A 71,745-nucleotide genomic window follows, 5' to 3' on the forward strand; every position below is an offset into this window, starting at 1 on the left:
CGCTTAGGGCAAATAAACGTCTTCATGCAAATTACAACGAATGGCAAATTTGGTAAAAGTGAATTCAAGCAATGATTACTCTCAACGAGACCGCGCCAATAAAGGGGAGGCGGGAGTATACGGCGCGAACAGTAAGGAGTGAACTCTTGAGAAGGCTCTTGGAAACAAGGGCTATTCATCGGGTTTTTTTATGCTTTCGAGATGAGAAAAGCAAAAACCAATCCTTTTATTCTGCGTGTTCAAAATCATCGGATCAGAATCGCTTTGTCCAGCCGAATACAGGGTGTCACCACCTGACATCTGGCCAGTGCCGATACTCGAATAACACGCTGCCGAGATGCTCGTTGCACAACGCGACCCCCGACGACGCCTCGGCTGTCCGGGCCTACTGCCTGACACCTTCCTTCGAGAGAGCAAAGAACAGGGTAAGGAGCACAGCTGGCTGCTACAATTTGTTGGCTTCAGTGCGGGTTTTGGCAACACTCTCAATGGCCAGGGAGCTTGTAGGATGTGCCTTAAATCTAGTAGCCTTAACCAGCTAGAATAGCCTTATCCAGCTTAAAGGTGCATCGTAAGGCACAGTTGTTATCCGTAAAATATTGATGTCATGGTCATGGATCTTAGAACTCCAGCTTTTTAGGGCAAAAATTTTGAAAATTGAAAAATTTTAAGCCACTGATATGAACATATAGTATGCAGCAAAATCTCGCTTTTAAAGTGTTTCCATCGATCGTATTGAACAGTTAAGACTTCCACAGACAACCAACGCGGCACGCTGTTGACGATAGCAAAGACGTGAATAGAAAAAAATATAAAACTGCTGTCGGGTGATCAGCGGATATATTGATTGCTATAGATAAATATTACCTTATATGAAAAAACGGCATTAATAAACGGTTCCCCGCTCAAAAATGCTTTTGTCCAGAAGTGCTGGGTATGACAAGGTGCACAGGGGAGGAAGGGAATCGCCATTATACGATGGCTTTATGACACGCGGGCCACCAAAATACAGTGTCATGATCAAAATACACGATCAAGAATAGCTACAGGCTTAAGATATCAAATAAATCAATTCAGCGTAGTAGCATGTGCGAATAGTAAAGCAAAAATTTTTACAGGAGATTTGAAGCACGCACACGGCCACATGTAGACATTAACAAGAAGAAAATTCCAAGAACGTGCATCAGATTTTGAGCGATTGTTTAAACTCAATAAAGGGTTAATTTCGCAGTGTTGATGCCCAACCTTGGGTGTTGATTAGAATACTTGTATTTGTCGAGCGCAGTTGCCGTATACCATTTTGGGATTTTCCAGTGTTCGGTGCTGGTGGGATTCGACTGATCGGTTCACAGCTAGCCCGCTGCGCCCTAAACGAGAACGATAGTGTGTTTGGTACTAAAACGGCGCTAGCGAGACATGTGCCGGCATAAATCTTGTGACCTGTGTACATTGCAGTGGGTGTAGTGAGCCCGGTGATGATGCTGATGATGTTTGCAGGTGCGCGTCCGCGAGTGCTGCCAGCTGTCGTGCAAGTTCGCCGCCGACGCGATCCTTGCGGTAGTGTGGCTCATCCTGCTGGCCCTCATGTTGGCCGAAGTCTTGGCCCCGGCACCTCAGCTGCCGGAGGTGATGCAAGAGGCTCTGCAGTTGGGGCCGCCACCGCGGCCTCCCTTCGATCGGCGCAGAGGATGACTGGGCGACTTCTATTTAGTACTTGACTTCTAAGTAGCAAAGGTTGTTTTTCGCCTAGTTGGTCTATATGCGTGCTTTGAGGCTTGCAGAACGAAGCTGGACAGAAGGAACACGATAAAAAGGGAGGTAACAAGGCTCTGGGCGAACAGGCAGCTGCCGCCGCGGTGGCTCAGTGGTTATGGGGCTCGGCTGCTGACCCCAAAGACGCGGGTTCGATTCTCGCCGTGGCAGTCGAATTTGGATGGAGGCAAAATTCTAGGGGCCCTTGTACTGTGCGATGTCAGCGCGCGTTAAAGAAATTTCCGTAGACCTTTACTATGGCGTCCTTGATAACTTTGGGACGTTAAGCCCCATAAACCAAACCAAACGCACAGCTGGACAGCACTCTAATCTTTTTACCCACGCAGCATACGGGCACCCAAAAGCAGAATACGAAACAGTCGCCGCTCTAGTTCAGTGGTTACCTGACGCTCCAGGTCATGGATTTGGATCTAGCTTCGGCACGCTGTGTTCTTATGCTTTCTGTACAGGTATCTTAAGTGTTCATCACTACACAAAACTCCACTTTTGTGACCAAAGGGAACCTTAAAACGCAAGAGACATTCTGGTAATGTTTTTCTTAGTTTCCATGAGTATTGGCTGCTTTCATATTCTGAGCTGCCATGGCGAGCAGAAGCCGCACTTTTATTTAGGCCTCTTCTGCGCTCTTATTAGTGGAGGCAGCCACGCTTCAGGAATAAACTGGCTACTTTAGTCTCTTCAGCCATTGTTTATTCCTTCTATATAAATTCACAGGAGTGAAATGTCGTATTCACTCCTGCTTTGCTTGGTCATCAGAGCAGCAGCCTGCGCGCTAAAAGGAGTTGGAGTGTGCCATTATGCTTCCCACTTAAGTGACATAATACTGCGGTCGCTTGTTGACCTGCCTCACTCAAAAGTGCCCCAGTTTCTGATTTTGCGGTTGATATGTTACAATTTTTTTTTACTCAAGCGGACGTACTCAATAAATGCCGATAGGAACAAAGAAGTATCGTTGTGTGACGAAATTTGAAAAAGAAATGTAATTGTCCGCGAGTTGTTGCATTTCCTGTGAGACATTTAATGTGAGAGCATTGGGAGGGTCATGGAGGCGAAAACCGTTCAGCGTTGTGGGCGTTTGTGTGAAGCCTCCACCTGCAATCTGGCGTTAAGAGGGGATTTGCCTCTCTTCACCTGAAACCTTTTACCTGTTTTCTTATCTATCGTACTGACAGTCGCCCCCTCTCCACTTTTAGGATGGAGACTCCAAAAAAGTCAGCAAAAATTAGGATGACTCAGACAAGAGCAACTCTACGGGCAAAATATACATCCTCCTGAAAAGCTGTCTGTGCGAAAATGATGGTTGCGGCAGGTCTACCTTCTCAGAAGCCAGTGGTGCGTCGCTTAGCTGCACATTAGTGTGAAGTATCGCCACGATCTATCATAATTGTAAGATATTTGGCGTTATTGCGTAGTGGGAATGGGAATAAGATCTGAAGTGGAATGAAATAGGAACTGGAATATATCGGCGACTGAAAGGAGAAAGCTAACGCACTTCCGCGGCGTTGGTCCGATTAATGGCCCCCTAAAGTTTTGCTTTGCCACTTCACGAACTTGAAGAATTGAAGGATTTTTTTCAAGTGCCTAGCTTTTCTAGAGTCTCAGTGGCATTGTCGTATGTGCGCCTCGAAGCAGTCAGTGTATGAAAGAAGAAAAAGTGCTCACACGAGACATTCTTCAACGCTAAATAAATACTCTATAATTGACTCTATAATTGCCGATATCATAATTTGTGCATCAGGGAGCCTTGATTCCGATTGTGCTCTGCAGTGTCGGTTCTGCCACCTTTGCGGCCTTGAGCTTGCGAAGTTGGTGGGTCTGTTTTTTTACTCTTCCTTGCACTTGTTAGAAAACGTTCTGACAGCGATTCTACAGTCAAAAATTTTATTTCTTTTTTGCAATGCAGGTTTGGTCTACGTTGCGACATGGTACGCCTGCACTCCTGGTTGTCTCCGTCCCCCAAAAATTGACCCATTTGTCGGCTGCGGGCTCCCTAACAGCAGCCGCCGAGGAACTGATCAACTTTTTTTTGAATAATAGCAATACTGGCGTCGTTCTTTCAAAGTCGTTAGCAAATATTGTGAACAACGAATTTATAGGATTAAACAAGCGGTTATGCATGAATGGCGTTTTTGTGTCAAGCTAGCGACACGCAAGAATGTTTCATGGTCACGTCCAGGTTTCTAAACGCATACGGCCCTAATAATAATATTTTCGTAATATTTATTTGTACATAATGTATACTGCCGCTACCCCTATCATTTCTTATAATCGCTCCCCCTTTTCTTACCCTCTCCCTGTCCTTTTATTCCCGCTAGTGCCCCCAAAGGTGCTTCAGATTACGATGGCAGATGCCGCGGCTAGCAACTACTTTTCCTTCCATCGTTATTTTATTAATAACTAGCCACTAACAACGTATGGCCCTCACCACCTAGAGTCCAAATCAGTTCGACTGAATTTCAGTGTACACAGCAAAATAATGAATATAAGTGTATGCAGTAAAATAATAAACTTATCAATCCAAGAAAATGTTCATACGCGAACAAAAACAGTTAGGTGCATCTGTATTGCTATCTTATTTGCTCCAGCAGTTTTATGAAAGTACAAGATATGGAAGGTTTCGAGTAATATCGAAGTGGAACCTCGGCCGTAACGATTTCCGCTCGATGGGTGGCAACGGTGTTATTTAGCCAAGCTCGCAGTTCATTGTCCGGTCTACTGGAACTTGGGCCAGCGTAGCCGAAGACTTGCACGGCTCACATGCGTGTGTGACGCATTCCGGCAGGTGTGCAATAAAACTGGATCAACCAGCCCGCCGGTCGTTCCTGCATCGTCACTGCCTTCGCTGGTACGACCTGAAGTTAAAAGCTTTTCAAATTTCCAGGAGGTAAAACTGGATACCCACCATGGTGGCTCAGTGGTTAAGGCGCTCAGTTGCTGAGCCGTGGTATCCGCGTTTCGAGCCCCTTGCTGTGCGATGTCAGTACCCGTTAAATGTCCCCAGCTGGAGGAAATTATTTCCTTCTCCCCGCCGCGGTGGCTCAGAGATTAGGGCGCTCGGCTACTGATCCCGTGTTCCCGGGTTCGAACCCTACCGCGGCGGTTACGTTTTCATGGAGGCAAAACGCTAAGGCGCCCGTGTGCTCTGCGATGTCAGTGCGCGTGAAATATCCGCAAGTGGTCGAATTATTCCGGAGCCCGCCACTACTGTACCTCTTTCTCATTTTTCTCGTTCACTCTCTACGTTATCCCTTCCCTTAAGGCGCGGTTCTCGTATCCTCGTATATTTGAGACAGATACTGCACCATTTCCTCTCCCCAGAAACCAATTATTAATATTATTTCCTTCACTCTCACCTTCCTCCCTTTCCTTACGGTGCAGTTCGTTTGTCCACCGAGATATGTGAGACAGTTAATGCTCCATTTCCTTTCCCCCAAAACAAATTTTCATTTTTATTTTTTGCGCTACAAGAGGTCACCACCTGATGACCACATAGCGATGTTGTTCTGGTGCCATGACAGGTGGTCTTGACACCAGGAGTACATAGTCTGGCTGAGACCCTTGCGGCGCGGCATGGTTCGGAACTTGAAGGGTGTTGGTGTCAGAGACTTTTGGCCCTGATAGAGCTTCGCTTTAGATGCTAACGTCATAATCCAGACCCTCTCTTTCCAGACGCAAGTCCTCATGTTTCCAAACTGTCACGTTTCCTTGCCGTGAATTTGTTTATTACTGATGTTGTGATAAATCCCCCAGTTAAATTAGTGCTGTGGCTTGCTCACGCACATTTGTGAGGCATTACACTGGTAAAAAATGATCGCATTTACTGGTGCTTTGGAACAACATTGCAACTAGCGTGTCCCTCCTCCGCGCACACTGCTGATCACACACTATTTTCAGAGAACACATACACTTAGACCTCTTAAGGGTGAAAAGGGAACGTCGTAAGCGTGCACTTCCCAAGGTTTCAAAAAAGGTATTCAAATTGTCCACGTTCATCAGAGAATTAACTGGTAACGGGTAAAGGCGGCGCTTTCAGTAATTCGAGGGACTCGTTCAGAAAGCATATCATCGCCGAATTTCTCTCGCGGTGGCTCAGTGGCTAAGCTTTCGGCTACTGGTCCGCAGTACCAGGGTTCGAACCCGACCGCGGCGGCTGCGTTTCGATGGAGGCGAAACGCTAATTCCCCATGTCTTTGCGAAGTCAGTGTAAATTAAAGTTCCCCAGGTGTTTGAAATTATTCCGGAGCCCTCCCCTGCGGCACCTATTTCTTCTTTTCTTCTTTCACTCTCTACTTTATTCCTTACCTTACGGCGTGGTTCGGGTGTCCGCAGAGATGTGAGACAGATACTGCGCCATTTCCTTCCCCAAAAAACAATTTTAATTTCACCCCATTTCTTTTGTAACTGTTGTTATCGGTTTTCATACTAAAGTGGTCTCTGTTTGTATCAGGAACTTATCCCATAAACGGCGGTTAAACAGTTATCGGTCTGTTGCTCTAGTGGTCACCGTGTCCTCTCCGAGCGAAGAAGAAAGAAGTCTCCATCCCAGCCGACCGGCCGTCCAAGGCTGCTTAAACATATCGGTCCTGCCCTTGTAGGCTTTTAGACATGTTGTTCACCGTAGTCGTGGTTTTAGTGGTTTGCCTGCTGCCCGTGATGATCATTTACAAGTTGCTCGGCTACGCGACACTGACGGTAGTGGCCATGTACGACAGGGTTTTCTGCGGCCCACTTCCAAGTCTGGCGACCATCTGCGCGCACGTAAGTCCTCCGGAAGGCATTGCTGTCATCCTCCACCATTGAGGGAGGGGTCGCGGCCAGCGCTGCGAAAACTGTGCTTTCTTCATTCTTTGGTCACCAGCGGCACAGCCTTGGCCTATGGTCTATGTGCAACATGATCTGCTTTCTCAGCCCTATTTCCTCGTCAGAATCCTTGTACATTATAATCCTGATTTTGCAGGAAACTGCCATTGGAAGTCAAAGATTTCCCAGCGCTTCTGTGCAACATTTTCGAAAAGTGTGAATAGACAGGGGCGATCTCCGTAGCGCCTGAAACTAGTGGATTTGTCTAAACCAGATTTCGGCCCTCAGCTGCCAAACAGCTCTCATGTAGCGCGTGCTTTTTCATAAGATGTCTCGTAAGTTTGATCCAAACACTCATAGTGTTGTGCATGTATTTAACTAAATATATACATAAGGTGATGTTGCATTTTCTGTAGAGAGGCCCTTAGAGTGCATTGTGAAAACTCATCAGGAAAGAAGTGTGGGACCGGCGACTTCCAGATCTTGTGCGTTTATTCACAATGCCACCAAGACTTGAGATATGTATTTGGATTAACGCTTAGAAGCCGGACTTTTGCTCGGGTTTGACGAGTGTACTAGAGACTTACGTCATCCCTCATGTCGAATCGCTCCAGGAAGTGGGTGGGGAGGCTCGTCTTGAGAACCCTACACGGAATTAGACATTGAGAGGAACCATAAGCTTCTCAATACCAGGCTCAGAAGTAAACCATTTATGCCCTGAAAATGTTTTGCATCAAGGTGGACGTGGCGTGCGAATGCAGTGATAGTTTTCTTAGTAATGGGTTTAGTTTATAAACGGTTTTAAGTACTGCGTATGCTTGGTCTTTAAGATGTGCTGCAGTGTCAGTTTCGCGGGTTAATTTCGATCGGTAAGATTTTGTTGAACGTGCAAAAAGTTTACAAAGGACCGCTTCCTCTCCCGCCATTGGCACAAAGGATAGCCGAGTTGGTACATAAGGGAACCCAAATTTTATTACGCGTCGGGTTTAAAAGCATCAGCACAGTAGCTACCCCAGTGTCCACTCAAACTCTAACAAAGAAACCTGGAATACAGGCTGACCCATGTGAAGCAAACCAGTAAGCGAACAAAGCGCGAGAATGAGTGCCTGCTTTTCTTTTTCGCCTTGTTTATTTAGAGGTACAAGTGTTGGCATCTGAGTGTCCCGACGCTTGCGCGTGCTATTGTGTTCGCTTGCGAGGCTTCAACTATGAGAAGTTTACGCACAGCAGTTTTAAAAAGGGTCATTATTCTTTCCTTTTTCATGGCACAGCTAGCTGCTTAAGCCATCTGAGTTTTTGAGTTTGTATTCTCAATTACTCTTTCGCGCTGAAGTAGTTGTTTGTCGTGGCGTGTTTTGTCTCAGTGGGCTGACTGTGTGGTGCCACTAAAAGACGACTCATTCTACGTGGGAGCGACAAGTGCCTTTACTTGCCCACTGGGAATATTACAAAACATTTGTAGAGCACTGCAGTCTGCTGCAATGCTCCATATCTAGTGCGTCAAACCTAGTGCGTCATCATCGACATTTTTTCAGCCAATGACAAGTTGCAGCAACCTGACATCTGGCCAGTGCCGGCACTCCAACAGCACGCTACCCACCTGTTCGCTGCAACAAAGAAGCCTGGAAGACTCCCTGGCGGTTGAGGCTTGCTGCTTAACACCTTTTATCCAGGCGGCAAGAATTGAGGTAAAGAAAACGAACACCAAGCTTTTTATTTCCCAATATCATAAGAAAAGTCTGCACTTGAACTTTGGTCAAATTGGATGATGTGGCAGCTCACACATTCCACAACCTTTTTGCGGTCGGCACTGCTTTTTAGAGCCCATTCTTCAACCAAAATTGCGATAATATTATCGGCACAAATATCCAATAAGCTGTAGGTAATGTATCATACATACTATCAGTACAACCAGAAGCAAGATGCTAGCAGTGAACAAAAATAAAATTGTTGTGCAGCACTATCAGAAGAAAAATCACGAAAAATATTTTCAGTGCGTAGTTTTTTTATGTAGGAGAGAGAGAGCAGAGACAGCGTCGGGCTTGTCCATTTATTGTACTCTTTCTTCTACTCCCTCCGGAAAGTGCCATTTTAAGTACTCGGAAATGGAGGTAGAAAAGTGTTCTCCGACTCTATAATTCGTAGCTTGTGCTGAAAATGTTTAGAAAATATTTCTACGTCGCCAAATCATGCTTATTAGAGCTTATCTAAAGTTTTATTGAAATATGTATGCATGATGTATTCTTGTATTATTTCTGATAATATTGAAAACTACGCTTGATCACGCTTCAGAAAACTACGCAAGGTTAATATTGTGCAGTGTCTGCTATTCTCCATCTTTTCTATTGTTTCTGTTAAGCTATTCTCAGTAATTACGTCGGCACTGCCTTGTAGAGATTTTCTTGGCCACGTCAAGCTGTGATTTACAACTTTCAGCTCAGATATCGTTAGAAACATCTGTTGAAATGAACTTAATTAAATGGAATTGAATACGTCTCTTATGCGTGAGGGCAGCGAACTTTCTGCGGCATTAACTTTCAGATTAAACCTAAACTGGAGGCAATGGCCTTCAGCCGCATTTTTAGAGTTTCGTTGGCTTCTCTTCCTACCTACGGTTGTAAAATTTATGGTCCATGTGAATACTTAACTTCCAACCGTGTTCAGGAGGCGGCCCTGGGCCCATGGGCCATCGAAGCTGCCGGAGGCGTGTGCTTATCGGTCGCAGTGGCGGTGCTCCAGATGAAGTTCCCAGAGCTTGAGGCCCTCAGTGTCGCCCTGCACCTCGCCGCCTTCGTGCTTTTGGTGGACCCACGCTCGTCCAGGGATGTGATACTGATCGACGTGGCCACCATGCACGTCATTGATCTATTTCCGTCCGGCAGCTCTGTGAAATTCCTTCTTCCGGCCACACTGAACTTGCATGTAAGAGCAAAGCTGAGTCCTTGTTTCGGATAGACATATGGTTGCAGATTGTGTTTCTCTTGACGGCGCGCTCAGCTTCACGCTGAGTTGCGTGCAGACTTTAATGACGAGAAAGCTAAACAACTAAACAGTTTGTGTAACTGTCATCGGTAGCTTCACAGCGACATAGCTAATAGTACCGTATACTTTGGTGGTACAAGGACTGGACACACATGCTTGAAGACGTGCATATTTGGCTGCGACGGAGTGGAAGTACTCCTTTCTCTGTCTTTTACGGATGCTTTAAAAAAGCTCTGCAGTTGCGCAGCCAAAGTTTCGTTAACGATCAGTGCCGTTGACACATTGATTATAAATGCGTATTAAGTATTTGGAGCGAAATCCAATCGTCCTACATTCACCGTTAGAGCGATGAAAAAGTATGGCGTCGATATCACGTGGTTAAGCGGGGCATGGAAACAGCAGTTTGCTCTGTGGATCGAAATAAGTCAGGATGGGCGCTGCGCATAAACAGCTTTTGACACGTTGGAATGCTTCCTCCTCTTCTAACCCCATATCACTTACCTTGTACAAGGGGGCTAGTAGCATGGACATGTTCGGCAGAAACAAGTAGGAGGTAATTAAACCGAGGAACGCACGCAGTTGTGTTATGTTTTCAGGCGAAGGTTCCAGCCCAACTGCATCAATACTCTTTTCCAGCGGGTGCTGTCCGCCAGCTTCGATGCGGTGACTAAGATACTTTATCGCTATCTCTCTGAGGCGACATTTATCGCCGTGCAGCTTGATGCCACTTTCACTGAAACGCTGCAGCACTACCTGCAAATTCGAGTAATCGCTTTTCTTGTCCGCTATCAGCACATCATCCAGATATGCTTGAGCCCCGACCAACCCTTGCAACACGGATTCAATCTTTTGTTGAAAGATGGGTGGTGCTGACGCGATGCCGAACGGTAACCGGTTGTAACAAAAAATATCTTGCCTTTTGTTTATGACTGTCAGAATTCGACGGCCCTCGTCCAACGCGATATCATTTTAAGTGTTACGGAAATCTGAAATGGTGATTTGCTGTCCTCAGAATTAGTTGGCAAACAAATCAGTGTAACGGGGAGCGGATGCTGTTCCAGCTCGCACACCGGGTGAAGTGTAAGTTTAAGACCTCAATGCGCACTGAGCAATCCTTCTTTAGGACCGCAAACACAGGCGAAACGCATTCAGCGTATAGGGTACTGGGGATGCTTTCACCCTGATCAATCTTCTTTGACACTTTTTCATGAAGAGCAAACGAGACCATCCTTGCCTTGCAAAATTTGTGAATGGTTCCACTTCTAAGATGTATCTATGCTGGCGGGCCTTTAATAAGTCCGGTATCTTTTAATCTACAACCTAATCTCGTGACACTTTTTAGCCAATGGTGCGTCTCTTTAACGTTTACAAATCGAAAAATTGGTCTGGTCTGAAGGGGGTAATGAAGCCACCACAGCCTGTAACAAATTTGGTCTTTGAAGCTTTTTCTCGTAACTATGACAACTATTGCTTACAGGCACGCGCTTACAAGTGCTGCCTGCTGTCGGGCAAGCTGACGGCTTACGCGGCCCGCCTGAGCCTTGGGCTGTCCGTGTTGCTGTCGCTGTTTTCCACCGTATGGAGCCGCATCTACTCTGCGTCGCAGCACCACCCGAATGTGTTGCAAGAGGCGCAGCATGTTGCACCGCCTCAGCAGCATGCCCTCGACCGGCGTAGAGGATGACCACAAGGCATAAGTGAGTTTCTATTAACAGAACTTATCTTGAGTGTCAGCTGCTTGCTACCTGTTCCGTGGTAAACTTGAATGAACGAGACTGATAAAGTAGGGAAAAGAAATATTTAGATCCCCACGCCATGTGACACGAGTATGGCGTCAGCTAAATGTGCGAGTAAGATCAAAGGAAAAACTGTCCACTGATACTTGCCTTGTGGCTTCATCTGCGAGTTAATATAACTGCTACATCACAGTGAAACGAGCTAACGGCTAATTGGTCATGTGACCACTGACGGTTGACCTTGTGACTTTAGCCATGTGATCACGTCATTTCATGCGGATGTTGACCGCGATGCACAGAATTTTCATCGATGCATGCAGGGCGGAATGCTCGGCTAAAAAGTGCGTTCGACTTGTTCTTCGTGATCACATGAGAACTTGTTCAAGACTGAGTTCCTGTGGCAAAGACACCACACTGACGGATAATTTGCTCCCGGGTCGACAACACAAGCACAGGAAGTATGGGAGCCGTGCCCACCACTGTGTTGTGCATGGGGGGATAGTAAGGGGAGTGCTCAGAACCGCGGCGAATTACTGCTACGGGCCAATGATGCCTATCTCAACCGTTGCAATGTACCTGCACAAAGTGACCATCAAACACGCTGAAACGTCGCATATGTCTTTGCCAGCGCCTCAACACAGCCTTAAACTTGAAGTCAAATGGCACCCGTATTTCGAGCGTAAGCGTATTCGGGTCGCTGAGATTTCCTTTGAGAACGCTTGGAACAAGACAGCGTGCTTGATGATGATAAAGTTTAATGGTACAAGGAAACCTTCCGCCAAAGAGCGCCGTAAATCAAGGAATTTTTTTATTTTCAAAGGAGATGAGAAAGTCCCAATTTCTTATCACTTCACTAACAGTGTCATGACACAAATAATGACAGTGTTATGACAATAGGTTATGACACTAACTAATGCTAAAAAACGCTTGATTTTGACAGCTCTCGTAGTCGTGTCTTAACATACTCCTCTGCAGTTACCAGCGGAAACTTTGCAATATATAGTGAAGCTCAGGCGTTGCTAGAAAGATCAAGGCCACTAAAATTGCATCTTTTGAGCAGGAATAATTTTATCGCGTGGCCTACGCTTCGAGTTTCTGAATGGAAAGAAGGCCTCGTCATTTCTACAGCGCCTCGGATTCTAGACCTGGGCTACTTGTCCTGCCAGGAACCCTGTGGCGATTAATTTTTGATCCGCCGCGGTGGCTCAGTGGTTAGGGCGCTCGACTACTGATTCGGAGTTCCCGGGTTCGAACCCGACCGCGGCGGCTGCGTTTTTATGGAGGAAAAACGCTAAGGCGCCCGTGTGCTGTGTGATGTCTGTGCACGTTAAAGATCCCCAGGTGGTCGAAATTATTCCGGAGACCTCCACTACGGCACGTCTTCTTCCTTTCTTCTTTCACTCCCTCCTTTATCCCTTCCCTTACGGCGCGGTTCAGGTGTCCAACGATATATGAGACAGATACTGCGCCATTTCCTTTCCTCAAAAAACCAATTATTATTATTATTATTAATTTTTGACAGGCTCGCTAAGAAAACGTGTGGCACGATTGTATGCAAGTTCGAGCATTTTATGCCACCGCATATTAATGTCGCTGTTGAGTGCTGACCTGAATTTTGTTTGTTTGGAGTCCGACTGCAGAGTGTAAGGTGGTACTTACAGACCGCCGATATGGTTTAGTAGTTTTCACTTCCGGTCCCTATGCGGGAGATGCGATGTTCTGTGCTCAGTTCTGACAGGCATCTTCCCGTTTTCATTCGGTACAAGCATTCTCATTACCTGGGCTTTGGAAAATGCTTTGGAAATGTTTTGAAAAAGTGGTCTGTGACCCTGCCTTGTGTAGGCCAAACGTATTGTTTTGTGGCGATCTTTTTCCTTATTTTCCGTTGGCACCATTGAAGTTATCATTCATCATCCCTACGGGGTTCCCTCTTGATGCAGGTTCGCACCCGGTGCCACCTGGTGCCCCGACAGTTGCCGCCTGGCTCCACTGCAACGAAATTATGGTCGTGGCCTTCTATGGGAACGCTACGCTGTCAGCGACGAGTTTTTAGGGGGAATAAACTTTCTACAATTATACGTTCATTCGGTGGCACTACTGATACCGAGAATTGTAAATTGTGATGATTATTACAATTCAGAGAGAGAGCCCTCACGTCATTCTGAAACTACTGGCCCATTTTATAACCGCTTAATGCCGGCGTATTGAATGCAACACAGACTCTAAATGGTGCCATCCTATAGCTGCTGCACTTCGTTCCAAACAAATCTCAACCTGTGGTGTTTGTTTCATTACACTCTTTACACCAGAGCGAAAGTTATGTTAGCGTAAATAGGTAAGTTGTAAGCTCTGGGGTATATTGTCCTGAGACGACATCTATGAGGGATGACATAGTGCATTGCTCTGGATTACTTTAGAACACCTGGGGTGAAACTGTGCGGTGACATGGAGCAGCCGACGGGCCTCCGTTGCGTTTCGCCTCCGTGGAAAAGCAGACACTACGGCCGCGACTGAACCCGGCTCCTCTGGCTGAGTAACCGGGCGCTGTAACCACTGAGTCCCAGCGGCTGGTGTTCTAAGAGGATCAAGAAATTTCCTGGCACTAAATGATGACGCACACTCTATACCAAATTACTATATATTTGTAGAAAAGCCATATATAAAGCGAGGACTGCATGCAATAAACAGGAAAGCCGCCGCGTGCGTTCCCGACCGGGGCGTGCCGCGACTCCAAACCCTCCAGACAACTCGGTCTTTAATGTCAATCAGCTCTCACTGATTAATGTGCTTAGCCGCTAAGCATAGCTCTACGACTTTTTTGTAGCGATAGCTACGTTACGGTAGCAATTCGAGCCTTCGGCGTGGCGGGGCCGTGGTGGTGGCGGCGCCGCCACCCTGTGGCTGCGTCCCAAGCTGTCACGTGTTTTGCCACGTGGTGCGGAGCAGCAATACGGTAGCAATTCGAGCTTTCGGCGTGGCGGCGCCGCCACGCTGTCACGTAATTTGTCACGGGGTTCCTCATGTGGTTGGCCACGTGAACAACTTCCATTCGGCCAGCTGTAGCTATCGCGTCACTTCAGGTTTAACCTGAGCTAAACCACCGCCAATGTTTTGTAATTTGGAACCATACGAAAATAGGGTAAAATGCTGCTGCTCCGCGAGAAGGGGAACGCAACGAAATGACTGTCGGTTCTCGCTTCCATAAAGTGCTGTCGGCGCGGCTTGGAATTCATATTGGAACCCTGGCGTCTGCAGCCGAACGCTGAAAACACGGAGCCACGCCCGCGGGTCGAAGGTGGGATCTGTTCCGCATACGTTTGAATGCCCCACCACATGAATCTAGCGTCGCAGTGTTAAATGCAAAATTTTCTGCCGTGTAAATCGCTTAAACATAATAGGCGTCTCGTGCTTAAAAAGATTTCTTTGGTGCAGGAAATCAAACTGATATTGAAATTATAGATTATTTTAATAAGTTTTAAAGCGTGCTCGTGGCCTTTAGTTAAACCGCCCACAGGCGGCATGGGGTCGATCGAGATCGTTGGCGCACAGTGCTATAGTGATGATGAAGCTGCGTCAGAAAAAAAAAGCCATGTTCCACTGGAACTGCCCATAGCGCAGTATGCGACAGCTGCGCGTGACATCGTACACAGACCAACCCAAGTAGCGTACCGAGCTGTGGCCCAGCGGTAGTCCGATTGGCTAACGAGAAGTACTACTCAAGTTAAGAGAGAGTTCGCGCGGTTCAAATTTGCAAACATCTGAACATTACCGATAAGAAATTAGCACTTTCTTTCGAAGGGGACGTACACGATATGAAACCATGCAACTAGAAAATTTATAAATACCATCGACGAAATTTGATCCGTTATTGGTGGCTGATGTAGCAGTAACACACACCTGAAGTTTACGCGTACTTTAACGCACTTAAAACGAGTGCAGTAAGCGGCCTCGCAAGGCACGAAAAAAATTCAATCAAGGCAAGAAGTACTGGTACGGAAGGTGGCACCATAGCGTGCCAGTCAACTGCAGAAAGCTTCGCACCACCGAAAACTTTCATTCAGTAGCAAATACATTGCGCCTATTGAACTTTGGCCGTTTGCGGATGGGAAGCAGGAGCGTTGCTTTCATATTTCGCAGAAAATTAACAGTTTATTTCACAATTACAATGTGTATTTTCTTATTAATGGCCTTTTAGCACATACCGAATGTTTCTTCTAAGATGTTCCGCAATTTTTAAACTCGTTTTTTTTTAGTTAGAAGGGTGCTTTTTCCTGCGCAACATTTGCTGCAGTGCAACGCACCAGATTACAGCTAAGATGTGGTAACTAATAAAATGGTGAACTGACATTTAATAGCTAACCTTTTAAGTCTGACTGCTAGTCTCCTTATTGATTGGGAAGCTTGTTCTCCGGTTCTCTCTGTTTTCACAAACACCGGAAGTAATGTATGATTTTTAGATTTTCAAAAACGCTGTTACCCTCGGCGCTGTGACCCAACAAATTTTCTGTACATTGCGCCAATATACATGCTGCTTCGAAGATGCTTGAGGCAATGCAACGCCTGCAGTGAAAGTAGCTCATTGACTTAGGCCAACTTTGTTAAGGCTACAAAGCCGAAGGTAACTGCATTTTCGAATTTCTAAAAACTGAAATGGATATTCCTTACTGTTGGCTACACACTTCCGAATAGATAAGCGGCTGTTGTGGGACGCGGCCGTTTGCGTACTACATCTCACCTTCCAGTACGCACACACGAAACAAGCAATACACAACGAAACAGTACACGAAAAGAGTGCACGAAACACACGAAACAAGGACAATGAATCAATCAATATTAATTGAAAGTGGTGATGGTTGGAGCTGCTGTGCGTCAGGTCATTCCTTAGTCCAGGGCCCCAGTGATTACTGCTTACATCTTGGAGATGGTGAGCAGCACCTCCTACAGCATATCCTGTAGTGCAAAAGGTTTAGAGCAGCAGAGTGGATTAATATTGTAATAATAATGCAATCACGCGAACCGCAATAAAGTCGATGACCTGGCGAATATAAAACAAAACATTCCCAAGCTCGAAACGTCTAACAGCCGCGAAGTATGAGAGGAACTAAATTATTTACAAATTATTGATCAGTTGAATAAAGCGAACTCTGTCAGCCTTGAGTTCATCTGCTGGTAAAGCGTTTCATGTAGATACTGTTTTTCCGAAGAAATAAAATTTGATGCACTCCCTGCATTTAATTACTGTAGTTCTATTAATGTGATCCCTCCTACTACAGATATAGCGGGACGTCTTAAAGTATTTACATCTGTCTACATGAGCATTTGCATAAAAAGCTTAGACTCTTAGAAGCCAGCTCAATTGAACAGTATTGTTCTGAACACTCTGACATAAGAAATCTTGCCACTTTTCGGCCGCTTTGTTGTTTACCAAAGCCAACTGCGTATTTTTCTTTTTGGTTTGAAAGAACGAATTTGGTGAACCTTGAATTGAATTAGTGAAATTAAAAGAAATTAATTAAAAAAAAACCTTCAAGCTCATTCAAGCAGTAGTTGGCGATAAGCAACAAAATGTGGCGTTTCCCCCCTTGTAGTGTTTTGCCCTAATCTCCTGTCATTATCTAGCCATGCCCAGAGTGCACATGTCTTTCTTAATTTTAGCGCTAATTTTGCCGACTTTTGGCATGACATTTATGCGAAAACGGAGATGGGGCGGGGACGAATAGTCCAGTATTTCATGTGCATTGTTGATCATTTCGTCTTATGCGGTGATCATCCCCAAGAAATGACGCAATGACGAAGAAAATGTCACAGGGTCCGATGTCAGCGGTCACATCACGAGCTATTTGTAGAAACCATTTGATTGGAATGTTGCAGTAAAATTCGAACCTCATGGCCCAAGGCGAATATCTTGCGGCCGCCTTTCCTTCATTCTTCCTTAGCCGACGCTATACTACTGTCACACTGAGCGGACTTCTTAACTTTTTTTTTCACGCCTTGCTCAAGCTTCTTCACTCAAGTTAATAACAGAACAGGTAGCAAACAGTTGACCCTCAGCACAAGTTCTTTCAAGAGAAACTAACTTACGCCTTGAGATCACCCTCTACGTCGGTGGAGGGTGGCATGATGTTGAGGCGGGCCGACATGCTTCGCCTGTTGCAACACATTAGGGCCGTGCTCTGTTGTGAAGTAGAAGCGGATCAATACGCTAGCTGACAGCGACAGCAGCAAGACCAGCCTAAGGGTCGCGCTGGCCGCATCAGCCGCCAGCTTGCACGACAGCTGGCAGCACTCCCGTACCTGTGACTGCAAACAATGGTAGCCATAGTGGTTACAAAACGGCCACAAACAGCGGATTGATCACAGCCTATCGTGTTTTCGTTACCATCTTCACCTGTTTGTAAGCGTACAAATATACTGCTCAGGTCTGGCCGTTGCAACAAGTGTAGGAAAAAGAAAAATATTTCGGCACCATCGGTCCGACATTTCTTTGTGCTGATTTTTATCAGTGGTCCACGCTACAGGTCACTCTGAATCTGGAAACATGCGACGCGTGCTTATGAGACATATCTGGTGGAAGACGTGCGTGGCATGATACATAAATTACATTAAACTAAAACAATATCTTTGGGAAAGCGCAAGAAAGCAGGGGGATACATGGATGATGCAAGCAGGAAGTTGTTTTCGAAAAAGCAACGAAATTGGAAGGCTCCTCACAACGCGGCTCTGTTGGTACACAATTCTTGAAAGGTGACACACTGTCGAGCCCACTTATAACGAACATGAGTGTCACGCGGCGTCCGTTCGTTATATCCCGAAGTTTATAGTAAGTGGACCACAGCTTTAAAGGGAGTTGCTTGTCAAAACACATTTTTTTCTTCGCGAAAAAGTCCGCGATGCACGTCTGTTTTCGGAGCGCCGATCCGATGAGGGAGATTCCCACTTTATTTAAAGCAGAAGCGCGCTCTTTGCCGAGGTCCTTGGCATAGACAAGTTATCTGAGGCACTCTATGTACCCCATTGCTACAGGCGCGCTTATGGGTGCTGGCTCCGGAGTTTCACCCTCATCTGACTACTCCACGTCACTCTCGACCCGCACTTCAGAAACGATGCCCTCGTCCGAGCACAGTTGAATGGTGTCGGCGTCGTCATCGACAGCAATAAAATCATTCCAACCAATGTCATGTTCCCCCATGTCGGAGTCGACGACGCGCTGCCACAAATCGCCCCGGGGCTGGTCATCTTCCGAAGCATCAGGCTGTGGGCATCGGACGCAGTGTCGACGAAGCCGGCCCTGCAGAAGCAGTTCCGCTCGCCAGTGGCCGTCACGTCCGCCCAGGCCGCTATCATCATCTCTACCGCTGAATACAATGGAAATGGGCACGGTGTTCCCATCCGCCGTCCCCAATTACAACCAGGGCCCGAGATTTGAACGAAGCCAACGTAACGTCCGCGACGCAACAAGAGTGACAAAAGCGCGCGATTGGGTAGGCATGCAATGTGCACAGGCGCCAATCAAGCTAAGGATAGCGAGGCACAGCGCCAGCGGAGAGACCAGGGGGTCGTCTCTACTCGAGCGATCGGACCGTCGGCTCGTATTGTGGGTTTTCTCGTGGTGGCGTGGGCCCCCCGGGGTTGGCCGGACTTGTCGGCACACACGGGGTGCATTGGCACGCCTTCGCTATCTATGGGCGGTAGTCTGCGTTGTCGTGTTCATGGGTAGGGACTCCCCAGACGCATCCGCTTCTGCCGCCACTGCTTCACCCCTTCGGGCGCCTCGTTTCCCATGGGTCGACTTTGTATCTCTTTACGAGCATTCCATGCCGCCAGCACCTTCGCGGCATCCTACTTCTTCCAATGCGCGCAAATTCCTTGCCCGCCATCCGCTTATGCGGTAACCTTAACGCGAGGTGGGTGCTCGCATGACACCTTGCGATAATGTGCTTTTGCGCCGCTCTTTGCCGTGCTCCTTTCTCGCTGCTCGTCCCCCTCCCCCTGTCATCTCCCCCCTCCTCTCACATATTTCTTTAATCCCTCTCCCTTGCGCAGCCCCGTTGCGGTGTTCCCTTCCTAAAGGCGACAGTTATAGGGCTCTGCAGTCCCTTTAAATTACCCCCCCCCCCCCCCACCGACCATTCAGAGAATCTCTCAATTCCGTGAGTGTCAGTGCGGCCACCTGTTGGCTCCCACCAAAGGCATGCTTGACAGAGCATGGCCTCTGCGATTGGCAGCTGGTGGCGCGCAGTTGATCGCAGAGGCCACGCATGGATTTGCAAGAGAGTGAGGAGAGGGGAGCGGGGTTGCGATTAGGTGTGGGAGGGCGATCTGGGAAGGCGCGTCGGCGGTTAAAGGGCAGCTCGCTTCAGAGCGGCACGACACGGGGTGGGCAGTTCGCCTGCGATGAGGCTCGGGACAGTTCGGGAAAAGATACCGCGTATCTCCCATCGCAGCGCCAGGTTTACGCCGTCCGTTCGCTGTAACTGATCAGCAGGGCTTAATGACTTTCGTTATACGTGTGATTTTGTGCCATTGAAACAATGTATATTATGACAGTCGCGCAGGTCTCGTTCGTTATAAGCGAAAGTTCATCTTACGAAGGGCCGTTATATGTGGGCTCGACTTAATTGGCTTTGTAGCGAGGGCTACATTTGGCTACCAATCGAGCATTTCGCCGTGGTTCGAAGAGGAAAGTTGTGCGTATGCGCGGCTGCCGGAGAGGAGCAGCAGGTGCGCCGCGCGTGACGTCACGTGGAAGAGTGGATGTGCGCATGCGCGACAATCAGAGTGGAGCAGCTGGCTGGCCTTCGCCGCTGGGGCCGCGCATGACACACGGGGATGCCACGTGCTAGCTACGCGCATCACTGCGCATGCACAGTTGCGTGTATAAAATGCGGAGGTGACACGGCAACCGCATCACAGTCGTTTCCCATGGGTGACGAGTTGAAGAATCAGCGGCGGTATCGACCGATAAAGATCAATTTCTCGCTATGCATAGCCTGGTCATCGACTGGCGCCTTTCCTTCCGCCCGCGGCGACGAAGGCCTGTCTGCAGATGAAGAGCATCACCGCCGCCGTGCACAAGCTCATCGCTCGGGTCCAGGATATCTCCCAGCAAGCCGCGCTGCGGCTAGACAAAGCCGCAGCTTTGGGAGCGGCGCTCTATGCGTTGCCGCTCGTTATTGTGCGCAAGCCATGCTGGAAGAAACTCGAGCTCCAGCATCGGATGTCCCTGCGCGTGTGCCTCGGCCTGCCCAAAAACCCGCAGTGCGCGACAACGTTGTCCGAGGCAGGAGGGTGGCCGCTTGAACTCCAAGCCGCGCGGGGGGCACTGAATCACATCGACTGGCTTCATCGCGCACCGGACGGCGGCTCTCTGCTGCAGCGTATGCGCTTGCACCCGCACTCAAGAATGGGCGCGGCGCTGCTCGAGTATGAGCAATTGACACAAGGCCCACCCCACTACGGCCCTGCGCGCCCTGGCCTGCTGCCTCTGAGGTACAGCGAGCGTTCGTCGGCATCACGGGAAAGCGGAGCACACCCCTCTGTGCTGTGCAACAGCTGGCCAGAGCCGTCGTACACGAGGAGCTCCAGGACCATCTCCTCGTGTAGAGCGACGGCTAAGTGGCCCGTGACAGCTGCTCCATTGCAGCGGCGGCTAACATCCCCTCCCTGCGACTGCACAGCCAGCAACACGCAACCTTCTTGGGCTCCTCCGCCACGGCAGAATTGATGGAGATGCGGCTCGAATTGGACCTGCTGCTCACCCTCGGCCCTCCGCCGCCCAGGAGTGTTCTGCTGTGCGACTCCCGCACTGTGCTCAGCCGCCTGCAATCCAATGGCCGCGGTACCGTACTAGTGCGGGACATCCGCTCCCGCATCGAGCACCTCGCTCAAAGAGGATGCTTCGTGTGTGCACAGAGGGTGTCCGGTGACTGCGACATCGCCGGCAACGAAGAAGCTGACGACCTCGCGACCGCCGCACATCAACTGCCTCCCAGTGATCTGCCTCTAGCGCTCGAGGACGTGCGTGCGGTCATCCAGGTCATCTTCGATAGCAGCAAGCACACCGACCCACGCATTGCAGGAAATGAGCACATCGACAGCATCACCGGCTGCCGCGCACTTACGCGGTCGCAACGTGCAATGATCCTCCGCGCGCGCATTGGCTGCGTGTGGTCCGGGGAACGACGGGAGCGACACAGAATCGCGACGAGTGATGTGTGTGTACCGGATGCGGTGAAGTGGAAACACTGGAGCACCTGCTCCTTCGCTGTGCCGCGTTCGCCGATGGTCGTCGCGATATGCATGCGGCCTATAGGCGCTGGGCATACTACCGCGCGCAGGACAGTGCACGAATTCGTCAGGGAACCTTGGTGAGCCTCTGTGAGTTCCTTGAACAGACGGGCTTGACGTCCCGACTGTTCTCCGCCAGGTAGTTACGCGCAGTGAGCGAACGTTCCGCGAGTAATAGCTTGGACGATTAAGAACTGGACGCCCGACTCCGGTTGTAGCCAACTGTGCGCGTGTGTTTTTATTGCTCCATCATGAACTAATCACGTTCACAATTTGTACCCCTTTCTTATTGTGTAAATAGTTTGTACAAGTTACTTCTCCCCCTATCCACTCTTCCTGTCCCCTCACCTCTTTCATTTCATTTCTCCATTCTGCCTGCTATCCTTGATTTCCGCTGCCCCAGCTCAGGTGATTCAGTACCGATGGAAGATGCCGGGGCTAGCAAAAATCTTTTCCTTCCTTTTTATTATTATTTTAATAAACTACCTAAATATAACATGGCATAACTGCGCATGCACAGCAGCGTGTATAAAATGCGGAGGTGACACGGCGGCAGTATCGCAGTCGTTTCCCTTGGGTGACGAGTTGGAGAATCCGGCCGCTGTTCAGCGGCGGCATCGACAGAAAAAGATCAATTTCTCGCTACGTTCAATCTGTAATAGCCGGGCTAAACTACTGCCAATTTTTAGGGGAAAGAAAATGTCGCAGTATCTCTCTCACATATCAGCGGACACGAGAACCGCGCCGTAAGGGAAGGAATAAAGGAGTGACTGAGAGAAGAAAGGAAGAAGGAGATGCCGTAGTGGAGGGCTCCGGAATAATTTCGACCACCTGGGGATCTTTAACGTGCACTGACATCGCACAGCAGGTGACTTTCAACGGAATTGGCCTTCAACGAGTTTATCAACTAACTTATGGTTGTGAAGCTTCTTACGACGAAGGCATTTTGCCGATCGTTTGGCTTTCCCTTCTCTGAGTCACCGCACAACCCAGCTTAGGACTAATCTGAGCGCCCTTATGTGATACAGAATTTGGGGCCTTATTTAAGTCCGTGCAAATGCAGTGGTCAAGCTCTTACATGTTTGGTCGCTAAGTCCTCCGGCGGGAATAATTGCGCAGAGTCGACGAACGGAAAGAGGTCGATCGCGTGCATCAAGACCACGTCCACCAGTATCAGATCCCGGGACGAGTACGGCTGCACCAGAAGCACGAAGGCTGTAATGAGCAGCGCGGCAATGATGGTCTGGGTCTTTTGAAATTTCATCTAGAGAACCAAGGCCGCGAGCATCAAGCACAGGCCTCCGGCAGCTTCGTTCATCCATGGGCTCAGGGACGCCTCCTGAATGCGGTGTAAAGAAAGGATCCCCGTCGATGTTGAAATGATCCGCTCTCCAAAAAATTGCCAGTGGCTTAACGTGAATAAGCCCCGAATTCAGCGAAAAGCAAGGACGTCTCGAAGCGTCTGAGGCTCGTCCTGGCAGCTCCGCTACACGCTCGCGACAAACATTCTATATATTGCCACACGGCCACGTGGCTATGACGTGGTATCACATGGTCATACGACACCCCCATCAGACGTCAACGCGTGGCTTCACATCACCCCATCAGATGTTCTTAAGGTCAAAAGTGAACCCAAAGGTGACACAATCACTAAGGTCAACGAACGGGCATGGGCCATGGTCAGGGTTCAAGGGTGCGACACCATAACTGTACCACATATGGTCGGCTAACGCGGCTGGGGGTCATTATCCGGCCTAAGCGTCGACTGCTTTGCCCAGCGTTGTGAAGTTTTCGCTTCAAAATGCGACTCTAGACTGCTGCCACCGTTTCTTTAGCTGGAAGTAGCAACAGCATGTTCGTGCCTAGATAATTCTCTGTAGTAGAAACTGAGACGTGTATAAGCTGTAATAAGCATAATTGTGACATGCAGAAATATTTTAAACGTTTCCAGCTCAAGCTGGGAACAATCGTTTCCTGGAGCAGTGTCCAAGCTTCCGCTCGTAATACATGAAACAGCAGCTTGTGAAGGGAAGTGTGCAAAGAGAGAGAGAAGAAAGGAAGTTGCCGGGATGGCTTATATCATAAATCAACTAAACCTACTAGAATTGTATGGGTTCAAAATAACGCATCGTATTTTTAGTGTCAAACCAGGCAGTAAGAAAAATGAGGACGAAAAAAAAAGGCTGTGAAGAGACACGTCATTCAGTTGAACGTACTGCTCTTTCTAATATATTTTCTTAAGGCTATCGGTTTTTTTTTACCTCTAATCTAGCCGCCAGGACGGAAGGAGTTAGGCAGTAATCTTCAACCGCCAGGGAGTCTTCCAGGCTTCGGTTGTGCTGCGCACAGGTGAGGAGCGTCTCGTTGGAGTACCGGCTCTCGCCAGAGGTCAGGTGGCTGCATGCTGTCATGGCTGAAGAAAGATTAGGAAACCACGTTAGTAGCCTTTGGCACATAAAATTTGCTCTTATCTTAAAAAAAAGTTCTGCTTTATGTCACGTGTTATCCAGCACAACTCCGTATGGTGGTAGGGTGACATCATAAACCGTCCAGGAGGAAGAACTAGTACGCGAAGAACATGAAAAGCTTATTCGTCGTTAAATAGAAATAGAGAATACAGGGTTTCTAACACTGGTGGGACAACCGTGTGTACCGTCAAAAAGCAAAAAGCCACTCACCACCATTTAAAGTAGCACCGACGCTTAATTTTGGTGGCGCATTAGGCCGCAGAAAGATAGGTGGGCGCAGGAAATTAGACATGGGAGAGGTGTTTGCCCTGCAGTGGGCGTTGTCAGACTAATGATGATGATGATGATGTCATTTATTATTTGCAGGTGGTTTAGGGCTCGAAATGTGACCTTATCGTTCATGCACCTTCCCATGGATTGTTTTCAAGTCCCTGTTTGTGTGAAAGCAGGGTCAGGCCTGCCTTGCAGCCTTAATTTTCGTAAATACGCAACAGAGTTCACTGTTTGAGTGCTCCAGAGAAGTGTGTGGACATTTGTACGACATTATTTACATGGATCACCGAGCGGTGCTCGCCTATCGCCGCTAAGTTCTTTATAACTGAAACTTTCTCTCATGCTGGATCGGTTTCAATGGCTCTGTAACGTCAAAGCACTGTATAGATCGCGTGACGCTGGAGGAAACTGCGTTATAATCGCTGCTTCGTAATTGTTTGTAATTCAGGGTCTTGAAAGTGAAATAAAACGACGAAGCAGTGATTACATTAGTTTTTTCTTGCCTTCTGTGACCTATACACAGCTTTGACGTCACAGCCACTGTTCGCCTTTTTAAAACGAAACTGAAACAGCGTAAGAGAAAACTCGATTATAATTTCTTTAGAAATCGTAGGCGAAGACTATGTGGTAATCCGTATATACCAGTGTCTTATGCATCATTACAATGAAGAAATCAAGCACAAAGAAATTAGATGTCTACACACCTTTAAATTTCGCTGTGTATATGTTTATTCAGCGAAGCATTCAAAACCAAATGCGACCCGAAATTCGACCACCGAGTAACATTTCTCTCTAAATATTTATCCTCTAAATAACCGGAAGGAGAAAGAGAAGGGACTCTATACGTCTCGAGCTTTCTTTCTGTGGTGGTTTAGTTCACCGGGTCTGCATGAATTAATGCGATAGTGTTAAAGGCACCATTACCCGGACAATCTGACGTCGGCGTTGTCGGCGTTGTGAGCGAGAAATAGGGTGGCGTAGAGTGGCCCAGGTGGCCACGTGACCTTTAGGTGTCACCACAGCTGCCCAGCCAAATAGTGAGAAAACTCACCACCATGGCAGGTGGCTGTTAAATTAATAATTGAACGCGATAGGTTGCTCGGCAAATGCAACTTGGGTCTCGCAAGCCCCACTGTTGGAAGCACCTGCCATCTCGGGACAGTGGCGCATCCCTCAACCGCTGCAACATTGCAGAAGGAGTGGTGTGAGCACTCCCAGGGACCTATGAATATGAAGTTGAGAACGACCAATTCCGCATCTGTGGACATGAACTCATTACCACTATCGCGTCATATTCGTTAGGCGGAGGTCAATTGTCCCTTCTAATTTTTGCATTGTCTGTGCAGTGGTGCGTCGCCAAAGTTGTAGTGGGAATTGGTGAAGCTACCATGCCGATGCTTTTACCTCGCAGTCTATTGAAGCTTCAGTGTTCATTCATGGAAGAACGCACTGAACATCCGCACAGTCGAAAAATCAACAAGCGTATCCTATGACACAAGAATGTTGTGATCCAGCCCGAAAAAGCCGCTTTTATTTGAATGCCTTTCCTCAGAACCTGCACCATCAGTCAAATCTTCAGGCACCTATTATGTGAAGCTTATGGTACCTCTGTAAGTCTCATTTTGAATGGTTGCGAAGAAGACCCCCTTCTTCAATTTCGAATAACTTTTGAGTTTTCGTCAAGCTATCTTCGATCAAGGCTGAACCGCGTGTGAGGCCTGAATAACCAAAGCACAGCTTGGACACCTCCGCTTGTGAGCCCTCCTTGGCTGCACGAAGACAGAAATGGTTTCCTGCCAGCTTACGTGGGCGCAGACGGTCGCCAGGCTTGGAAGAGGGCCGCACAAAGCCGCGTCGTACATGGCCACCGCAGTCACGATTGCAGTGGCGAGCACCTTGCAGAAGAGGATCACAGGCAGCAGGCAAACCAGGGAGACCACGAGTACGTGGCGCAACATGCCGCACGCTGAGGGGCAGCAACAAAAGGGTAAAAAGTAGCGCTGGTTGGACTGTTGTTGTTGTTGTTAGCCTATCAAAAGATGGCACATACCCACACTGGGGGATGCTGGCCGTTCTGGACACCACTTCGTTCTTCTTAGTTCGGACACGAGACGGCGCAGAGCCTGGAGGACACATGGATCGCTGCTTCGATGGATTTTAGGGGAGCAGTTCTTGTTGAAACAGGCGCGGACCAATTTAGCGTCCAAAATTTAAAACATTAAGTGGGGGGGGGGGGCAATTTGTGTACCTAAAGTGTGGTGAGGCGAATGCCTTTAGCGCGGTGCATGCTGCTTGTGTCCCTGATGTTTCGTTAAGACGTTGATTAAGTACATAATTGTTTGTGAATCTTAAATGCTGGAGACACCGGAGGACGTTTGGAAGCATCTGTCTGATTCGACACCTTTCCGCAAACACTGTCCAGCGTCCTTACGCTAGACAGAATATAAGTTGAGACAGATAAATGAATGAGAATGTTTGCCGGGTGTTAATCGAATTAAAAATAAACGAAATAGCCTTCGGACAAATGAAATTCCGCCAACAAAAGGTGGAAATGAAATAAAATGGAAATGGTGCTACAGTGACCCGCAGCCGAGAGGGGGCTCACGGAGACTAGAAATGTGTTGGCAGGAAGTAGCGTAGTCGTTAACACGCACGCCTGCGGAACAGAAGGATGGTGGTCCTGATCAATTCGTGCGCAGAGATTTTTTTTCTTATCTGGTTGACGTCATTTGATTGACAGATGTAGTGTGACAGAACTCGAGGAATGACGGACAATGATGAGCCATTAAAGGGTTTCGGCTTAAAAGTGCTGACGGAGCTTTATCCTGTCCCCTGACCTGATGGCTCTTTCTGTGAGCTGGTTTTATAATCCCACCTTTTTTTTCTAATCTTTAAGTTCATTCTTTGGTACGAAAACGATAGACTGAAGGAACAACGTTTTCACAGAGTTTATTCGCAACGGTAAGGGTTTCACTCGCAGGGTCCCTTTACTTGCTCAGTTGTACAGCCTGCGCAATTTTCTTGTGCTGAAGCCAGCTGTGAAGGTCGGCGGACCTGGCCACGCCGGAGACCAACCTGCGGCATGAAGTAGGACAGTTTTTCTCGGCGTAGGTTTGCACAGAGGACGAGATTCAACCATGAGTAAAACTTCCGAAAAATTGCTCATTACTGGCCTACATTTTTTCCTTGAACAATTTTTGTGAAACGCTGATGCCAGCCGGGTTTCCTGGCGTGCCGGAAAGCTCAGGTATATTACTCCCTTCAAAGATTTAAAGCTCCCTATGGATGACAATGGATTCTTCCCATTTGCAAGCTTGTAGCGAAGGGGTCGCTACACAAACATCCTCACACGACCGAGAAAGAAACGCAGAGGCCATTGAATTTTAGAGAAACGCCGCCGCTTTTCGCTAATCAGAAACCGCACGAAAAATATAGATGAAATAGTTCTTAAAAGAGAAATTGGCTACACTAAAGATGGCATATATCGATAAGGTACCGCTGTATAATCACGGACAGAACATTTAAATAGAAAACTCAGCTTTTAGAGGCGAGAAAAAAAATAAGTATCGCTACCAGCGGCCGATTTCGTAAGTGCTTGCATTGACACTGATTTTGGGGGCGCGGATCGCAAAACCTATTCACTTCAAAGCAGTGGAAACGAGCTGTTTTGGGGTTTATATAAAGTGGCAGGAAAATTGGCAAATTCAGTTTTCAATGCCATAACTGTGTCTTTTGCTGTCGGACAAACATACAAGGGTCCAGATTAAAGCTAGCCATTTTTAACGAAAAAAAGGGGATCAAACATGTGCTCAAGAAGGGTCATATCGCGCATGAAACACCAGGACGATGCCACGGAGTTCGCGCCGCAAAAGCGGGATTCAGAAGTGCACGCAGGAGCTGCGCTGGTCAAACGTGTATTGAGAGTGCATAATTTCAGATTCATTCTACTGCGTTAGAAGTGCGGTAATATTTTGTTGGAATATCCGCCGCCTGTATTTAGGTATGTGCGACGCCTCCACCCTTTAGCTCTTCTAGTGGCTCAAAGTGCATTGGGGTACCCTTCGTGAGCCCTGTGGGAGCGGGGGGGGGGGGGGGGGGCTCTTCGAAGCACCCGTTGCTAAAAATCATGAACTACCACGACGCTCCGCCGCCCACTCACTCGCACTACATGCCGCCCCCCCCCCCCCTTGTCCGTCCCGAAAGTCTCCACACCGCGGAACCCCACGGAGAAGTGAGACGAAGAAGAGATGGCAAAATCAATTACAAGGACGCAATAGGAAAGCAATGCGAATTTGGATGTAGAAATCGTTCCGGGCACGCACAGTCGTGGTTGGACACCAATAGTGGTTAAGGTGAAATTACGGGGGTGGCCCGAGAAAAATTTTTTGAAAGAACCTGGGTAAAGTTTGAGGTCGGCATCGTGTCGAGCAGGCATAATTTCGGGCTATATCGATTTTGGTCCAAACTGACCAAGGTCAAATTTAGGCGGTGGGCCGGGCAACGTCTCTTTTTTAAATAACACAGGCTAGATTTACAGGTCGCCATCGTATGGGGCTCGGTAAATTAACGTTTGACATCGATTTTGGTTCGAAACAGCCAAGGTCAATCCGTTGCTATGCGAGGCTTCTCAAGGTTAAACGAAGGTCAAATAATGCACGGAATAGTGAGCCACCTTTTCGTAGAGTAGAGCTGCTGCTCTAAAATTGTATAAAATTAGTGCTAATGTACTTTTATTCTCTTAACCACCTGTGCATTTCTTTTCTTCATATCTTTGGTAAACGGTGCTTGCCTCGGGTTGTCACATAACCCCTCGCAACCAACCGAGCCAACCGACAGAGTTCAGCTGCAAGAGAATAGCTTACGGCCTGCGATCATCCTTTACGCCGGTAGAGGGCGTGTTGCAGGGGCTGTTCCAAATGCAGCGCCTCTTGTATCCCATACGGGTGGGGCTGCACAGCAAAGTAGATGCGGCTCCCCACGGTGCATAGCAGTGACAGCGACATGGCCAGCCGGATGATCCCACGGGCCGCGTCAGCCGTCAGCTTGCACGACAGCTGGCAGCACTCCCGTACGCGTGCCTGCAAACAGCATCACCCATGTCTGTTGAAAAAACCTTATCTTCAAGAATGAATTAGTCACAGCCTGTGGTACTTTATTCAACCTCTTTTAGACGGGAGCAAAAGTTCTGTTAGTCAGCTTTAAAACAAAAATATATTTGCCTTGTCTCGGTGTTGCCATGAAATCAGAGGATAAATGTTCAACACTAGATGCAATACTTTCACTGTGGAAATTCATGAAGCGCTGTGTTGCACGTGGTCTGAATGCCTTGAAAATACATGCAACAATGCATCATGAGGATAATGTAGTCGAATGTATGCGCAGCAGAATGAATATTTCAGCCAGACTCATCCAGCTGGGTGCTCGTGAAACCTAAGCTTTATTGGACGGCTGAGAGCAAGAAAAACTTTTAACCAATCGAAAGTTGAGGAACGCTCCTCATGGCACCCCTTCTGTAACAAAAACTTGAAAATGTGATGGCTTGAAAGCACAATGAGTATTGCTTCCAGTCTTTCAATACCACTCAAGCTGGAGAACTCACGTTTTTTGTTTAAACAGACCCTAAACAGAGTTGCATATACCCGAAATTTGAGAAGAATATGCGTTCACCCGGCCACGCTGAGTCACGTTTTGAAGAATGTGTTTTTAACACTGAGGCCAACCAGCGACAGGGTCGTTCGAAAGTCTTCAGGCGAAAGGCTTTCCGTTTGAGCCGCATGGTAATGTGACCACGGCACCTTTAACGACCAAAGGGCCCTAAAATGCGAGAACGAGGTTCACTTGCGCTGTAAAGAGGCTTTCTGTTTAGCGTCTCCTTTGAATGCTCCATGTATCGGAGTATTAAAGGGACTTTAATGCCACTGGAACTGAACACTGTGGCCGGAATACTTTTAACGGGGGCTGTACGTGGTGTCCCGCTACCAAAAGTTTTACAGCGGTGAAACTTGAGAAAGATGGAGAGACGTGAGAAATCGTTAGCTCTTATCTTCCGCGGCGTCTGCCTGCAGCACAGCTCGGCGCTGAGCTCAGCTATTGAAGGGTCAATGAAACATTCGTCAAAGTGGATATAAAATGCAAGATTGTCCAGAGTAAACGTCGCCGAGCCCCCATGCCGTGTGTGTGTCCTCAAAATCGAGCCGATAGTTTACAAATAAATTATTGACGTCATCGTGCCCCACAAGAATACTACTGCACTAAAGTCACGCGCCTCGCACGACCAAAGTCTTGAGGGGGCTTTTATGGGTCCGTAAAAACCGCAAAGTCGTTACAAGAAGAAGCATGCAGGAGGTGGCTTGGAAAAAGATTTGCTGGAGATGACGGCCCCTCTCACCCTTCCAGACCCGCCCTCCATTGTCGTGTCTTGGCAGAGGAGCATGCGGCTAAAAAAAAATAAAGAACCACGCCGGGTAAACTATTGGGAGGCAGAGCTAACACTGAGTTGTAACATTAATTGTTACAGGTCACTGGTACCGGTTACAGGTTACATTGTTAGAGGTTACAGCTGGACAGAAAAATGAATGGAGGGAGAAGGATGGACGATTTAATGTGCACGTATCTTCTGCTTTTCTTACCCTCGGTGCCATCCTTTTCAGAGGTTTTTTAACAGACACAGCTATTACCCCGGCCCAAAGCAAACCCAGAGCCCTGGTCATATTTGCTTACGCGCTTGATAAATGCGCCCGTAGAGATGAATTTCGAAGAGTTGACGAACGGAAGGAGGTCCATTGCGTGCATGGTGGCCACGTCGAAGAGGAGCAGGTCCCGGATTGAGCGCGGGTCGACGAGGAGCACGAGGCCGGCGATGGGTAGGGCGGCAGTGATCGAATAGGGAATCCGAAATTTCAGGCGGAGAACCAGCGCTGAGACAACCAAGCACAGGCCTGCTACAGGTTCGCTGCTCCAAGAGTTGAGAGTTGCCTCCTGAGCGTAGTTGCGAGAAAAAAAAATGCGTGAAGACGGAATTGCCGAATCGCGGGAAGGACAAAAGCTCCCGACTCTCTCATGAAGCGGCCTAATGCCGTTTATGACAGCACACGTTTAGCTTGCACAGAGGAACACGTAGTAGCGTCCTCTAAAGGATGCTGCAGTCGGCATACACCAGTGTCTGAGCTAAGGGTGACGTATACACTTTCGGTACCCGAACAGTCGACAGAAAGACTGACGACAGAAAAAGAGCTAGTGAGATAATGTGATTTGACCAATCGGCCGCAGAAAGAATTTTCAAGAGCATGCTTTTCTTGTGCACATTTCCTTACATACCTCATCATTACAAAGAGTTTGGTTCTTACCTTAAATCTAGTGGCCTGGATGGAAGGAGCTAGGCAGTAAGCCTCAACCACCAAGGCGTCTTCCAGGCTCCTGTTGCCCAGCGAACAGGTGAGGAGCGTGTCGTTGGAGTACCAGCACTGGCCAGATGTGAGGTGGCTGCAACCTGTCCCGGGCTGAAGAAAGAGCGATTGTCTTTTCAGTGACATATGCGTCTTCGAATTTTGGTAATTTCAAAGCATACTAAAAAAATTTCAAGAAATCAATGCGATTCGTGCGCAAAGTATGCGTTTGGATCAGTGTTCCCCGCGGACGGACCACCAGCTGCCTGTAACGAGTTCAGTTCACACCGTGCAAGCTAGCGGCTTCATCCCATCCGTCAATCACCGCACGATATACAAAATCCCCGGCTTCACTCTCGGGCTACAATCAAACAATCAGAATGTGACTCGCCTTACTCCCCACCCCTCGGCTCTGATTAGCGACTGCAATGTCCTTCACGCTACCCGTAGCACCCCGCGCCCTCTTCCCACTTAAACTGTTCTCTCCCTTCGTCCTCTCCCCTCCGACTAGAAAGTTCGTTTCCTGCTCTCCACTTTACATTGACAGATTTCAAACCTCCAGGAAAAACTTGAGGGCCCCACTACAGGCTCAAAGGCAAACCATCTTGCCCGAACCCTTTTACCATGTCGGTTCCTCTTAGGACCGTGGTACAAAGGGCAATACGCTTGTCTAGAACACGCTTTGGGTGTGTTTCAGGCTGAGCACACAACACCTAGCCATATTATTTGGTTAAAAATTGTCTGGATGTAAGCATGTGCAGTTGAACTCATGATTTCATCGTCGTTTTTTGCCTTCCTGGTCGCAGCAGCTTTGGGAGCTGCAGAACACACAGTTCGGTCTTTCTAGACAAGTGTATTGCCCTCTGCACAAGAAAGCAAAGCTTGCCTTGCCCAGGCTGTGAACCTTAGGGGTTTTTGGCCGACTTACGTGTCCACATGTGGTCGCCAGGCTTGGAAGCGGGCCGCAGAACGACACCGCGTACTTCGCCAACACAGCCAAGATTGCGCTGGTGAAGACCTTGTAGAAAAGAATGACGGGCAGCAGGGAGACTAACAAAGCAACTAGCATGACGAAGAACATGGCGCAAACAAAGGCTGGCTGGATGCAGTCGCGTCTTCGCTTTGATGGATGCAGCTTTCCCTGCGACAAGCGTGGCCTTCTTCAATGCACAGTGAAATGAAAATCGGCGGTGCGTGGTGATCCACAGCTCCCTCACCGCAACTAAAACGCCTGTTCTCGTATTTCCGGAGCACTGGTGCGTGTGGAATATTTGCCTATCTTCTTCTTTTAAGCCCTCAACGGTGTAGGGCAGCGGCACTAATTATCCATCCTATAATAAAAAGTTATAGATGCGCTGTTTTCTTGTCAGAGTCCCGCAAAAAAATTCTTTCATTCTTTTTTCGTGCTTTATAAATTGGTAATTATGCAAATTAAAAGGAGGAAAGCGTTGTACCGCAAAAATGCCAGGAGCTGCACTTCCGAATAAAAGCAATGAAGATTAGAATTCGGTTGAAAGCTGTCATTAAGCCTGAGGTCATCGACATCAATCTGCAGCAACGTTCTCGAGATGGAGATGGCAATGAGAAGTGAGGCAGTGCAAACAAACTGGTGGCAATAACTGGTGCCAATAAACATCTCTTGAATGAAATCTCCTTCAACGTCATTACCCGTATGATCAATACTTTTTATTTTATACCCAGAGTAAGGTACTTCAATTGTGCCGGATATTTATTTTTGGTGAGGCCGTTCCACTTTCATTGGTTTTCGGCCAGGTTTCAGGGTAGCTCTGCAGGCTTGAGCAATGTGAGGTTGCTGCCGCGCTGTTTGTAGGCACGCCTTTAACCTCCCTGGTGATAAAATCTTTTATTATCAGCGCCGCCGCTTGATGCTGAAGGCACGCACAATACTCAAAGAATACAACAAGAAAAAAGCCGGCTTAGAAGCCGGGAGTCGAACCATGGCCTTCGGCGCTCGAGATGGAGACGCTTCCACTCCGCTACTAAGGCTTTTCTTTGGTACCTCTCGCTACGTATATCCTGGCTTTGCCGATCTAAGCCACTGCCAATTTTTTCCAATCAATATACACAACGAACTTGCCCCGTTGCTGCCTTGTCTGTGTATTGCTTTCACTGCTCTCCACTCATCTAGATGGCGTCGGCCACTACCCGCATCCATCGCCTGTGGCAGACCATGTTCCAGAAGCTGCGGGCAGTGCGCCGGGCCCGTCCTTGATAGTAGTCCCACGTGTCGCAAGTAAACGTCCTGACGGGTCCTCTGTCGTTACCGACTGGGAGACGGACGTAGGCGCAGCACTAGCTGTAGTCGCCTTCTTCATGCAGTGGGAGCACGTCGTCTGCTACAGCGCCATTAGTTCTGGTTCCCGCCACTGGGGCCACCTTGCACCGCTAGCTTGCATTGGGAGCTGCGAAACTGGTTAAATTCTTGTAATGTTGACGCACACGACCGTGACCTAGTGCACCTAACGCGGCTTCATTGATACGCGAAAGGCCCAACTAACAGAGAGGGCTAAAAAATTCCCACGTAGAAACTTGCTGGAACCGACAGATGGCGCCACATTCCCTCACGTTATTTGGGTTTAGTGCTCGGCCTACGCTAATTAGTTTTTGAGGAAAGAGAAAAGCACAGTGTTTCACGTCATGGCGAACACCTGCACCGGCATGGACAGTTCACGAGTGCCTTTTCCGTTTCGCCTGCATCGAAACCCGGCAGCTGCGGCCGAGATCGAACCAGAGTGCTCCGGCTGCGCTTGTATGTTTGTACTGACAAAGTCATTAGAACCATGCATGGTACAGGGCCTGTTAATACGCTTCCAGTAGATATCCGCCGAAGTGTGTGGAACGATTAGATGCTGCTCATTAACTACTGACTGATGAAGGCATTATGCCAAACGAACCAAACCAGGAACGTCGGCAATTAGATTTATTTAAAACTCTTATGGTTGATTCTGCAAGCTTGAAGTATTTATTGTGCGCGTCGCAACGCAGCGGACATGACACACGAAATGAAGATAGGCGCCCAGTGGAGATAGGAACAACGGACGCAGGCTGCCACGATTGCGGACAACTGGTTCAGATAACGAAATAAATTCCAGCTTAACTTCCAGGAAAGCAAATCAGGACATCCGCGTATGTGACATTGGCACCTGAGGATAGGTGAAATATAAGCAATCCCTACGGTGCTGCAAAAATCGCACTGCATTACCGCGAACAAATTTCCTGGAGTACGGCATAATGGCAGACACAAACCATAGGTGACTCTCAGTGGCTTTATGGTGCACATTGTTGCTAAGTGCGAACTGAGAACTAAACTTCGCTCGTAGTGAAGAGATTTCACTTGATGCTTAACTCCGGACTTTGAAAATGAGGACTAGGTGACAAAAATGATAGTGCACCGCGATACTAAGCTGGTGAGCTCTTCGCAGACAAAAGAGTACTGCAAGATTTTGCGTGTTTTCAACCAAAATAAACCAATCGGGGTTAGAGAGTAGCCATGCGAAATTATACGTTGTTATGAGTTAGTCCACTGCACACCTGCTTAGAGTTCTTGTTCAGCCTATACACACAACTACAAACAAAAGTCGAAATCTGCCTCCTTTTACAGCACGTTGTTCAATCTTCGCGCATGATCCACCGATGTCCTCGACGGGCCTTGCCAGCTCGTCGCGGACTTTTTCGTCCACTCCCATGAGGCATCCCATTCAATGACACTTGCATTAGGAACAGCGGGTCCTTCCTCTGCTCTTTGTTTGGCTGTTGTTGGTGTCCAAAGCTGGTCTCGGGCAGTCGCAGCACAAGTACTAGGCTGGAAAATACCACGCTGCCAACGATTGCAAAGCCCACATCATCGCGTCCGTACTCCTTCAGCAGGTGAAGTGAAGAGGCAACTATCGCCCCTACTCGACCACAGGCGTACGCTGCGCACATGACTGCGCATCGAGCGCTCGTCGGGAACAGTTCCGCAATAAAGATGTAGTGTGCGGTTGCGGTCAGGATGGCGCACTGCTTTGCGATGGTCATGAGAACGTAGGCGATGTACCAGGGTCGTGCGTACACAACCACACCACACAGACTGCACAGACCTCCGAGCAGCGGTAGCATGAACAAGAGAAGCTGCGTCCTGCCGGCGATGTTGACGGCGATGTAGAGGGCCATGTAGCTGGGTATGCCCAAGCAAAAGTCCGTGACCTTCACCACCTCGGAACCTTGGAGCTCCAGAACAGCCCACAACATGCGGTAGTAAGCGAGCATGACTGCGAAGCTCATGAGGAAGACGACAACGGCTCGTTCCCGAAGGTCGCCTGCGCTCACGACGGCGGCCGGTGAGGCGGCGGTGTGACTGCCCTCACGGCCTTTAAGCTCCGAGCGCAGTCTGCGCACCGACTGCGGGGCTGCTTCGAGCTTGACACCGTTTATCTTGGCAGCTCGCTTCATGACTGCCTCGGCTTCGCGGAACCGCGACATCGTGATGAGCCAGAGCGGTGACTCGTTGGTAACATAGAACATTGATAGCAAAAGTACCGTGGGACTCAAGACGACCGTTTGCAGCCAATACCAGGACAAATCAAGGCGGACCATGAAGAAGACGAACACATCGGCGCAGACAAAGGGGACGGAGGTCAAGAGGACAAGGTAGGATGCCTGGTACTTGAACGGAGTGAGTTCGTAGATCAAGATAAATGTGATGACAAAGATGCTGCTCACGCTACCTGAGCTGACGAACCGCGAGGCCACGTAGACGAAGTATGTGTCCGCGCAGCAGCTGCCCAGAGCACTGAAGAGCAAACACATTACTGCTGCAGTGATGACCGGCTGCCAGCCCGACATGTCAGCCACGTACCCGGCCAAGGGAACGAAGACCAGTGCTCCACTCATGTAGACTGCGTCGGCCAAAGCCCGCAGCCACGACCGGTGGCAGACCATGTTCCAGAAGCTGCGGACAGTCCGCCTGGCCAGTCCTTGATCGTAGTCCCACGCATCGCATGCAAATGTCTCCGTGGGGCCGCTGCTGTTACCAAATATGGGATTGACGTAGGCGTAGCACTGGCTGTAGCCGCCGTTTTCGTCCAGAGGTATGCCCACGTTTTTCCATGTCCCGACCGACAGATGGGAGAACTGCGGTGGGGGCTTGCATCAGTGGTCCACGGGGCCCGAGATGAGGGCGAATGACTGGCTGTGACATATCAGTGCCACCATGGCGGAGATGCCGAAGATGAGCATCCTCTGTTGGAAGCTGCCGTGGGCGTACGGTCCGCTAGACCGCACTTCTTCGGTCGATAAGCCGGTGGTGGGCGCCCGGGTAAAACTGACGGACGCTGTTGGCGTGACCGAGCTTGGACTGCCGGCGCGTGACATGGCGGGGGAGACCAAGATGCTCTGCTGGCCGAAGGGAACCGCGAGGACTGGTTTAAGGGCTTAGAAAGCGATGCACCGTCTCTAGCTCAAGTATGGCGGGCGTGGAAGGGCATGCTGCCTCTAGCCGTTGGCCTTAGTGGGAGCGTGCACTCGTGGCGCGCCGGGACGTTGACGATAATCTCAGTAAAGAAGATGAAGACAGGTGTAGTGGTACGAAATGATGTATGTACTCAACTACGTGTGAGCCTTTCGTTCATTGCCTTCAGTTATAGCGAAATTACATGTCATGATCAGTGATGCACCTGATTCATTCCTGAACAATTTTGTGATCTGCCTTTGCCGTGGAGTGTGTCACTGTGCTGAAAGACGAGGACGAAGGTGTAAGCCCACGCTAGTGCTCGAGAGTCTATACCGTCAAATGTTTTCAAAGTTCAATCATTTTGAAAATTGTGCGACTCATCTCTTCACGCGTCCAGTATAATATTTCTTAGTGAACCTGCAGTCTTTTTTAGTTCCGCCTAGTCTCGTTTGCATGCTCCACTTATGTGTTTCGTGCAGTCTCTCCTTGATTCCTTAAACATTAATTTCACAGATGCCCGCCAAACATATAACAACTCACCTTCTGTACAGATTGCGTTCGATGTCATTTTCCCATCGAATGCAAAGCTGCAGCCGTTTCCTTTACTTCAAGGTTTGTTGCACAACCACCTAAGGTGCTTTCCCTCTCGTATTCTTATTGATAAGCCTCACGCCACCTCGGCCTCTGAGGTGGCTGGTACGACGAAAGGCCAGTCGGTATAGTGAGCCAGAGGGGCTACGACCCAGAAAGCATGTAGATCCCACAAATTCAAGAGGCGAGAGAATAAAGAGAGCACGAAACCAATAGAACTTCGGGAATGTGAATCGTGGGAGGGAAGAAGCGGAAGCAGGTGAGCCGTGACGCACGATGAAGGCTGCTCAGGGGAGCAAAAATCGTTAATCACAGGAGAATAGAGCGGAGAACGTTCTAAAAGATCCAGGGTATCCCTGATGCCTCCCACGGCAGTGATCAGCATAGTGATAATTATCATGCAGCAGAGAAACGGGGTTGATTTGAAGAGATCTAACGGGAAAGCAGTATCGTCCGCGATTGCGTTAGTCCCTGGCTGCGCAAGTCTGGTGGGAGCAATAACTATTAGGCTCAAACTGGAGCAGAATGTTTTTATCGTTGTGCGTACACAACAAAGCAGCAGAATGAATGGCGACTAATATGAAATTGTAGACTCGACGGCGGGGCATACGAAGTCAGCGCACACCTGACGGCGCCGGAATACACATGCAGAGACACGTTAAAAGCTATCGACCTAAAGAGAATGGTGAAGGAATATGCAAGTGCACGAGAGCAAGGGGCACATGCTGTTTTTCGAGAGGAAGTTTGGAAAACCCACTGCGGCAGCCGTTACCTTATGAGGCAGGAAGGTTCTTTTGTACATAGACTATCATGGCTTCGAGACACAATGCTACTTATACAAGGAGACAACCCGGCGTACTACAGCTGCGGCAATGCTGGACACAGCGGACACGTGTCCGCACCCAGAAGCCAAGGTCTGCGCAAATTGCAGCGATAACAAACCCAGGGAAAGACATGTGTGACTAGAAATGTGCAGTGTGCCATGGTAGCCACAAGACCAACTCGGGCCAGTTGAGGATGCAATTCCAGACCCAGTACATAAAGCTACAGCTGGAGGCCCCATATAAAAATGGTCTGTAGATATTCTACAGACTTCTTATCGACTCTATTGGCTGCCTATAGATATTTACTTTGTAGCGAAAGCTACATTGGCCACGAACTCGCAGGTTCGCCGTGCTCGCACCCCCACAGTGGTGAGTGAGAGATGTGGCCTGAATGCATTAGCGCTGACAGCGTTGTGGCTGACATGCGGCACTGCAGCAATAGCTAGGCCGCAGAGTTCATTTGGTGATCAATCTTTCGCGGTCAACCGTTAACTGCATGCCACCTCCCAGGGTGGCAGGGAGGCCGCGCGCTGTATCCAGTGTGCGGAACGCAATCAAAGCAAGCTTTTGCAATTGGACAGCAGCGCAACATGCATGAAAGCGAGATTGAGATTTCCACAGACCACGGAGCCGGTCGTGCGCCTTTTTTTTCGTGAAAATGAACGGCCTTCCAAAGTTGTCAACGCCAATGAAGTCTATGAACGCCGTCGGCTCACTTGTTCTTTTTTTTTGTTTTCGAGGAAAGGAAATGGCACAGTAACCGGCTCACATATCTCGGTGGACATCCGAACTGCGCCGTAAAGGAAGGGATAAAAGAGGGAGGGAAAGAAGAGAAAACTGGAAATTGAAAGTTCGATTTTGAGGAAAGGCGCGGCGCTGCGCAGCGGCGGAACTCCTGTGGCTTGGTGACAAGGGAGCGAGAGAGAAATATACGCGGCGAGGTGCGTGTCGTGACGTCATGAGCCTCCTCGGAGTACCGCCAAAGCGAAGTCGCAAGTTCGCGGCCAGTTAAGCTTTCGCTTTAAAATCCATCCTCTCCCTCCCTCCTCCTCCACGCAATGTACGCCACTGTTCCAATAGCGCGCGACGGCAGCGCCTCCCGCTCGTCTTGTTCGTGCGCAGTGGGGCATTGCGGGCACGCAGGAATCACGCGGTGAGCGGCGAACAACGCCGCGCACATCCAAGGCGCGTTCACCACGAAACTTGCGGCTTGCAGCCCGTTCGTTCGGCGCGGATGCTATGCTGGCGTTCGTGTCATCGGGTTTGTCGAGAACGATGTGCCGACGAACTACGACTGCAAGTTGAGTCCCGCGCGTTTCGGCAAGGCGCCTGGCAGCGCTTCTACGAGGTTTGCCGCTCCGCGCGTCCGTTTCACCGTACGTAGCACAGCGATTTGTCTAAAGGGCAAGGCGTCGCGCCGAACGGGTGATGGGCATTCCGTGGACTCCCTGGCAGTGCTGCAACACGCTGCCGCATTCCACTCTTAAAGGCGAAGCTTAAGCCTCCTTTAATTTTGTTAGCCGCCAACAAAACGAAGCCACCGCTGCCAAGATTTGTGAATATCAAATACCTGTTTACATGGCGCACATTAACATGCTGACGTATGAGCGCGAGGAGGATCAGAGGGGAGGGAAGTGAAACTGAAAATGGTTTTGGTGGGAAAGGAAATGGCGCAGTATCTGTCTAACATATCGGTGGACATCTGAACCTCGCCGTAAGGGAAGAGATAAAGAAGGGACTAAGAGAAGAAAGGAAGAGGTTCTGTAGTGGAGCGCTCTGGAATAATTTAGACCACCTGGGTATGTTTAACGCGTACTGATATCCCACAGCCCACGGTCGCGTTTCGCCTCCATCAAAACGCGGCCGCAGTGGTCGGGTTCCGCGTTTCGATGGAGGCGAAACGCTAAGGCGCTGTGTGCTGGAAGGCCAGGTGGTCGAAATTATCTCGGAGCCCTCCACTACAGGCCCCGCCGCGGTGGCTCAGTGGTTAGGGCGCTCGACTACTGATCCGGAGTTCCCGCGTTCGAACCCGACCGCGGCGGCTGCGTTTTTATGGAGGAAAAACGCTAAGGCGCCCGTGTGCTGTGCGATGTCAGTGCACGTTAAAGATCCCCAGGTGGTCGAAATTATTCCGGAGCCCTCCACTACGGCACCTCTTCTTCCTTTCTTCTTTCACTCCCTCCTTTATCCCTTCCCTTACGGCGCGGTTCAGGTGTCCAACGATATATGAGACAGATACTACGCCATTTCCTTTCCCCCCAAAACCAATTATTATTATTATTACTCCACTACAGCACCTCTTTTTTCATTTCTCTTTGTTCCTTTTTGAGGAAAAAAATTAAAATTGGTTTTTGAGAAAATGAAATGGCGCAGTAATTGTCGCACCGCTCTGTGGACGCCCGTACCGCGCTGTAGGGAGGAAGCTTGTGGGCGTGTAAAGACGAAGAGAGGAAAAGATACCGTAGTGGAGGGTTCCACAATAATGCCATTCAACCAGAGGCCATCATCATCATCACCTGGGCACCTTTGGCGTGCATTGACATCGCACAGCCCACGGCAGCTTTGCGTTTCGCCGCCATCAAAACGCGGCCATTGTGGCCGGATTCGAACACGGGAACTCCGACTTAATAGCCGAGCGCCCTAACAACGGAGCCAACGGGGCGGGTCAGAGTGGAAGGCCACGTTTGTATGCAGCAGGGTCCGTCGTGCCCCGTGTGCCGAGGAGCAGGCGGAGCGCCCCCCTAGAGCTACCGGTTATAGGGGGCGCTCCGGCACACAGAGGCGCGAAGCTAGGAGCGCCCACGTTTCGCAGCCAGTCTCGTAGTTTTAACGTGATGGCAAATCACGCGACAGTCGCATGAAGAACCAATGTCGTGCAGAAGCACGCTCGAGAGATGCGTCTTGTAAACGGGCGGGAAGGTTATGCGTAAGGATCAAAGCCCGTCGAAAGCTTAACGAAAGTAAATGCTATAAAAATCAAACAAAGGAAATCAGGCACTCTCTAGTCTGCTGTATGGTAGATGTGCCCGAAGTACGACTTTTCTGTGTACGAGGGAGGGAATTTTTGGTTAGACTATAAGAAACATCCGCAGTTTACACGTTCTAGAGGTAGTTTTCTTGCGCTGCCTAATAGAAGTCTGTCAGAAAGCTACCGATTTATAGTTCCCGGACTTCTTACGTTCCTAAGAGTCGAAAAACGCAAATAAAATCTATGGCTCACCTATGGCTTTTCGGAGACGCACCCGCCTCAGGATCCTCAGGAAAATGTCTGCAGCGCACATTTAACTGAGACCATGTGTTTCTTGTGGGTTAAGCCTATCTAGGCAACAGTCTCGATTATAGCAAAGGAAGATGGAAGTTTCACCCGTATTTACCGCTCTTTTCGGTGACGCCAAAAACAACTATATTCCGCGAAAACTTTGTACGGCAATTAAGTCCAAAGCTGCAGAGGCGGAATACGCCTTCTCTGACTACGCAAGAAAATATGAACCCAGACTGCAGTTAATTGCTCCGTCTTAAAACATGATATACTGTGGATAATAATTAGAAAGTTCATTTCTAGCAAAACTGCACAATTTAAACTTTAGAAAGCACCGGGAAAAAATGGCTGTGGTTTAGCTCTGGCTAACCCTAGTTGCAAAAACTTCGTTTCCCCGGCACGTCGCCTACACAGCGTCTGATTCCGATGCTCTCGAGAACTCAAACCGGTCTGTTCCGCAGTTGAAGAGTCACTTCGGGACGTGGCACGACTTCTAGCCATATCTTCGTTGCGACGCTTCTCGAGTCGTGCAGCGCGTTCTTCTGGCGTCTCTTAAGGCGCGTTGTCTCTTCCACGCTTCGTTTGTCATTGTTGCGTCTCTCGCGCGGTGGCTACAATGGCTGCACCAGCAGCGACCGCCTGCGCTCCGCGTGACGTCATTCGGTTTCGCGCATGCGCAGCTGTGACCAATCTGTAGTGTGGCTCGCGCGAAGCCCGGTGTTGGCGAGCCTAGTGAAGCTTTTCGCTTCAAAACACAGATTTTGAATACAACGGATTCTTAAGGCCATGTTCAGGCACGTCTGATTACAGAAGCATCCATAGATAGCGCCAGCTGCTCTGACGACGGCGGCAAGCGACAGCACTTCCGGTAACGGGACAGACGGACGTTTTGTGACCGAATTTCTAGTGGACTGACACAGATACAGACGCTGTGCTTCGGTAGCCTACTCTTTACTCTTTATTGCAAAGGCAGCGAATCGCCGAATGCAATGATTATTGTGTTATAAATGGAAACCATTTGCAGCGATTTTATGTATAGCGGCTTTCTTGCGACGAAAGTAGCATTGACAAATAATGACGTTCAACTTTTTCTTTAATATTTCTCTGGTAGAAATCTGTAATGTCGCTTCCTTTTGTGCTACTCTGCTTAATCTGTCGCCGCGGCACGACTCATATCTGCCAAATCTGCGGTGTCTTACTTTTGACGCCTTGACCACGGTTGCGGCTTGCAGATGCTTTCGTGCTTCTCAAGGGATACTTAGCAGAGATTGTGGTTGACGATTCCTGAGCATTTCGTCTACCTGCACATAGCGGACCGGACAGTCCGTAGGCGTGTTGCGAGCCGATAACTTCTCGTAGGCGTTTAATCCTTTTTAATGACAGGTCTTTGTAATATAGCAAGCTGGCGAAGTGCATTTCAAAACAGGACACATTCCTTCCCTTTCTGTGTACTGGGGTGTGGGAAGACGAATGTTTTAAGAAGCATTCAGTTTACAATGATCAGGTTGATGGTTGCTCCTCGTTGCAGTAGCGGAAGTAGCATAGAATGAAGTAATGCTATACATTAGCAGTTTTTGTAAAATAAATGCAAAAGGGTTCAACTTAAGTTAATGAAAACGCAGCGAGCCACGGAAAGAAAAAAATGATAGGTGTAACGTTGAGAGATCCGAAACGGGCAAAGTGGGTGAGGGAACAAACGTGGATTAATGACATTCTAGTCGAAATCAAGAGTAAGAAACGGGCTTGGGCAGGCGTGTACAGCGAAGGCAAGATAACCGCTGGTCCTTAAAGGTAATGGAGTGGATTCCAAGAGAAGGCAAGCATAGCAGGGTGCGGCAGAAAGTTAGGTGAGCGGATAAGATTAAAAAGTTGGCGGGGTTACCGTGGTCGCAGCTGGAAAAGGACCGGGTTAATTGGAGAGACATGGGAGAGGCCTTTTGCCCAGCTGTGGGTGCAGTCAGGCTGATGATGATGATAATGATGAATTGTTTCTACAGTCTAACCAAAATAACTACTATGACATTACGTACGCTGATGCATATCAACATCATAATCATCAGCCTGACTACACCCGCTGCAGGGCAGTGAAAACATCGTCTAAATCTCACTCGTAGTGCTTGCCAGATCTGTCTCTTTATTAGACATTCTCATCACTTTCTGAGCTTTTGCATGTGGTTTGTCGAGCTCTTTTTCATGACTTTTTCTTTATCTCTAGCAGCGCCATGGATTCTGACGGGACTGCGGTGAGTGTTCGCGCTTTTCTCCCAACATTTCTAGCCTTTACGGTCAGGCGCATATCGCGAGACATTTCGCGCTCTGCCACAGTGATCTGGGACGTACGACCACTCAGTGATGCTGTGGCAGTTGTCAGTGGAGCACGTCAGGCTATTGAAGACCGTTTTATCAAAGAAACGCGTTTGAGCGACTCGTGCTGCACTAAGCAGACGCGAGATAAAATTAAACATATTTTTTCTTGACCGGAGTAAAATTTGCTCAGAGCGTAAAGGCGCGCTTTTAATAATTCTAAGCTTGGTACAAAAATAACAGCATCGGCAGCCCAGACTTTGTTGTCCCATTGGCAGCAGAACTATTACCGCCAACTCTCGGGACTGCACGAAAATATGCAGACACTTTCCTTTCGTGTACGCTTGTGCATTTGTGTTCAATCACCAAAGAGAAACGTCGCCAATACTTCCCCAAGCTAATTCACAAACGCCGCAGGAGTTCGTGCTCGCACTTACGGCCGAAGCCCGTGAAGGTTGCTCTGCGTTAACCCTTTGTGCGTGTGCTGTGTTTGCAGTGACCACCATCCTGCTGAAGGTGTGGGTTGTGGACAAGGTGTTCAGGCGCTTCCCCCACCTGGCGGCCAGGTACGACCTGATTGGCCACGCCTGGGACCAGCTGCCTGTGCTCACCCCGGTAGTCCTCAAGCAACGCCAGAAACGCGGATAGGCACATGCACGCGTGCCTCGCGCTTCACCGGGCTCTCTTCTTTGAGTGGCGGATGCAGACCGCAGTCGCCAACCCTCGGAGGGCAGTCTTAACTCACCGCGGTTAGCCTATCCGAGGTGGCCTGCTGATGCGCACTGTCACGGCTGGGAACCTGTGGATGCTGATTATGCCTGCTGCGAGGGTGATATCTGCTCCCGATGTGATTGTCGAAGAAAGCGGTTGGTGGCGTTTCGCACACCAGGTGTCGCCAGTCAGCTATCCCAATCGCACCCGCGTTACACAGGCATCATTTCCAGCTTTTTTATATCTTTTCATACCTCGCCGAGAGGCACTGTACAATAAAGCACTGTTTTGCCGCCTCAGAATCTTCCTGTGTCGTTCTTTCCTCTACCGCCTCGGCCGCACCTAAAAAATGTATTTAATAGCGGGATGATTGCTACGTGCGGTAGACGACGTAGCAGATAACTGCCTTTTTTATATCTGCGGCTATGAGTTGGTGAAGCAATACTGGAACCTTTCAGCATATGGTTTCGCTTAAACAGGTGCTGAAATGATTTTCAACAAAGTTGAATTGAAAGTGCCTTTTGACTTATTTTTTGCTCTATGACTTGATATCATGCGCTTAGAGGTGAAAACTACATCCAAGCGCCATTAATTCTCGAAAAATGTGTGCCCGAAACCACTCCCACGCAGTGGCTCCGGCTTGCGCCTGCGATTGGCCACGACAGCCGCGTCCTAAGAACTGGGCTCCGGCTCTCTAGACTAGCAGTCGGAACGCGCTCAGCTGTAGTGCAGTCGTGGTTATCCTGACAATGAAGTTTAGGGAATAGAAAACACAATTGGCGGTGGTTTAGCTCCTGTTAAACCTGGAGTGACGCGATGGCTACAGCTGGCCCAGTAAAAACTTGCTCAGTCGTATTGCAAAGTCGGTCTTTCACCGCTCCGTTTCGCTGGGCGTTCCTCCTTCATCCTTGCCCCACTTGATACGGCGCATGCGCACAGCTGTTGCAGCTCGGTTTCGCCGGTGCACCGCGCCGCCGGCAGCAGGAGCTGCGCCGCACCACGTAACCATCCATGGCGCCGCGCCTTCGGCAGCTGCTCCGCTCCACGTGGCCGTGGTGGTGCCGCCACGGTCACGTGCCACGCTGAAGGCTCGAAATGCTACCGTAATGTAGGTATCGCAAAAGCCTGCATGAGAAAGCACTCGAATGACGGCCAAGCAAAGAGGACAAAAGGCTTAGGCCACAAAGCGTTTCACATACTGGAGAAAAGTAAGCGGATGGGGCCGCATCCCGGTTACCTTTGCTGTTCCTCATCTGGAGCTTCATGAGACGTAATAAGTCCTGTTTAAGCCATATACATAATACATGACCAGCCACCATGGATCGCACCATTGCGGCCATGGTGACTGCATTTACATGGAGGCGAAATGTAAAAACGCCTGTTAAACGGAAACTTCGTGATCTCATATTTTCCGTGTCGCGTGTATTTTCGCGACAGCGCCTAACAAAGGCAGTTACGAACAAGTTTTGGGATCGAAGAAGGATGTTATTTTAACAATTGTCACACGGACAAGTTTAGTGTCACTTACAGACGGTGACACTCGCGTAGTTTTCCACGATGAACATTAGTGGCATTCACTACAGAACGGACTCCCCGCGATGTGAGATCAATACAGTCAATTTGAACTCACTAAGCACTTTCCGGATGGATGGACGGGCGAAAATGTCTGTGAAATTACAGAACCTTTTACTGTAAGCAATTTACGGAGCAGAAAAACACTCTTACCCCGTGCATTGCGTTTCAACAGGCATTTTATTCTGTCGATTCATTGTTGTCAGTCACCACTGACCACGCAGTTGCTCTTTTTATGCATGGCACATCAGCCTTTTGTCGTGAATATTTATACGTATAATTAAGTTTGCACTCGTTTATCAATACGGGTCTTGGTTGCAAGGTGGTCGGAACAGCACTCCTTAATAGTGGACTGCCCACAAAAAATCTGAAGCGGATTGCCGAAAGCGTGTTCGGGTAGCATGCAACGACAGTCCCAATACGGTTGCGACATATTTCTGCTACCCCGCTATCGCGACAACCTGGAGTTAATAAACGGCTTGCGTAGAAAGAAAAGTATTCACCAAATGAGGACTTCAGGTTATGTTCCACCCGTTCCGTGGATTGCAGGCACACGGAAGGAAATCTGGCACTGACGTTGAACATGGGATACAAGCGCAAAACAAGCATGCCCTCCAGCCAATAGTGTCGACCGATTTCCATGACACCGCGGTTAAACCGAATAAATCATTGTTATTCCCTTTCATCTGCAGCCCCCTTGCATTTCACGCTTGCAGTTCCACAGGAATGGGTTGACAGGGGGAGGGGGATAATCGATGAATGGGGAAAATGGGTCGACGGCATTGACTAGAGGAGCTCTTTTGACGGGCATTGCCGCTTTGTTTTGTTCTTGAGTTATATTCTATTATAAATATCACAAAAATTCACTAATTTGGAAAAAAAACTTTCGTGTAATGTTCGAAAGTGACAATCCGTCTCGAAGCGTGGAATGTTCAGAAGCGTAACAGGCTCGCGCTGGAACTGTGTGTTTTTGGACAAAATTAACCTTATCATGTAGGGCCTCTCGCTGTTGTGTATTGGGTGAACCTTTGTGATGATAAGCATTTTCTCCTGAACCTACGCCTTCGCGACCCTTAGTAAAAGATTGTCATACGCATCTAAGCGCCGTAAACAGTGGGAGAACCAAACCTGCTTGCCTGTTCCATAAGTAATGCTTATAAACATTAGAAGGGTTGACAGAAACGTTTTCTTACCGGTAATGAAGTGCATGACACAAATTCTTTCGGCACTTGACTTTGCGTTTCGTATCACACGTAGTCAAAGTTTTCGGCTCCATTCAGCGTTGGAAAAACAAAGGAAACGAAGGTCGCCACATCTCTGTTCGCAATCAGTGCATTTCCTCACGCAACAACGAAACAGGATCGGTAAAAGCACACCTAACTGTCGCTAAAAAAGGCCTAATGCATTGAATCATCCACACGGCAGTTGAATTTTTGAGCAACTAAGGCAGACGACTTCAGTCAGAAGGGCACCGATGAGTTATTCGCGGCGTATGCTGGCGGAAATCTTTAGTGTCGGCAGGATATATTTGGCTTTTTCTGCAGCAGCGCTGCTGCTGTACTCCACTACGTAGCATAGACCACAGTTGTGTTTGTACGACCACAGGTGCACTTGTAGCTGTTCCCGTCGCTTCACCCTCGCGACAGACCATTTTGTTTTCTGTTTCAGACCTTAAAGGAATACTGAAGCAACTTCATCCAATTTTTGTTCTGAAAGCCTGAGTCGCTTTGGGACGTTATACCTGATCAAACAAACAGACAAGCGAACAAACAAATCAGTGTCATGTGTGTTCCTTATAATGTTGATCTTTTTCGTGCTGCAAAAGACAGATTAATATTTAGGCAATTGCGATAAATTATTTGCAGCCATTAGACTGAAACTCGTGATGCTTGCACCAAGGACTGCTTGTAGCTCTGCCTTTCTTGATTCGTAAATTGTTTTGGAATAGATCTGTAGCAGCAGCAGCGGCCTTCCCCAGCAGGAGCAGCACCAGGAGCAGCACCAGCAGCAGGAGCAGAACTACTGCTTACCACCCCATCGCCAATGGTATGATCGAACGTTTCCATCGTTCCCTAAAAACATCCCTCAAAGCTCAACTCGACACCACCCGCTGGACTGCCTCCCTACCGCTGGTTCTGCTCAGCCTCCGTGCTACACTGAAACAAGATCTTCATTGCACTCCGGCAGAACTTGTTTTCGTCTCACCCCTGCGTCTTCCCGGTGAATTTTTTGATTCTGCCGATTCGTCTACAAGCTCCGACCCTACCGATTACGTGACGCAGCTTCGCAATTTTTGCCGCCATCTCAGAGCACCACATCTCCGACGCCAGTCTCGACCATCTTACCATGTTCCAACCGAACTAGCGACTTGCACGCACGTCTTTGTTCGCCGAGACTCTGACCACAAGACGCTTCAGCGCCCCTACGACGGTCCCTTCCGTGTCCTCGAAAGAACACCCAAATTCTTCGACGTCGACATTCATGGGCTTAATGACACCATTTCAATCGACCGCTTGAAGCCAGCCTTCACAGAGGACGCCCCGCCCACTGGACCTTCATGTGGGCTTTCGCTGCCCCAACCGGCCGACTGCCCTCCTCCGCCATCTTTCCCTGCCACTCCTCAGAAGCGGAAAGTATCGTTCCGGCTCCCAGCTTCACAGGATTCCTTCACTAGCGGGGGGGGGGGGGGGGGGGGGGGGGCCTCCTGTAGCAGCAGCAGCGGCCTTGCGCAGCAGGAGCAGCACCAGTCGTCGAAGATAACGACGTCGAAGTGCGTTCGAATTGAGCTCGCTCCTCGTGCCGGGATCACGCGTTTTTCGGCTCTTCGCCTTCAGACGTTCTAGCATTCCAGCCATTAAAAGAAATCTTTTTTCCTTCGTCATGCCGGCCTCATGATGGGCGCAACAGATCTCGTTTACTTGTGGAGAGTAATTCGGTGGCCTTGCTTAAAAGTCAGTGTAATAGCAATAAAGAAGTCTCCGGTATTTACCCATCTATTTCAACTCCGAATTTCCCGTGTCATTATCGTGTTCACTATAAAAATAATTTTTTTTTGTGGCAAAAGTTACCTCATTTTCACAAGCTTGCCCGTGCCGAAGACGCAGGCAGCACTAGCTTGGCGAGATATGCACAGAATCTTCTTGTCTCTGGGATAGAGGGGCTTTCCTGGCTCACTTCGGAGTATCACGAGCACAAAATGCAACTATACCATTTTGGGCACATTTAGTTAAAATTAATACGAACTATCGTTGGTCACAACGGTATAAAAGTTTGAGGGGAGTTTGTTATAAATGTGATTCCCGGCGAAATTATCATGAAATACTGTTGAAATAGGGCAAAATTCTGCTTCCAATAAGCCAGACGGATAGGAGCCACATGAAGAAGCAAATATATTTTTGTTTTTACTAATCAGAAAACGTTTACAAGAAAAACGTTCTCTGCCATGGTAACCGAAACGCAACACTATGCGCTCAGTTAGAAGTCGAATACACGAGCGATTCTTTTTATAATACACAATACGCAGTAAAGGTAACAGAAATAATTATGGCATACGTGCTAGGTCTTTAATTTTGTAGTATATAATGCTAAAATGTTTTTTTATATCTTTAATTAACAAGTTCTGAAAGCGATCAAGAAAAAGTTAAATGAAATCTTGGAGGTTTATTCCTTAGGTCACCGTCAAATTTCGCCTTATTTTCGAATTCTAGATGATTTCAACGCCTAGTTTATATTCAGTTGCCCGTTCTATAAGTACATCTGGCGAATTCTTTTACGGTACCGTGCGAGCGTCAACCAAACTAATTGGCAGCGCCTTATCACGGCGCGTAGCGGCGAAGCCAGCAAGAAAGCTGCGTGCGCACAAGTTTTCCCACACAACGATTGTCGTCTGCTAGGCTCTTCCCACTATCGCGACACAACCCCGGCCATGTTCTCCTCCTCCCTCGGCTGATGACAGCCGCTTCGTGGGTAAGAGGAAGAGCAGCGAACGACAAGGTGAGCGAATCTTTTAAAGTTTTAGGCATGTCTTTAGCTATTACTCGGCCGCGAAAATCGGTTTGGTTTATGGAGGCTTAACGTCCCGAAACCACTCAGACTATGAGCGACGCCGCAGTGAAGGGCTCAGGAAATTTCGACCACCTGAATTTCAACCACCGCACAGCACACGGGCCTCTAGGATTTCGCCTCCATCGAAATTCGACCGCCGCGACCGGTATCGAACCCGCGTCTTTCGGGACAACAGCCAAGCGCCCTAACGGCTGAGCCACCGCGGCGGCCGCAAAAATTCACTATAGGAAGGTGACAACGCAGCTATGGTGGTGCATAAATTGCGGTCGCCCCGTTGAGTTCTTTTCACTAGCTTTCTGGGAGCAAGAAAAATGCCCCACTCTTCCCGGATGAAACGCGGCTGCTTATTGTAGCACTGGTGACAGCAGAAAAATCTCAAAGGGAGATAGCTGGGGAAGTTGGTGTGAGAAAGGAAACAGATAATAGGATTGTTCAGAACTTCCAAGATGCTAGCAAACGCCAAGTATTTGCGTTTGCATCATTCCTCTGCTTTCAGCCGTTCTCGCATGAGTCCAAGCTGACAATGTACCTTACCTGGCCCTCAGTCATGAAGGTTTGGTTTGGTTTATTGGGGTTTAACGTCCCAAAGCGACTCAGGCTATGAGAGACGCCGTAGTGAAGGGCTCCGGAAATTTCGACCACCTGGGGTTCTTTAACGTGCACTGACATCGCACAGTACACGGGCCTCCAGAATAACGCCTCCGTCGAGATTCGGCCGCCGCGGACGGAATCGAACCCGCGTCTTTCGGGTCAGCAGCCGAGTACCGTACCGTAACCACTGAGCCACCACGGCGGATCAGTCATGAAGAAAACCGCAGCAGCCACAGCAATAACGTCGATATCTTGCTCTGGTGTTGTCTTGCGCTTTAAGCATCTGGGTGCGTCTCCAAATGCGGTCTTCATCACGGAAGGCCTGAATGTTGGCTTTTCCCACACCAACATCCCTAGCTATCTCCCTTTGAGATTTTTCCGCTATCGCCAGTGCCACAATACGTACGCAGCCGCGTTTCTCCCGGGATGCGTAGGGGCATTCTTCTTGCTAATAGACAGCGAGTGAAAGGAACTCAACGGGCGACCGCAATTTATACACAACCGTAGCTGTGCTGTCACTAATGGTGCCTTCGTTGTGAATTTTGAGGCCGAGTTAAAGCTAGTGGCATGCCTAAAACTTTATGAAAGATTTGCTCTCCCTGTTATTCACTGCTGTTTTTATTCCCCATGACGCCGCTGTCACCAGCCGAGGGACAGGAGAAGAACACGGCCGTGGTTGTGTCGGGATAGTCGAAGAGCCTAGCAGACCACCATCGTTGTGCGGGCAAACTTGTGCGCATGCGTTTATTCTCGTTGGCTTCGCTTCTCCGCGCCGTGATCGGGCGCTGACAAGTAGTTCTGTCAACGTTCGCGCGGTACTGTTAAGTAATTGGCCGGGTGTATATATATGGCCAGCGATAGTAATAGGAATGCAATAGTAATAATAATAATAATTGGTTTTGGGGGGAACGAAAATGGCGCAGTATCTGTCTCATATATCGTTGGGCACCTGAACCGCGCCGTAAGGGAAGGGATAAAGGAGGGAATGAAAGAACAAAGGAAGAGAGAGGTGCCGTAGTGGAGGGCTCCGGAATAGTTTCGACCACCTGGGGATCTTTAACGTGCACTGACATCGCAGTAGTGCTGAGAAAATATTTCAGGCACAGACCCTTACTTCTTCTTGTTCCATTATTGTCCTAACAACTGCACTTATTGGCATACCTCACTTTTTCAGCGATGATAGAGGTGTTTTTTTTTTGTGCTGCAAAATAAAGGAGGCAAAATTATTTTTGCATTGCTTCGAGCAGAAAAGTTTGCATAAAATTACTGTACAAATAATTTGGTCATACAACTTTCATTTTATTTTCTGCATGGATGGAAACTATTGACTTTGCGAAATCGGAAAATCGACGTTTTCGACTGTGTGTGCTATATGCTTTTTTTTAGAAAAGTACAGCGTTTTTGCAAAACGAAGAATGATTGCCTTGTTTTCTGCATGTTTGCCAGTCACATAAAAAAAATTTCATTGGAGGAAAAAGAGGGTCATTGCACCTCGATTATCGTTGTTATCTTAGGACACCCACTGATTATATACATATAATTTAGCACTTTAATTATTGAAATCATAGACGTCAAGTGTCGAAAAACCTCTAAATAAAATTCGTTATTCGTTTCGGTTCAGGACTGACCACAGACTCAAAACACTGCACGCCGTAGCACTTTCGCCGTAGCAAGTTTGCGGGGTTTGATATATGGCGGTCGGGCTTTAATTTTGAAAATGCGAGATTGCCTAAATGTTAGTATTTAAAACTTATTTTCTTACTTGTCAGCCACATTCTGCAGAACGCCGAGTTTGTAATGGGTGCCAAGCCTCTGGTGGTAGATGTAAAATACGATTACACAGCGCGCATTATTTTAAGACTTGACTCAGAAAAAAAAGGACTCTGTATGCCGGTTAAATTTGCGTCTCTAGGAACGAAAGGACGCCACCAGCGGGGGGACATGCGTGTAGACAAGGCGAGAGTGCTGGAACTCAAATACCCCTCCTGCAAAATTTTTGAAATGCTTCTATATCAGTAGCTACCCCGGAAGAAAACACCGAAAGGACATCCTTTCTACAGTCTGCGGAAGAGTAAGGTGGGACAGATGACCTATGTACGAGCCATGAACATCAAAACACCTAGCTGCGCCACTAGTGCAGTGGTGTTCACACTAGAGATAAACGCCCACATGTTGAGCAACTTTTGATTGATGACGTATATTATTATTCCTGCTTTACTATATTATATGAAGGAAAGCGATGGAGGAAACTGGGAATGAGGTGAGTTTATAGTTAGTAAATGCCAAACTGGGAATGAACAGCTGCGACAGTGAAAGTAATAATACTTCTGTGAGCTTCTCATGGTTTCGAAAAATGTTGGCTTCAGACGCAATTACTGCAAAAATTTGCTTGTCCATACTGCTCTCTGTTGAAAGCAACAAGACACAACTATGCAATACTACTACCATTTTGTCGCAGTACTACATACATTACTTGTAGTACTAAAATAATTGCAACAATAGAGGCTGTTTCAATGCCATTCTACACCGCTTCTGCAAAGCGCTCGAACAGCTGTTTTCAGTTAATGAGCACGTTTCAAAGACCAATATTTTGGAAAATATCAGCCATTTTTACGGCAATTTGAAGGCGGGTTAAATCTCTAAGAACTTGCGAAGCAAGCTACGATTAGTGATTTAAGCTGGTCGGATATGACTAATCGTATTACAGTACGAAAAGACAGTGTATTTCCCACTCCTAGGGAACACCTGTAAGCGTCCAATGCAATGCCGCGTTTCCATTTACGCAAAGGGTGACGTCATCATCTTGCAAAGGTTTCTTCTCGATCACTGACCTTCCCGCTGTAAGTCACCCAACGTCATTGCGTACTACTGCAGACACAAAGAATCGCCATTGCACTGTCCAGCAAGAAGGAACAGGGGAAGCGATCGAAAATCCGAAAGCAGATAAAGGTCGTATGACGCATGATAGCACCTATCGATTACTGCATGCATGGAGTGCATGGAGAACACTAGTGGCAGCGATCCCATTTATTTATTTATTGAATTTTCGTCACTAGCGTGCAGTTGACATTGCTTTATGATGTTTCCTTTTGTTTGCATGGGTAAGAGGTCCGACGGACCTGCGTTGTGTTACATTGAAAGTGAATCGCCCACGTTATTCTTCAGTACGAAGCATTTTTAGGGCCGTGAAGCTATAGGCCATTTATACTGCTGCACATGAAGTTATGGGGCATATATTGGTCCACAATAAACAGGCTGGTTATGGGCAACACTTTTGTTAGGAAAATCGGGTGTGTAAAGAGTAACAAAATTTCTCGAGCGTAAGCGTCACTACGGTCCGGCGCCACATTGTAACGGTAGGCTCTGCATTATTTCGGGTTCCAGAAATTCATTAAACCCATTGAAGACTATGTAAAGTTGTGAAAAATATGAGAGGGAACGAAGTACCAGCTTTATTTATTGATGACTTCGTAATTATGCGGGATCAGGACAATTTCTTCTTTTTTCAAACTTACTCTTCCTTAGCATATATTATCTAAATGACGTTTCCAAACTAGTGGAGAAATTACTAGAAATTTGCAGTTTTGTGCAAAGCGATTTTTCTATTTCATATTGCTCACTACTGTGCGTAAGTTTACGTTTCTGCTCTATGAAAGAGGGGACAAATGTTTCGGATGGACAGAAATAAATTAGCGGCGAGTGAAACACAAATCTACCACGCTTTTATTCAAGATTTTAAGATGGAAGAAATGTACATTATTACGAATAAATATAAAACAACTCCCTCTATGGCAGATCGTGCCCTTTCTGAAGCACGTATAGTTTGCTAAAAACAACTCCGCTGCACCGACAGCAAGATCCCGCCGTAAGTATGATACCAAAACTGCCAAAGATTTGGAGGCGCACTGCGTTTCAGAACTTAGAAGACTGTTTCTAAGGCTTCAACAGGTCAGAAAAAAAGTTTTATTTTCAATACTGAAGCCTGCCCATACTATGTCCTTCCACCAACTTGACAGAGGCCTTCTCCGTAGGCGTGCTTAGTTTCGTTCAAGTCAAGCACTTAGCCCCTTGAATATAGAGGAGTGCCTTCGCTCATATGCCACTTCAAAATTTCCCGGAGGAATTTTCTTTTTCGGCATGATAATCTTTCAAGGTGCTGCCGTATTTTCATTCTATTTGCGCGTTTAGACGTCTTCGTATTTGTGAAAAGAGAACAATTAGCAACGGTGGCTTTGGATTTTCCTGCTTGATAAAAATAATGAAAATAATTGGTTTTGGGGGAAAAGAAAGGACGCAATATCTGTCTCATATATCCGCGGACACCTGAAACGTGCCGTAAGGGAAGGGATAAAGGAGGGAGTGAAAGAAGAAAGAGGTGCCGTAGTGGAGGGCTCCGGAATAATTTCGACCACCTGGGGATCTTTAAGGTGCACTGACGTCGCACAGCACACGGGCGCCTTAGCGTTTTGCCTCCATCGAAACGCAGCCGCCGCGGTCGGGTTCGAACCTGGGAGCTCCGGACCAGTACCCGAGTGCTCTAACCGCTGAGCCACGGCGGCTGGTTTTTCCTGCTTGGTGGTTGCATGCCCTGCACGCTGTTTCAGAATTCACCTTCTTTAAAACAATTTTCGATGTTATTTTTGATAGCGTTCCGAGAAATACATCAGCCTCCATGCAATGTAAACCGTCCTATATCATCAGACAGCACCGTCGACTTCTCGTTTGCTAAACACTATTCTTTTTTAATACCTAACTTCTTTGCCCCTTTTGAACGAGCATTAGGTCCTAAATATCCGCTCAGTTTATTTGAACTGAACATTTACACCTTGAAAATCTTATGTTAAAACTCTATTTCTCTTTTTGTAAGTTATTTTTGATGACAACATAATTTACCCGACAACCTTTTTTGCCACCATGAAGCAAAGTTGGTTTGGTTTGGTTTATCGGGGTTTAACGTGCCAAAGCGACTCAGGCTATGAGAAACGCCGTAGTGAAGGGCTCCGGAAATTTCGACCACCAGGGGTTCTGTGACGTGCATTGACAACGCACAATACACGGGCCTCTAGAATTTCGCATCCTTCGAAATTCGACCACCGCGGACGGTATCGACCTCGCGTCATTCGGGCCAGCAGCCGAGTGCCATAACCACTCAGCCACCGCGGCGGCCCGAAGCAAAATTCCTTTCATATCTTAATAAATTTTTACCTCAAGAAAACGCCTCCTTAGGATGAAGGCTACTGTGCTGAGCCCCATTATCCTTGTAGGTGTGATCCCGGATGTCGAATACCTCACCACGCAAAATTGCACCGTAAAATAAGGAGGTGTTGCCTAAAGAAGTCCCGCAGAAAGCCAAGCATACTTTCTCGGGCAGCACAATACACCATTGTTGCGGCAGAAAGACATACTCGCTAAAGTAAATACACTGACTAAAAAGAAGCGCCATAGAATATCATGCACTGTGCGTCATCTACAATCCTGTCCTTAGCTTCTAAAATGTGTGTTGAAAACCTCGTACTGGGATCCTAACCCACTGTTGAGACATGCTTCTTCGACTAAGTCCCAGCAATGCAATGCAAAGTTTCGGTTCTGCTCACCTCAGCGGACAAAAAGTGGGCGGCGAGAGACTATTGTTAAGCAACATCTGGATGAGGGCGCTATTTTGCACAACGCGCCGTTGCCGAAGCCTTACGTCAATACAAAAAAATGTACAGTTGTGTTTTTCACAAATACATTGTTTCCACACAGCACAAGTGAGTAGGGATAGATTATCTGCGGGGGGCTACCTTTGGGAATGTGCCACCTGTGGCTACGCGGTTCAGGAGTGTGCGATTGAGCTCACGCTTGAGGACAGAGGGGCAAATAGTGGAATGGCGCTGCTGCCCCTACCGCTTAATTTTCCGCAAAGGTGGGCAACAAACTTCGAGATTGCTGCTTCATATTGAGTAAAAAGGAAACATTCCGAACAGAAGATAACCATAGCCGGATATCGCGACAAATTAAAAAAAATCGAACCAGCGCAGATATCGTCATGAACCGAATATGTGCTCTTGCTATCGACGTTATTGAATCGCTTTGCCCAGCCAGCTTCTTGGAGACCTGAGACACCTCAGTGTTTGCTCTGATTCGTTCGCGCTAACTGCGAAATGCTGATTAGCTATTTTTAATATGCTACGCGTTCTTGCCCTGCGCACATTTGACGCCGCAAGGCAAGAAGGCGACAACGAACGGGCTGGCAACTGTCCCCCGGCCTCCAGACTCTACAGTGGTGCATATCACTTGTATGCGCGTTCTGGACGCAGGTATCGGCTTGACGTGCAAAGCACTTGTTTCATCGCCTCTGATAATTTATGTAGTAACGCCGCACATCAGCCTGTCGTTCTCCGCCGGCACATCACAACTGTTACTTGCGTCGACATGCGTGGTGGGTGCATGGTGTGCTATGGCGTACGCTCTGCAAGTCCAATTTGTGCGGGGAAACTTAGATTTTCGTTTTCTGCTATTGTGCGGAGAGAATACATGGCGATCTGGATTCTGCTGCAGGCATCGTCGCCTCTGAGCTGGTGGCGGCACGCGTGTCTCTTTATGTCGTTCTTTCAACTGTCTTCTGTCTGCGCGAGGCAGTCATGATGACCCGTTCGGTGCCAGTCAACAGGCCTGTGCGGATTCCTTTTGATTCTTCATGCAGCCATTTACACAACTCAGACAGACGCACACGCACCTCCTCTGTTGTACCCTCTCTTCTGCTTCGTCAACCTGCAATGGCAGTCAGGTGATCGCTTACGCGATGCCACTGAATCAGAACCAGGCATCGCAAAACAAGGTGAAATTGAGAAGCAACGCAGCTCTATAAAAGTTTTCACACAGCACTAATAGTATTACCGCTTTCTACAACTACGAAATTTTCTCTTACAGCGACCACTTCGCTCCTAGCGCTTTCTTTTTAATCATGCAGATATGCATTCATGGTATACACACGATGCTTTCATCGTACGCGTCCGGTGGCTCAAATGGAGAGAGAAAGAGTAGCCCTTTTATTTGGTCGCCTCGCTACTATGATCGCCTTCACCAACTTCCATCTGGGCGGCGCGAACAGATAAGCAAAGGTGGCCACTGCATTAAATCAGTATACCATCGCGACAGCCAGACGCCCTACAAGCATGTTTTCGCGTTCACAGCACGTCAATAGTGTCAAGTACCCTCCGTAATTTGAGCTCGTTTCTCAATTTTGGGCCGTCGTCATTGGCGGCGTCCGCAGCGCCATCTGCCACCTGTGCCGGTTGGCGGGTGGCAAAGTGGAGTGGAATAACCCCTCTCTACATTTAGGAAAGAGGAAAACCAATTTTTTTTCTGTCCCTTGTGTAATTACGTGCGTAAATGCGAAATTGCGCAGGATGTTAGAATGTTTTTCCTCAAACGAGAAACGGGGTGGATTGCGACTGATTCTGCGTAAAGACATTCATGGAGAGATGAAATCCCTGAATACAAAACACTGTGTTCACAGGGTTTCTACTGATTTATATAACAGTGTTGTCATATTGCTAGAGATTCCAGGGATCTTTACCTTTTCTCAAGCTATTTCTTTACAGACAGCTTCGCCACACTGAACTGCAATTTAATGATTGGTGAAGGATACTTTATTAAGAATGAATATAAAACAACTCCCTCTATGGTAGGTCGTGCCCTTTATGAAGCACGTTTAGCTTGCTAAAAACATCTCCGCTCTCACCGACAGCAAGATCCAGCCTAGAGCATGAGACCAAAACTGCCGAGGATTTGGGGGCGCACTGCATTTCAGAATTTAGAAGACTGTTTCTCATGCTTCAACAGGTCAGAAAAAAAGTTATGTTTTATAATGAAGCCTGCCGATGCTATATCTTTCCAACAACTTGACACAGGGCTTCGCCGTATACGTACTTAGTTCCGTTCAAGTCAAGCACTTAACCTCTTAAATTTAGAGGAGTGCCTTCGCTCTTATGTAACTTTAAAGTTTACTGGAGGATGTTTCTTTTTCAGCATGATATGCCTGGGATAATCTTACCAGGTGCTGCCGCTTTTTCATTCTAACTGCGCGTTCAGGACCTCTTCATACTTCTGAGCAGGGAAGAATTATCAACAGTGGCCTTGGATTTTCATGCTTTGTGGTTGCCTTTCCTGCGTGTTGTTTCAGAATCGACCTTCTTTAAAACTATTTCAGAGGTTATTTTTGATAACGCTGCGAGAAAGACGTGAGACCCCATGTAAAGTAAACCGTCCTATATCATACTGCGGCGTCGACTTCTAGTTGACAAAAACACTATTCTTTTGCTATACCTACTTTCTTTGCCCCTTTAGAAGAGCCATTAGGTCAAAAAAATTTGCTCAATGTTTTTGAACTGAACATTTATAGCCTGAAAAACTTCTAGACTTATATCGAAAATCTCTTTCTCTTTTTAGTAAATTATTTTTGGTGACAACATATCTGACACCCGACTACACTTTCTTGCCACCATGAAGCATACTTTATCAGATTTGTGACTCAAGCAAATATCTCCTTAGGAGAAAGGCAGCAGAGCCCTACTGTCTTTGTTGATGTGATCCTGGTTGTCGAATATTCCACCAGTTTGCATTGCGCCATACAATAAGGAGGTGTTGCCTAAAGAAGCGCCGCAGAGAGCCAAGCATGATTTCTCGGGCAGCACAATACACTATTGTTGCGGATGAAAGACATACTCCCTAAACTAAATGCATTGACGTAAAAAGAAGAGGCATAGAATATCATGCACTGTGCGTCATCTATAATGCTTTCCTTTGCTTCCAAAAGGAGTGTTGAAAACTTCGTACTGCGATACTAAACACCTCTTGGGACATGATTAATCGAATAAGTATCTGCGCTGCTATAGACTTTTGTTCGGCAACATTTGGATTAGGGCGTTGATTTGCACACACACTGTTGCCGACGCAGTACGTCAATACCAAAAACTGCACAGCTGTGTTCTTAAAAATTACATTGTTTCCACACACCACAAGTGAGTATGGACACGATTATCTGGGAGGAGCTCCCTTGGGAATGTGCCACCTGTGGCTACGCGGTTCAGGAGTGTGCGATAGAGCTCACACTTGAGGACAGAAGGGCAAATAGTGGAATGGCGCTTCCATTTCTACCACTTTGCCGAAAAAGTTTGCAACAAAGTTCGAGATTGTTGCTTCATATTGAGTAAAAAGGAAGCATTACGAACCGACGATAACAATGGCCAGGTATCGCGACAAATTAAAAAAAATTTAACCAACGCTCACCTCGTCATTAACCGAATATGAGCTCTTGCTATCGACGCTATTGAATCGCTTTGCCCAACCAGCTTCTTGGAGACCTAAGTCATCTTAGTGTTTGCTCTGATTCGTTCGCGCTAGCTGCGAAACACTGATTACCCATTTCTAATATGCGACGCGTTCTTGTCCTGCGCACGTTTGACGCCGAAAGGCAAGAAGGCGACAACGAACGGGTTGGCAACTGTCTCCCGCCCTCCAGGTTCTACACTGGTTGCATGGCGCTTGTATCCGCGTTCCGGACGCAGGTGTCGTCTTGACATGCATAGCACTTCTTTCATCGCGGCTGATCATTCATGTAGGAACGCTGCACATCAACCCGTCTTTCTCCGCCGGCGCTTCACACTTGTTTTTTGCCGTCGACACCCGTGGTGGATGCGTGGTGCGCTATGGCGTACGCTCTGCAAGTCCGATTTTTGTCTGAGAACTTAGATCTTCGACTCCTCCTATTGTGCGGAGAGGACACATGGGGATCAGGATTCTCCTGCAGTCATCGTCGCTTCTCAGCTGATGGCGGCGGCGCACGTCTATTTGTGTCGTCGTACTTTCAACTCTGTTCAGTCTGGAGAGATGATGGCAGTGCCTCTCAACCATCCTGTGCGCGTTGCTTTTGTTCCTTCATGCAGCCCCCCCCCCCCCCCGCTCTAACACACATACCCTCTGCTCTGCTGCTCCTGCTGCCCTTCTGCTTCGCTAAGATTCAATGGCAGTCACGTGACGGCTGTCGCGATGGTTCTGGCGCAGAAGCGGGAATCGCAAAACAAGAAGAAGGTGCGAAGCAGCGCAGCCCTGTGAAATTTTGCACACGGCACAAATAGTATTATCTTTTCTACAACCACGAAACTTTTGCTTACATCGATCAGTTCGCTCGTAGCGCTTTGTTTTTAATAATGCAGAAATGCACTCATGGCATACACATGATGCTTTTAGCGTAAGCGTCCGGCACTCCGATGTCTCAATTAGAGAGAGAGAGAATAGCCCTATTTCATTCGCGTCGTTCCCTTCCACCTATTTTTGTCACATCATTACTTTTTGTCTCTTCCATGCTTTCCTGCGTTTCCTAGGTGGGTTTCCTGCCAATTCCACTAGCAGTTAGCTACCAATGCCGCTAGTGGCGTGGTAGTTCGCAGCGCGATTCTTGCCCTTTTTTTTTCCTCAGTCTGGCACTATGTGCACTCACATCCTTTGCCGTCCTGCCCGTTTCAGCTCCTCTGTATGGCCGGTATATGTTCAGGTTAAAGTCAGCGCTCCTCGGTGTCTCTCAATGTGCCTCGTCTCTCCCGCGTTGTATAACATTTCTACGCGGCATAGCGTTGTGTTTCGTAATTGAATCCTTTAGTGAGCGGAATGAAGAACTTTTCAAGAGGTAGGGCGTATAGGTATACCGGCCCGGCTATAGATAGGAAGCGTCATGACGCTGTACGAAAACAACGAGCTCGTGCAGCAAAGGAAGATACAGTCGGGGATGTTTGGCAGCAGCGCGGGAACAAAAAAAATGAACGTGGTTTAGCTCCGGTCAAACCTGGAGTGACGCGATAGCCACAGCTGGCGGAGTGGAACTTGCTGAGTTGAATTGCGAATTCAGTGTTTCTCCGCTTCGTTTCGCTGGGCGTTCCTACTTCATCTTCGTCCCACTTGACACGGCGCATGCGCGCAGCTGTTGCAGCTCGGTTTCGCCGGCGCGCCGCGCCGCCGGCAGCAGCAGCTGCTCCGCACGACGTGGCTGGTCACGTGCCGCCGCCACGCTGAAGGCTAGAAATGCTACCGTAATGTAGCTCTCGCTACAAAATACAGAGGCGGCCAAAGAGAAGGATCACCAGCTTGGAAAAAGGGATGGGCACAGATGGTTATTATGATGCTTAAATCTTTGTGAGGCATAAAATACTGTTATGTTTCACCCACGTAGAAATGGTAAACTTGAACTCCGAACGGATGTAGATTTTGGATGACGTAGCTTTCAAGCCATTCACACCGTTTTGTAATACCAAAAAGTAATAAGCATTTGTACCACTGACGTCGTAACGGTAAGTCAAATGTGGCATGTATTTGTACCGCTGTGCTTAAAACATATGAAGAATGAATTAGGAGTCGTAGTTGCTTCAAGATCTACTACGAGCAGATCTCTGAGGGAGTGGATGAAAAGCACGAACAAGGTATCGCGACAAAATGACCCGCGCCGGACTGTACACAAGCGCTTGTAAAAGCACACAGACCACCAGGGACGCCTGTTAGCGGAAGACAAAAAGACGCTATTAATTTGCTTCGCAGTTCGGTAATTGTCAGCACACAAACGTATGGTAAATATATGCTCTGTGGCACCCACCTGTACCACCCTATTGAAAAAGGCAAAATCAAAACTAGGAGACATAGACTTGAGGGAGATGTCCTTGGTTCATCGGTTATGTTTCAAACGTGTTGAGAAGCACAGATGCTTTAGCCAGTTGTTGTCAATCCTTGTTAAAAGTGTTAACAGCTCGAAAGAAATGCTGACTCGGAGAGGCTACAAACACGTGCAAAACAGTCCAATCACATCAATGCACTGCTCGTCTTGTCGTGTTTGCATCTTATCTGTTTCCCTGTTTATATCAGGCTGCCAACATTCCCAAAAAAGACGTGCAGTGTCGCTATGGTTAATGAAACTCAGGTACCGAGAACACGTGCACTCTACGACATCACAGCGACCTAATGCGCTATGTGATGCTGTGCGTTTCTTACTTCAGGTGCCATATTCATATACTCTGCAAGCTGCAGGTTGAATGTCGATAAAAAAAGTTTTTATTTGTAAGCTCAAATGGACAAACAAACACAACGAAACCAACACAATGACCATTTGTTGCGGATTCCCGCTCATGGTGCGTGGCAGATCGAGTCAGCCGAAAATGTCACCTTTAGCATGTCTAAAAAATGCGCAATGTGTTTCAGGCGTTTGGCGAGGTGGCTCTTATGCTGGGCGGTGTTCAAAGTCTTAAGCTGCGAATGGGATATGAGAGGCTGCGTAGTAAATGAATCCTCGTTAATTACAACCAGCTCAAGAGCGTGTACATGCTCTGAAATCACACCGCCCAGGGGTGGTTTTCTATATTGTGTCGGTAGAAATGCGGCCGCCGATGGCGATATTTTTTCCGTCGTCCTTCTGAACAGCAGCCAAATGCCATATCCACTACGCCACCCCAGCGGTTCTGTAGAAAGAAGTGAACACGTAACTTTTTCATGATAAGCACAGTAGTTACCGTTCAATTGACCTGAAGCGCAGATGAAGATATTTTGCTGAGTATTCATGTGACGATTATCACCTTTACAGAACGTCCTATGTTTCAACCGTGGTGGTGGTGGTTGTGGTTTTTATTAAAATATTAGCAAAAAGGAAGGAAAAGATTTTTGCTAGCCCCGGCATCTGCCATCGATACTGAAGCACCTGAGGTGGGGCAGCGGAAATAAAGGATAGCAGGCAGAATGGAGAAATGAAATGAAAGAGGTGAGGGACAGGGAGAGAGGATAGGGGGAGAAGTAATGTACACAAACTATTTACACAATAAGAAATGTGTCCAGAAACACGAGTTCACCGTTGCTTCAACCGAAATATTAAGACCATTGACGCCAGCGAACATAGTCTGGAGAAAGTTTTCTGGGGAAACCAAAACCATTACGCAAGGTAAAAAGACGATAGACACTGCGCTTTTTAAGATAATTCAGCAACCTAAGTTATCAGCTACTGTCAGAGGGTAGAAGAAAATAACAGGTGTCCTTAGGTAAATTTATAATGTTCGAAAGAGCTGGAAAGCGAAAATATACACACGTACCCAATAAATTACCGTCTCGCCAAAGCAAAAAGTGGACCATCGTAATAACCGTCGTCATGAAGTACTATAGACAGTCCTATTACAAATTTCTGGAATGAGTTCTCTAACTAGTCTTTCCACTCCCCCCTATTCTCATGGCATGGCTCCGTCTGCACTCTTCTTGCTCCGAGGCTTAGAAATTTGACTCAGTGGAAATACGTTCACATGCACTGAAGGTGCCCTATCGTTAATTTCAATTTTTGTACAGAACCCAGCCACACGTGCAGACGCGGTGGGCCATGTGTAGCCCTGCAAGGCGGCAAAACTGAGAACCTGAACAGTTTCACTAATATACAGCATTTTTTTATATTTAATATATTTTATCAAGCCCTTGAGCGTTACAATCGACATTTTCCTTCCTGAATAATATATATAAACGGTGAATTTATTGCCTGTAAAGAATAATTGCTTTTCACACCACATCTATTGACGCAATTTGCTTCGGTCGAACGGTATTTTCGTCACTGTGCAAGAGCTTATTCTCATCTCCGCAATGCGAGGCATAGAATTTCGTCACTTTTTGGTGCTTGCTCACAGTAAGTTGCCTAAGTTCGCCGCAGCCTCCGGCGAACAACGGGAATCTGCCACCTGGTAGGTCAAAGCGATAAATGCGGGGAAGGAGCCAATAAAATACCTACGGTGGGCCGTAAACATCTAAAAAATAAAGATAGGTGCAAGACGTGTGCAAGCCAATTTCGAAAGTTTTTCGAAAGCTTTCCACGGTCATGATGCATAAGTATTATCCCACGATCATATCTACGCTTGAATTCGCAGTTGGAGCACGCTCTCTCTATCTCTGCTAATGTGTTGTGCTGCTCGGAGAAATAAACTGACCGGGCTGCCCACAACTTTCTTAGCGCGAAAAGCATTGCCTTGCCTTAGTGCCATGCGTTATATTGCAGTGCCTGCGCGCATAACACACAACGGCACTGCCTCGCAAAACAATGGAGTTGGTGACGCGATGACCTTTTGTTGAAAGAAAAGTACTGGTATTAAAATATCCGGATTTTTTCCTCGCAACTGTGTAATTTCGTTTCACTTAGGTAGCAGTCGTATGCTCTGAAATTAAATAAGACGGCAGGAATTGGATGGACCCAGCTACATTCGAAGTAAACGAATATATTTACATTTCTGATCAACGAAAATGCACTTCAAGCGGGTTCCAAAACTAACGGCTGTTTTAAAAGAAACTATCTTGCAACTGGGTATCTTTTCACGATAGCTTTGCGATCCGCGAGGAACTTTCTGATGCGTCACACAGCGGCTAAACCTCAGCATCGGTATTTAGAGGTCAGTGACACATTGTCTTGAGATAAAAATTTGAGCCCTAAACTTAAATCGAAATAAATTCGAGAATATTTCGAAAGGCTCGATCCCGAGTTTTCAAACGCATGCGTGAGACGACTGTCGCCATTCTCATGTCGACTATGACGGTTTGAAGGGACGGCCGAGCTGCTCCGCACTAGTGAAATATAGTATATATCTGCTGTGCACATACACAGAGTTTCGTGTGTGCACATAATGAAATATACCATCTGTATAATAATAATATCATACCAATTTCCATACTACAACATGATACTAATATCCGTATGATCCGGATAAAACGACTTTTTTGGTACGCAAACTAGAAGACTACTTCGTGTAGCAGACATGTTTCTGCTTAGTAGGAATGTTGATTTTTTTTTAATCAAATAGACACTGTTGCGTCTATTTGCTCGTTGTATGCGGAGACAAGGAACCATATCCGGTTCTAAATGACGCCTCAACCCTGCAGATAACTTCTTGAAGGTCAACTGTAAAATAAATTAGTTTTGGGGGAAAGGAAATGGCGCAATGTGAAGCAGGCGTCATTTCATTTTCTTAAAACCAACATTGATTTTCCTTCACTAAAGGAGCGGTTCGGGTGTCCACCGAGATATGTGAGACAGGCGTAATTTGCTTTCCTTAAAACCAACTTTCAATTCCCTTTTCTTCTTTAAGGCGCGATACGTGTGTCCACCGAGATATGTTGGAAAGGCGCAATTTCCTTTGCCAGTTGTCATTTTATTTCCCTTCTCTTACGGGCGCGGTTCCAGCGTACACCAAGATATGTGAAAGAGGCGTCATTTTCTTGTTTGACCTCTGGCTACATTCAAGGTCAAACTTGTGGCCCCGCTGACAGCTCGCAAAGCTGGCGTAGTGAAGCTTTTCGCTTCAAACCAAGGGTATTCAGTGTGCTGTCTCGCATGGTCCACGAGAAGGGATGACCAGCTTGCATGGCAGGCGTATCACAACTCATTTATTTATATCCGAATTAGATCGCGGAGAGCGGGCGCCTCGGAGCGCGCGTTTAGGCGCGAAGTGCACACACCTGCGGCGAGTAACGCGAGGCGTGCTGGCGGTGAACGTGGCCCGTTCGTGCGTAGGGGCGTCGCTCGCATGAAGGTGCTTCGCCAGCATAGTGGCCCGTGCACAGTTGTCGCTGGAGTATTAATGCAGAAATTACACCGATTAAATCAAATACAACCAATGCAACGCATCAGAAACAACCTGGCATGAGCCTCTGGCGGCCAAAGGGGTCAGGTACCACGACGTGGTGCTGCTGCGTCGAGGAATGTTTCAACATCGGATCCTTCTGGTCATTTCCAGATCGGCGTCTGAAAAGCTCCTGTGCTCGTGCTTACGTCTGTCATGGCGCTGGCAAGAATGACTGACTGCGACAGAACCACACCGAATAACTAGCTCACTTGGGGGACTAAGGAAATGTTTTTCCACGATTACCTGTTCGACTACTCAACGTTGCCATGCTTGCCTGCAGTGCAAACCTCACTTGAGAACAATAACTCTACATTTCGTCTGACCAGGCTGTCAGTAGTGTTGTGCTCGGCGGTGAAGAGGGGTAAAGAGACGACGCAACTTGCGGCGCGAGAGCTCAATTTCAAAAATTCCTTTCTCACTTTAAACAAAACTTGCCTGGATAAAAAATTCAGAAATGAAAGGAATTAAACTGGTCTAAATAACCCGCTATTGTTTGTATTTTTACTTAGAGCACCTCAAGGTGAAATTAACGACTGTTTTTAGCTCGAAACGCACTTTTTGCAAATTTAGTACCCGCCGCGGTGGCTCAGTGGTTAGGGCGCTCGACTACTGATCCAGAGTTCCCGGGTTCGAACCCGACCGCGGCGGCTGCGTTTTTATGGAGGAAAAACGCTAAGGCGCCCGTGTGTTGTGCGATGTCAGTGCACGTTAAAGATCCCCAGGTGGTCGAAATTATCCCGGAGCCCTCCACTACGGCACTTCTTTCTTCCTTTCTTCCTTTACTCCCTCCTTTCCCCTTCCCTTATGGCGCGGTTCAGGTGTCCAATGATATCTGAGACAGATACTGCGCCATTTCCTTTCCCCAAAAAACCAATTATTATTATTATTATTATTATTAGTGCAAATTTAGTATTTTTTTTACTTCGATGTACGAAGTTTCATCACCAGTAACATTTATTATAGATACTAGGGACACTGGGAAACAAAACGGGCATTACCGAATTTCCGAGAGCTAGCTGATGTTTAAAACGAGAAACGACAAAAATGGTACATTTTCTTACTTTTCTTTGTTTTTTAAAAATACTTATACCGTAAAAAGGTGCATGCTCCGAATTATAATGAAAGCCAGAGTCTGTGCAAATGCCAATGAAAAAAAAAATGTAAAGTGTTTTCTAAAAATTTGAATGTTTTATTAATTATTGAGCAGCGCCTGGTTTCTCTCCTTTTCTAAATATTCAAACTGTCCTCACCTCAGGAAAGAAAATTTTTCGGCAGAAGTATTTCAGGCTTTCATTACGCACATTAGGATAAGTTTTCATGAATTTTTTTTTTGAACAGATTGTAGATGGTCGAGCGCAACGCCTGGGCCGATTGGCCTGCAATGACCCCTAAGGGAGTGAAGAAATCCTGACGACATCCGTTAGGGGATGGCATAGGTACGCGGCACCGAGGCTAGCTGTGAGTGCGGCAGACAGGCTTTCGAGATGCGTGCATTGTCACTGCTGCCGTGGGCAACACGCATTCCTATTTCGCCATTGGCAGGGAACTTTGCAACATGCGACACGTTTTCTACCGTCAGCGGCTTCGAATATACAGCACGGGGGCAACGCGAAAATTTTCCCTTTCCGCTCTTGATCAGGCAAGATAGGAACAATGTGCATGCTGTTGGCTTTCGATTTGTTATGTTTCGGGCTAAATAAGTGCAAAAGAAGTCAACTGATGACTGCTGCCCTGTAGTATCTTGATGGCTAATTGTTACTGAACAGTAATGCTCGAAGTTCTTGCCTTCAACCGTCAGACATGCCATGAATCTCTCCATGTACTGCAGCACTCATTTCACGACCTGATGGTCACATTAGCACATGCCGTGGTGATTCTTTCTCTGAGGTTTGCCACGTCTTCGGGTTCAGTTGCCTAGACTTCGTTCTTGATGTAACCCCAGAGAAATCTAATAGAGTTATGTTGGGGGACGTAGGTGGCCAGGGCATGGGTCCACCGCGCCCTATCCGCAGACCGGTGACAGCCCCTTTCATGCGACGAGAAGTACGCAGGCGCCCGTCGTCTGAAGCCACGAGCCGTGATATTGGCTTAAGGGGATGTAAGACATGAAATCGCTAACAGCCCCATTTATAATACTTGCCGAGAATGAGTTTGCTCTTAGGTTTCCTTTCAGTAAATACGGCCCCACTACTCCACACCAGCCGTTCACTGACCACCGGACTTGTTGGTTGTGTTCTCGGAGCCAGTGTGGGTTCTAAGCAGACCAGTACTATTTTGCTCCATGCTTGAAAGAGATGTGACGTCAGCCTGCATTAAAAGTCAATTGGACGTGGTTTTGAGGTTATCGCTGCACGAGAGCAGTTGTACTTGTTATATTGCAATTTTGAATCAGACAACTAATAAAATGTGGACAGAAAAAAGCGGCTCCAAATCAGACGACACACATCAAGAATGGCTGGACAGGACAGAATGTGCGTCGTCTGATTTGGCGCAAGTTTTTTTCTTTTGATATGCACCAACCAGCCCCCCCCCCCCCCCTTCATATATGTTCTACCTATTAAAAAGTGGAAAACGTTGCTGATGTCCTTATGCGTCATTGGGAGCAAACACCTACAGAATAACGAAGACAGACGTGCTATTTACAGCACTTCACGAAGACAAAGGAATAGGGCCTGCACAACTATAATTACAAAATGGCACAGCGGGGTGAAAGGGCAAATCTAGAAAAAATCAGCACCACCTCAATGCGATAATTTTTCAGGGGTGAATACTCTTCGTTTCGCACTTGCCGCTATTCCTTAGCGTGAGCTGTGGTACTCAGGAAGGGCTCCACGAATTACAAAGGCTGTAAGAAAAATACCACAGCATCACATGATCTTTCAGTGGTAAACAGTTGAACGAGCAACATAACATGATGACTTCGTGCAAAAACCTTTTACCGATGAGCAGTATACTAACTGAGTACAGAACGGAAGGAAAATATTGCATAAATATTATCATCAATATATGATATAACGTTAAAATGCCGGTTCACACAGGAAAGCTATCCTGGTTTCAAGCAGAGATTCTTAAGGACGAATCAGCATTCTTTTTTTTTTACTGATGCAATCTTACATCTCTGTAGGTCTGTATAGTCGGTTATAACTGTAGAAAGGCGGCGAGTATTCGCGAAAGGAGGCTCTCTAGCCAATGGCGTCGACCGGTTGTTGTCATATCGCGATTAATGAGATTATTCACGGTTAACTGCCTTCTTCCTGTAGCGCCTTCACATCGCGCTAGCACGTGCAAGAGAATTAGGCACGACGTCATGAGAATCGGTCGACCCCATTGACTGGGCAGCCTTCTCCAAGGGCCATTCGCCACATCTTTCTTGAGTTGCAAAAGGGAGCATTTCCTCATTATCATCCACGCAAGCGCAGCTTTAACGCTTGAAAAGAATGCTACACAGGAACAATCTGAGAACCTTGACAGTATCGGTGTGAATGCATATGGCTGATATATATTGCTAACGCTCACCTATACATCTGGTGAGAAGTTCGATGGCGACCTAAAGACGTGAGCCTAAATTTAGCTAGTTGATCTATTTAGCGCACTGAAACTCACAAAATCGTCTATGTACCAAGGCCCACAATGTTGTCCAGTTCGAGAGTAAGAAGTCGAGTGAGGCACCGCACTGAATATGGTATAAAGGAGAGTAAGAGGAAGGAAGGGGAATGCGCCTTAGCAATGACGATCCTTGTAACCAGCGTATGCCGAAACGCACCGGCAATGACGACGATCTAGAAGAGAACCGCACCTGCTTCAGCCAGCGTGTCAGCCTGAGATCTTTTATCAACTGAATACGTTCCATTATATGTTTGAATCTACAAGTTCTTTGACTCACACACAAAAAAAGAGGGAGGAAAGGCAAACGTTGCGTACCTAGTACAATGTTAATTCGAGTTTCATTGTTCATGAAGTCGAACTTAATGTACAGTCTTGGTCAAAAGTCTTAAGCCCAGAGGCTTTTCGCTTCAGCCGCATTAATGAACCATTACGTCACTATTAAAGACCGAATGACCTTGAAATGCAAGCAGGAGTTTTCTCCTGCGGTACAGAAGCTTTCTGCTAGACTTGTGTTTTGAGTGATCCGCTGCACGGAGCATTTTAATAGCATTCATTTCGCTGCAGCTCAACGCTGTGGCCTTAATACATTTGATCAAGACTACACGCCAGCTTTTAAAGTAAGGGGACTTACTCTACATTACAAGTTCATTCTAGATGCCAAAGTGCAATGCTCCCCCTCTCTGGTCTCGGTAAGCTTTAGACGTCGCATTCATATCGGGAATTTTTTTTATGCGTTCCGAGATCGGACCCTTTCGTTTTGACTGCCGCACCCGTTTTCCGACCGACTATAATCTTCAAACGTAATTTGCAAGACATGGCTCCCTTAGTGGCCTGATTAGAGCAATTTGAGTTCAATAGCGACCATGCAAACATTGGGAATTCTGCCTAGTACTCGATACCCCCCGCCCGCCACCCATGACCATGCCTCCTTCCTTGCCTAAAGGACTTTCAACTCAAATCCCAGGCTGGCACACCGGCAGAAGCAGCTGCATTTCTTTTCTACGTCGTAGTCATTGCCGATGAGTTTCGGCATGCGCTGGTTACAAGGATAGTCATTGCAAAGGCCCCGCATGCCCTTTTCTTCTTCTCCTTCTTCTCGTAGTAAGCATGGCATATACCCACGCAGGGGGATTGGCCAAGGTTCAGTAGATAATCCCAATGAGGTATTTTCGTGGGGAAAAATAGGCGTGAGAAGACTGAATCAATATAAAAATTGAAACAGTCAAATGAATTAAAGAAATATGAATTACCAGGAATAGAATCGAGCATTTTTGGACATGTGACAAAATTTTGTATACAGCTAACAAGCTGATCGATCAGTTGCACTTATGTCATCATGAAGGTAGCCGCAGACACTGCTTAACGAGAATCCCTTTGCGCTCGCACCGAACGAAAGAATAACTG

General features: G+C 47.7%; 3 protein-coding genes across 3 annotated transcripts in view; 2 read left to right on the top strand and 1 right to left on the bottom strand.

Annotated features, from left to right (window-relative positions):
- The window catches only part of LOC144134400 (uncharacterized), a 4,423-nt gene extending 632 nt beyond the window's left edge, over nt 1-3,791 (top strand). Inside the window, exons 2-4 of the mRNA XM_077667322.1 lie at nt 258-425; nt 1,498-1,710; nt 3,677-3,791. Of these exons, the coding sequence (XP_077523448.1) occupies nt 258-425; nt 1,498-1,692 (363 nt within the window). The 3' untranslated portion in view covers nt 1,693-1,710; nt 3,677-3,791. The remainder of the gene's footprint in view (nt 1-257; nt 426-1,497; nt 1,711-3,676) is intronic.
- Nucleotides 3,792-6,331: 2,540 nt separating this feature from the next.
- Nucleotides 6,332-9,528, top strand: LOC144134401 (uncharacterized). The gene is made up of 3 exons (XM_077667323.1): nt 6,332-6,531; nt 8,109-8,261; nt 9,238-9,528. The coding sequence occupies exons 1-3, from the start codon at nt 6,379-6,381 to the stop codon at nt 9,526-9,528; spliced, it is 597 nt and encodes a 198-aa protein (XP_077523449.1). The 5' UTR covers nt 6,332-6,378.
- A 25,806-nt stretch (nt 9,529-35,334) lies between these two features.
- On the bottom strand, nt 35,335-36,645 carry LOC144134403 (organic cation transporter protein-like). Its single transcript, XM_077667324.1, has one exon. It carries the CDS (start codon nt 36,643-36,645, stop codon nt 35,335-35,337), a length of 1,311 nt encoding a protein of 436 aa, XP_077523450.1.
- Between the last annotated feature and the right edge of the window lie 35,100 nt (nt 36,646-71,745).

Source organism: Amblyomma americanum, chromosome 5, assembly GCF_052857255.1.
Source record: "Amblyomma americanum isolate KBUSLIRL-KWMA chromosome 5, ASM5285725v1, whole genome shotgun sequence".
In the NCBI taxonomy this organism is placed as follows: domain Eukaryota; kingdom Metazoa; phylum Arthropoda; class Arachnida; order Ixodida; family Ixodidae; genus Amblyomma; species Amblyomma americanum.

Coding starts and splice junctions, on each gene's coding strand:
- LOC144134403 (XM_077667324.1), bottom strand. CDS start 36,645: ATGGTCTGCCACCGGTCGTGGCTGCGGGCTTTGGCCGACGCAGTCTAC.
- LOC144134401 (XM_077667323.1), top strand. CDS start 6,379: ATGTTGTTCACCGTAGTCGTGGTTTTAGTGGTTTGCCTGCTGCCCGTG. Junction 6,532..8,108: donor TGGCGACCATCTGCGCGCAC/GTAAGTCCTCCG, acceptor ACATTTTTTCAG/CCAATGACAAGTTGCAGCAA. Junction 8,262..9,237: donor TCCAGGCGGCAAGAATTGAG/GTAAAGAAAACG, acceptor AACCGTGTTCAG/GAGGCGGCCCTGGGCCCATG.